This window comes from Spea bombifrons, chromosome 13 (assembly GCF_027358695.1).
Source record: "Spea bombifrons isolate aSpeBom1 chromosome 13, aSpeBom1.2.pri, whole genome shotgun sequence".
Lineage (NCBI taxonomy): Eukaryota > Metazoa > Chordata > Amphibia > Anura > Pelobatidae > Spea > Spea bombifrons.
The window spans coordinates 1,738,266-1,799,543 of NC_071099.1; the positions used below are offsets into that span (position 1 = coordinate 1,738,266).

Below are 61,278 nucleotides of genomic sequence, written 5' to 3' on the forward strand. Positions count from 1 at the left end.
GGGCTGACATGATACTAAAGGGGGGCAATATGCAAGGGTATGGGGGCATTAACTTTTACATATTGCTGACCAGCCCAGATAAAATGCTGCCCTGCAGTATGGAGGATGTATAGACTTATGGAAGGGAACCAACTAGTCAGTAGCAGGGCAGTATTTTATCTGGGTACATGTACAGTCTTTGTCACAAATGCATTGCATTGTGTGGTTAAATCATTATTTCATGTATGGGAGAAAATACAAGCTATCCAACCCAACCTAGTTATTAAATTAACCAATTTACAAATTGATAACTGGGTTCAATTTCACACCCAGGCATGAATACTGCCAGCCCTGTTGAATCTAAACACCAATTAAATAGAACCGGTCTTGCAAAGTAAAGTAGGCCTAAAGAAGTACAGATGTCAGGATGTTATTATAGATTTAACATCATAGGGTATGAGGATGAATTGTCATATTTCCCAATAAAAAGCTATTAGTTATCTTACATTTGTCTTTTACAGTTAGGTGCAGAAATATTTGGACACTGAAAATGTCCTGTTTTTTCCTGTTATTCTGGTACAGGTTGATCTTCGTTTCATATGTCTAAAGAATGCTGTTTCAGAATTGGGCTGGCTTTTTTTAGATGTTTTTTTTTTAGTAAAGTCTCATCTGGTTTTTTCTATTCTTGAGGCTTATTAATGGGTTGAACCTTGTGGTGACCCCTCTGTACTTGCTCTTGTGAGGTCTTGACAGCTGGAGAGACTGAACAAGTGTGCATTATTGAGGTATCTGTGAATGAGGGGATGAATGAGTATCTGTAAATGAGTATATGAATGAATGAATGAGTATATGTTATTGAGTATATGAATAAGTGAATGAATGTTTGTGAATGAGTAAATGAATGAATATGTGTATAATAGCATGGATGTGTAAGGAGGGGAATGTTACAGGGAGGCTGTTTGAGGCTAGGATGGCAAGTCCTATGCTTCCAATCTGGGTGTTGGGCAGGTCCTGCTTCTAATCTGGGTGCCAGGGCTGACATGATACTAAAGGGGGGCAATATGCAAGGGTATGGGGGCATTAACTTTTACATATTGCTGACCAGCCCAGATAAAATGCTGCCCTGCAGTATGGAGGATGTATAGACTTATGGAAGGGAACCAACTAGTCAGTAGCAAGGCAGTATTTTATCTGGGTACATGTACAGTCTTTGTCACAAATGCATTGCATTGTGTGGTTAAATCATTATTTCATGTATGGGAGAAAATACAAGCTATCCAACCCAACCTAGTTATTAAATTAACCAATTTACAAATTGATAACTGGGTTCAATTTCACACCCAGGCATGAATACTGCCAGCCCTGTTGAATCTAAACACCAATTAAATAGAACCGGTCTTGCAAAGTAAAGTAGGCCTAAAGAAGTAGGATCTAAAGAAATTCAAGAACAGATGAGAAACAAAGTCATTGACATCTATCAGTTTAGAAAGGACTACAAAGACATTTCTAAGGCTCTGGGGATCCAGCAGAAAACCTGGAACAGTGGTGAATAAACGAAATAATCATTTTAAATCTGCATTTTGTGTTTACCCATGTTGTCTTTGTCTTATATAAAATTATTTACATGGATTTAAACATTTATGTATGACAAATACGCAAAAATACAAAAAATCAGGAAGGGGCAAACACTTTATCACACCACTGTATGTCTGGTGGAGTTTTAGTTAAATAGTATGCAACAAATGCCGCTTATTGCAGGAATAAGTCATTAAATGAGTCAAAATGCAAATGCAGTAAGCAAAACATATTTACCAATATCTAAAACCAGAGAACAACAGTAAACAAAACAACACCAAGAAATTACTATTATTTCTTTAATAATCAATATCGTTCAGCTCTGGATATTTAGGATCCTTTGACATTAATGACCTTGTACCCTTTCATTGTTAAGAATCTGCCGCACTGAATCATAATCTGTAGTTGCTTTGATCCTTTTGTGTAGGGGATTAACTCCAGCGCGATGCTTGTTTCCTCTTTTGGCTTCAAGGATGTTCTAAAACAAGAAAATAGTTAACATTTCCTATTACTATATATCCATATACAAACATCTTACGTAAACTACAGACAAGTTTAGTGTTATTATAATTTACTTAGTTTACAAAATTCCAGCAAATATTTTAATGATGTTTCAAGGGGACAGTGTGTAAGCTTTATGTGGTAGTCATGTTTCCCCCCCCCCCCAGGCATTAGTGTTTCCTTCACTGGTTCCTTTTTATCAGAATATTTACTTGTGTTTCACTTATAAATATCACCTGGTTTTTCTGTGTCTGCTGGTTCTTCATGCACGGTTACGTGTTCCCGATGCATTCACCCCAGTGGCAGGGTTCAACATTAAACACTAGACACCGACGGCTAAAAACTAATAACTAAATAAAAGCTACACATAAAACACTAGAGGGCACGGTCTGGCAGGCAGAAAGTTTTAAATGTACATAGGAGGAGTCATGGCAGAAGTATACATGTTAAATTTGTATTCTTATATTTATATAGTGGTAACATGTTATTTGTACTATATATTTTGCAGTCATAAAATATATTGGTCATGGAGACATTATGTTCTGGGTTTGATCAACGGATGTCTCTGCCAAGGATGTAGATTTGATCTTTTTGGAACTAAATATATATATAATGGGTCGGGTTTTGTAAAAAAGACTTTTGTGTTGTAATTTAAAGGTGATGTTTCTACTTACAACTTCATGAGCTGCTCTTTAATCAAACCACTGCCCTCAGCATGCAGTTTGCAGTCCACAAGGTCCTCAGACAGAGGGTTAGTAAATGTCACTTCCACATGTAATTGTTTGTTTATTATAGCCTCATTCAGAACCTGCAACCACAAAAAAGTTGCCGTTATTTGTGTTCTGTTAAGAATTAAAATGAAAGGTTATAAACGGTGTTAAGTGTGACATTTTTATTGCAGAACAGCCACAGCAAGTGGGCTACTAAGTTGTCAAGCCGCATGGGGCATGCTATAACTGGAGTTATGGAGTGGGAGTGGGACTAGATGGAGAGATCACCGTAGGTCCAAATGAGGAGACCTGTGATCAACCTACAAACTGCCCTTGCAGCATGGAAAAGAAAACTCCTTGAGGCTTGTCTTAAGTGTTCCTTTCTTACCTTGATATTGACCCTTGGACGTTTCAATGTGATGCTTTTAGAAATAAGTAGTTTTTCTTCCATATCAACTTCACACAAGGCTGTCACTTCAACCACATTGTCATCAGTAAGGGCTCTCGCATACTGGCTGTAAGGGATGTCAAATGGTATTTCTTTTTCTGCAAATTCAAATATAATTCATTATTTCAACCTTATCTGCTGCTTATGTAATATGACATCATGATATTAGTGGTAGAGCTCCATATATATCTATATATTTATATCTATCTACCGTTATAAAAGCCAGAATCACAAACGCATGCTGAGTCCCATAAAGGACAAAACAGATGTCTATTAGTGGTGATCTGACTATTGTACCTCCTTCCTGGGCTTTGTTCAAAGGCCGTGGTACAGCGGACATTAGCTCTTAAAAGAAATAAAGTGGATATTGAGGAAAAAGGGGATCGTTGTTAGCCTTGTGGTGCAAATCCCACCCAAAATCCCTTCCAATGGCCGTAGCACTACAAGCATTCTGGCGTTCATGTTGCTTAAAAATGATGCCTTATTCATAGTTTCATTTGGGAACACTTGCATTGTGCATTGTGCACACCGAGGCTGGTGACCTGAATGCCTGAATTCATATTCTAACAAAATTCTTTTCTGCTAATTAATGAGCAGCTTAGACATTTGTTAACATGTCCTGAAACCCTAGACCTACAGTGACGGCAGTAGATTCAAGAACTGGCTTTAGGGATAACCTAGTTGTATTCCAAAAAAGTATATAGCATATGTGTTAACAACATTCATGATTGTTGGGGCAGGGATTGTGAACAATGGAAACTAAAGGCTAATTTTAAGATTTGCAAAGATAAATATTACACATTTTTTTTAAAAAGATTTTACTTTAATGTCTATCTCTCATAGTTAAAGGAAGACAATTTAAACTAAGAAAACAGCTATGTAATTATTTCCATTAAGAGAAAAAGTATAAAATGTTCACACCTTCTATAGGACGCAGAGTAAGGGATCTGAATTCATTCATGAATTTTCTCATTATTTTTCTGGTATAACTGGTAGCGGTCACATTTAACTTAATCTTCACGGCTTTGTCAGATGAGGTTGAGTTAGAAATCGACAAAATTATTTTGATATCCTCGCCAACAAAAGGAGAATCAATGCTCTTGAGTTTTCCAGATACTTTGGGTCTAATAGCTGGCTTTCGGGCTGGTCTTCTAGCAATGCCTGACGTGACAGGAGTAATCATTCTGCTTGTTTCATCATTAAATGTGGTCCATCCAAACAGCTGGAGAAATGCTTTATAATAAACCTCTCTCTCTTTATCGCTTCCTGAAGGGAATAAACTACAACAGAATCAACGTCCAGGATCAAGCTAGGAATAAAAATAAAAATTTAGTTCTGATTCAATTGGAGTAACAAATTAGTAATTAGATACTCCTAGTTCTGGTCCCGACTAGGGATGACGGGGCTGCCTTGGCAGCTTAAGGCCAGCGACCGCCTGACGAGGTGAATGCGGCTGATAGCTGGATTTGTCCAGCTGCACTTAATGCATTTATGCTTGCACGGTGCAACACCTAATTATCTCTGAAAACTTACCTTCTTCATATTTGTAATGATTTGTGATGTCTATACGGTCATCGGTACCAACAGCTTTGGTGCTTGTAAACTTCCCTATGGAATAACTGTCTGTGTGAATTTGTTCAAACTTTTTTTCGTCCTCGTTGTAAACCCATGCAGCAACGTCAGCATTAACCTCAGAAAATACAAAGGCACCATCATACTTCAGCAAAATCTCTCCTTCCTTAACAGCTTTAACAGATGTAGGCCCAAGCCTAAAAACTCCTACAATGTAAGATATAGTTAGAGCAAGTATGCCCCTTTACCTCTTTTCCAATCCCAATTTACAGTACTTAAGCTTACCGTCACTTCTCTCTTGTGGTGTAGCATCTAAAGCTTGCCATCCGTCATAAGAGTGGCCAAGATCTTTTCTAGTAAGCCAAACCTCGTTCCAGACGTGAAAATTCCTACAAGTAATCACACAGTATCATTATATTCTTATTTTTGCCATTCCAGAATATATATCCAATGAAAACCATATTTTAATAGTCAACACTGCACCCAACAAATTATCTATGATGTATAGAGAAATATTGAATATTATTGTATGTTCACAAGTGTGATATTTTTAAATCACTTATTGTGTCTGTGGTAGTACTCAGTGCCAAGTATAACACCAAGCGTCTGATCGAGTGGTGTAAATCGCCCCACCACTGGACTCTGGAGCAGTAGAAATGTGTTCTGTGGAGTGAGTCTGGGTTTGGCAAGTGTCAGGAGAACGTTACCTGCCTGACTGCATTGTGCCAACTGTAAAGTTTGGTGGAGGAGGGATAACGGTATGTGGCTGTTTTTCAGGGGTTGCGCCCCTTACTTCCAGTGAAGGGAAATCTAAATGCTTCAGTATACAAAGGCATTTTGAGCAATGCTATGCTTCCAACATTGTGGGAACAGTTTGGGGAAGGCCCTTTTCTATTCCCGCATGACTGTGCCCTGGTGCACATAGCAAGGTCCATAAAGACATGGTTGGATGAGTTTGGTGTGGAAGAACCTGACTAGCCCCCCATAGAGCCCTGACCTAAACCCCATCCAACACCTTTGGGATGAACTGGAATGGAGATGCCTGACCTCACAAGTGCTCTACTGAATGAATGGACAAAAACTCCCACACAAACACTCTGAAATCGTGTGAAATGCCTTTCCAGAAGAGTGGAAGCTGTTGTAGCTGCAAAGGGGGCTGCATATTAATATCTATGTATTTGGAATGCAATGTCATAAAAGTCTCCATATAGCGTAAGTTATCTTCCCCATTGTGGTCCAGCTGGAGACCCACAGGCCTACAGCCATTAAAACATTTTGTACAAATCTCATCTTGTTTAAAAGGTATTATACAGTGTATAATAAGTGTATTATATCAGTATGTTAATTGCATTCAGCCCTACCACCACCACCACATAAAAACACTATTATTATTACTTTTCTTACCAAATGCTGTCATTTCCCTTCAGACTGTTCCCTTCTTCATCGAAGTACGAGTCAATGCTAAGGTTGGCATTGGTGTCATGAGCAGAGGAAAAATTTGTAACAATACGAGTTGGAATTCCCAAACATCTCAGTACTAAAAGAAAACAAAGGAATGATTGGGAGAGGAAAATATGTTATCTATATCTACAAAGAGAATAACTTTTTTTTATTACTAGTATCTGATAGATTTTATTATCAAAAACATGTTCCTTTTTTTTAAATGTTTAGTGTTTGCGTAATATGTTTGAAGCTTTGTATTAGCCCCTTGTATATGTTTTAGCTCTGGTATCTGGTAGCCCAATCTACTAGACATATACCCTGACTACTTATCATAGTGCCTATAGTAAACAAAGGTTTATTTTCAATCACCCAGACATTCTTGCCAACAAAAGTCTTTGGGGAACAGACTACTCAGCAAGCCATAAAGAAAAAGCTCAGTGTGATGTCTGAACATGGAAAGTCACTCAAAATATATAAATGATGACAATGGCTGCCTCAAGTCTGGAAATAAAGTAGGTTCTTCGGAACAAAATTAGACAGAACTAGGTTACTGTGTGCAGAACTAGATTTTATGATCAGAGAGAAAAATATTGTTTTCCATCAAACTTGCTTTTTAAGAGGCATCATCCATAAGTACCTGTACAAAGCACCCCTGCAAAGACCCAACACTGCCCGTAACGCACTGGTCCAGATGTTATCCATTTCTTCATAATCTGAACACTTCCTGTCCAGCTTACTGGACTTACGCCTCCATCATATTGCCCACTCCAGTTGCCAACAACAACACCATTGTCATCATTACTATTAATCTAAAATGAGAAAAGGGTTTTCATTATTACATTTTCTTGACCATGTAGACCTTTTACTGCACACCATACATGTATAATTTTGAAGGTCACCTGTGTGGCATGAAGAATGCCTGATATTTAGAATCAGCAAGTTAATATTTAGAATCACCACTTAAGTGGGTTTTTGAAGAAGACTTGCAGTTTCAGATAACCAATTTCTGAATGAATTAAACCTCAGTAAGGTTCTTCTGCAGGGAGCAGGCGCTTGGGTGGTGAGTTTTCTTTTACTGCACACATTGAGCAGAGACATTTCTGCAGGTGAAGCTGGGACTGGGCTGCTGGCCCTTAATAATACATACAGTTTAGACTGAAACCCTTCTGCAAAACCTTGTTATACACAGTCCAAAGTCGAGTTTTCTTTACCATTGCACTACATATTCTCCCCACATGCTTTGGATCATGGAGGAGTGAATTGTCCACTAAGGAGTTCTTTTCCAGTAGCGTTAAGCAAATATCCAAGATTCCTTCTTCAAACTAGAAAAGAGAATATGTAAATTGAAAATGCTATTTTAAAGAATGCAATATGTAAAAAATGTCAGACACATCCATATTTTAAAGGATTATACAGAACTAAATTTCCACTAATATTAGAAAAAAAAATGATACCCCAGAGTAAGGAGGGAGATTAAGTTGCAGATGCAGGGCAGGGCACATGGTAGACATGGGCAGACAAACACATCTGACAGAGACAAGATTCCCCCCCTAATATTAGAAATAAACCATGCCAAGTAATTTTTTGCACTACACTTCAGACACTTACAGAATGGTAGATGAGTCTCAATTTCAGCTTCAACATCAACCCTGTCACTGCCTCACTCTCCTAACTCCAATCAGTCTGCGGCTGCTACTGGCAAGTTAAGATGGCGTCAGCACTCTTCTATGCCTATGATTATCTCTTCCCCTGTAGATACTGGCTGGCCAGAGTGAGAAAAAGTTAAGAAAAAACTCCACTGGTTGTTGGACCCATCAATCACAGCCATAACCATAATTTTGCTCTTACGGACTTCAAAATCCTGTTGCCAAAGCCATTGGTCTCCTCAGGCCAAGCTGCTCTGTTCTGTACCTTGGCCATCCCTTTGCCAGGGGGACTAAAATCCCCAATTTCTCAAAAGCCAAAGTGCTCAGTGCGGTTGCAACTGAACTTGGTCTCTGAGGAACAGGGATTTTCATCTCTTTGGATGTGGTGGATACATTTCTAATTTTTCTATTGGTACAAAAACCCAACAAATATTTTTACATGAGATATGCCACTTTTTATGCAACCATCACATTCTGAAAAACCATTCGAACACCCACAGTTTTGCATGTCACCCTCTGTTTTTTTTTTATAACTTATAACTACCGGTATCTACTGCGATTCAGAATATTTCTGTGATTCCTACCATTTTTACTCATAACTAAATAAGTTAAAGAAACTGTAAACTAGTAATGATTATGTATTTATTCCAACATAATGTACTCACTTGTCCCAGGTTCCATCCTTGCTCTCCAATGTAAGTATCGTCTCCATAATACAAGATGGTATTGTCACTTAATATGTATTCTATTCTTTCTTCTTCATTATCCAGGTAAACATCATCCTCTTAAACAACAAGTTGTTACGTATTTTATTAATTTACTTATAATCTTATGATCTAATATCTAGGAAAATAATATTTTGAAAACCGTTCAAACGTGCATTTGACTGATAGCATAAAGGGACAGGGGTTAGAAATTTAATTACCAGATTCCCATGGATTGAAGAGTAGTATGAATTCTCCAATTAGATGAGAAGAAATGTTTTCTGAGAAAAGCTGCACCCTGAGCTTGTACCGACCGATGGGGACATTCACTGGGCTTATGAAAGTTACCAGCAAGGAACTTGAACCAGTTGAATCAGCGGTGGCACTCCACAGGTCAACAGTATCCACAGACGAAGACAGGAAAAACTTAGCCTTTGTTCGGTTTTCCACCTGGGGTGAATTTCCTTAAAGGAATCACATAATAATTAGATTTACCAGCTTGCATTTGTGGGGGTGCAAATTTTACATTTGAAGCACACTGGACATGAACATTTATGCTGCCCATGGTTTAGAAAAGTTAAGAAAATTTGATGGAAATGCCCAAACAATGTGTCATGTAGGGTGATGGATGGGATGGATGAAAATTAAACTGTATTTGGTAAAGGTTTGGTTTTTGGTAGTGCATTGTAAGTCACTGTCTTTTGTGCTTTATGGTTTATTCAACCCAACTTTTATTATTATTATTACATTTTATTGGCAGCAGATTCTGTAGCGTTATTACATTGTGGAAGAATGCAAAACGATAACATTAACAATATACAAAATGAACATGACTACACAGAAGGCATAATGATACAGGCAAAGAGGGCCCTTTACTTATATATATTTACAATATATATGAAGGTACAGGGAAGGAGAGCGACTGCCTGGGCAAGGATGGCTGGATTGTAGAAAATGTTAGAAGTCAGTTATCTGTAATCTGAAAGGATGAGGAAACAGCATGCAGGTTTTACTGGAGATGCAAGTGGGAAGAAGTAATAACGGTTGTGGAGAGATGAGTAATGGCAGAGAAAAAAGGCTGGTTAGGGGAGTATTTGGGGACAAGAGCAGAGATAATAGGGGGTGCAGTGTCGTTATGGTCAATGTGTCTTCGACCACAATTTGCCCGCCATCTTTAAAATGACAAAAGAAGCATTATTTCGTTTGTATGATAGCTGACAAGGGAACTGCTGTGTTCTGCTGCACACAGAAAGCAATTGTTATAGCGATAAAAGAGAAGGAGCTGTTAGTGGCCGTTGCAGTTTTTCATGACTACTTTAAAAAACTTTTGATGCGGTTTCAGAGACTTTGCATATAAATTAGGTCACCTCGTTCTACTATGAAGGCGATGCCATCCTCAGATTCCAGAGCCCTGTTAAAGTTCAGGTTGATCTGAAACGCCTGCTTCCTTCTCAGGATGAGCTCGTCGCTCATGTAATCACTAGTGTGATGCGCAGCCTTGTTTTCTACCAAGTTAAGATTCACGCTTTTCAGTTGCAGCCAATCTAGAAAAAGGATAAATCGGTTTCAGAACCCAAATTTCAAAAATTAAAATCAGTCAATTATCTCTGTCTGTCTAGGTATCTACCTGATAATGCTGAACATGAGCAACTAGCAATACTTAAATAGACAGGAGTAGTCAGACAGCGATACATACATATGAGGCTGGAACACTAGAAATATGTACAATTTCAGAATGGTTGCAACAATTAATGTATAAGGAGAAAAATATAAAATTTTAGATACATACCTATGCATCAAAGCAAAAAGCATCTCTGGATCCCTGGTGCACCAACATCCCCAGATATTGTTAGATATACATAATCACCAAGCAGCGTTACATGGATTTGCAAAACGGATCTATAAATTGTACTAGCCAATTCACCGTGTTCATCATTATTTATGAAAATATTCATTGTACATGCGTATTTTATCAAAAGAGCTGTGCATATGGGCCACATTAAAAACTAGTTTGTTTTTTTAAGTAAAACGATGTCACTGCAAAATGTACAGTTTCCATTACATAATAATGGCATGCATTTTAAATATGATGAAAAAGCTGGATTCATACCAGATTCCTCTTATTAACTTTGAATAACTAGGATTTAATAATGCCCATCATCTGTGAACTACAGAAACCCTGTCACCCAGTGTCAACTAATTTAAATAATTGACACAATATTAAAATATGCAGTAACCTCAACTATGTTGCAATCTATGGCCCTGTTAAATGTTGCAATGCCTTTGTAACAATGTTTTATTATTATTATAGTTAATTTATACAGATACCTCCCTTCCTTGTGTTGATACAGTTTCCTTGATTCTTAGAAAGCCAGATACATCGGCTAACAAGCATGTATGGTCTAAAAAGTCCACTCAATGCATAAATAAACTGGTACAAATTATTTTTGGATTGTAGTAGGACTGACATTTAGCAGAACATTAAGTTGAGTATATTTGAAAGTTAATATCTCCATGCTTTTAGTGATCAGGATGTTAACATTTGTCAGCTGGAAGGTTAAAACAATGCTCGAAAAAATAGCTAAACTGTTATTGTTATTTGCACAAATCACACTGTTTTGTGGCTCAGTGAGATAAGTGCAAAAGTCACAGGTTGTGACTATTGCCCCATCTCAAAGTATCTAGAAGATGATACTTTCCCAACGCGCCTAGTGGGTTGGAAATGAGACATTTTCCTTGTTGGACACTCGTAAGAGGCTACAAGGGACCAGGGAGGAGAATGAATGCAGGAAAAGATCTTTTCTGAAATAGACATCACAAAAAGAAGCTCAAATAAGCATAGGATGATTAAAAATGCTATGCCACACAGCAGATGGTTGGCAACTTTTCACCCTGATGGGGGCAAACTTACTGCCATCTATGTAAGTGTACACATGCTCTCACGCCTCTCATAACTGGTTTGGCCAGTTTAAAGAATTTTGCCCAAGTGTAATTGTCCCTTTGCCCCCCTGTCCTTGATTCTACCATGTGCGAGACTTTCCTTTTTTCAAAAAATTCACTAAATGATCATTGCAAGTAAGCAATTAAACATTAAAGTATCCTTAATGCAAGCTACATAACAGAAAAAATGTATTAAAATTGAAATTGAATTTATGTTTACAATACGTTATATCAAGTACATTTCATATAAATAATGACTCCTAAATTCTGGAAAACAGAGTGTTTTTGCTGTGCTCTTGGAAATCCTTTGTTCATTTTTCCACCCAAAGTTGCACATGGTTATGTCAGAGAAGCTCAATGTGCACATTTGCATTAGTCATATGTATATTTAATGTCAAAGTAATTGCTGAAGGCCGTGTAGTCGCACATGTAAAGTCTTTAAATGCCTAGATACTGGACCGACTTGTTTCAGATGCTTTGTAATGCAGACGGCATCCCAACATCATAGGTTAAGTATCTACTCTTACGCAATACTCACTTGCCATGATGACCGCTTGATTGTATTCCTCCGAGTTATTGTGTTTTAAGACTTAAATACTATTACGCAAATATGTGTGCATCATGAATAATTGGCTGCGAATGAAGGAGGTGTGGATCTAAATCATGTTGTGGTTTTAAAATATTTTATGTACGATTTCCTGATGGCAACTGAAGGTAAAAAGAAGAAGTTGTGAAGCATGAAGGGTAATCAAGGGCACATTTCCTTGAACCTATTGTGTGTGTTATATCTAATAAACGCAACGCATATGTTACATTGCCAAAACAAATTCCATAGAAACCTCTGATTTCTCAACTTTTAACGACAACTATTAAAGAACGTTACCATTACCTAATTCTAAACACAAATTGATGCTGAAAATTGCCTAGCACATGAAATTAACCCTGGAATGCCTGTCTGTAGTGCTGCATATATTCATGTAGATTTAGGACAATGATAGAAATTCCCATAACAATTTTGTGTTCAGCCTTTATCACAGTAACATAAATTACAGAGGCCTAAAGAGAGGTTTATTCCTAGTTTAAAAAGTGGTGTTATCATAATAATTGGATACAAATCGCTTATCGACCTTTTGGGTAAGATCAAGTGAGAGAGGGAAAGCTTGGTCCTCTGGCCTTAGGCCAAGGAAAGCAGGCCTTTGGTCTTTGGTCCAAGATTGCGCGCTCTGGACAGGGTGAATGTAAGCACTTTTTGCACCTCGGACATGCACTTTTTATTCTTGTATACACTACCCCAGCCTTTTGGCTCGGTGTGCGGTGTATACAGGGTACATTTTTTATCACACAAGCCCAAGGGCTGGGACTTCAGTAAACATATCGCACATCGTTTTTGACACTTGAAAGCCAAGGTGGAGCCGGGTCCCCTAAAAAGGTCCGGCTTTTCTAGTGAGGAGGGGAGTTAGGTAGCTCTTTTGAGGAAATGGGCCGCATAGCCTTCGGAAGTGGGACCCCCAAAGAAAATGAAGACCTGGTGTCCACCGCACCCTTATGGCACGTTGACACAAGCGTCTTTTTCATTTTTTCTTCACTGCAGAGCCAATCACCTCGGGGCTTCACAAATATAAAAAAATTGCATTGGATAAAAGGGTGATAAGAACACTTGCACAAAACTGGACTTTAGAAATAACCCAAATGGAATCTTGTATGTTTTTTGTTGGATTAAGCCGGGGATCTAGCCCAGGGTTCTTATTGTAAACTGATTTCTATGCAAGAGCAAAACCGTTTCATGGACCTTATTGCTTTTAACACATCAATGTTTTTAAAGTGTAATGATTTTACAAATTTAATTATATACAAAGAAAACATGTACATTGTGTATTATTCATTTTATCTGGGTAGTGACGAGTAGTGGAGGCAAAGGAAGTTTCTGATAAGATACACATAAACACAAGTATTGTTTGCTGATTGCAATACTCACAGGCTACACCCTGTTAGTGTATAGTATGACGAACTATGGGTGAGCACAGCTAATCTAGTCATTGTTCTAAGTGTCAGCTCACTGGTTGAGTGTTCTGTCCGCACCATACCTCGGAACTCAACCAGGAAGTTGAGGTGATCACCACGGTTCACGAGAATCAATTGATGTTCAGATGAGGGAATGGTGTTTGGTCCTGCTCACCCCAGTTATGGCCACTCGCTGATTACTTTCAAGTTTATCGAGGCTACCCCTACCTTGAACCCACCCTCTCCCACGTCTCATAAGGAGCAGCAGAGGGAGATCCCTGGTCGTTCCCAGGTATGGTCGTGATGTGGCAATTCACGGTCTGCTGCTTTGCTATTCATGTCAGTCTTGATGACCGATGATAGCTAATAAATCTTAACCATTTAGTTTAATACAAATACATTTTGTCAAATAATTGAGACTAATCTTTCCACTCTATATACCAAAGTATAGTGTTTCTGTTTGAAACAATATCCTTCATTTTGCATGCAGAGACAACTTAGCCAACTTAGCCATCAGCCTTCTTTATTGAGGGTATAGTCGTTATAGAACCCGGACACGAGAGGGAAGTGCATTCTTGCCTAATGAAAGAAGTGTGAATAACTTTGAACCTTATAGGTACCATTATGCTTGGTGTAATCCCTCCCACTACAACTAAAAAGTAGAATTATACCAATATCTGCCATTCATTTTCTAGCATTTTCATAATGCATACTTTTCTGTTAGATGTAATAAGATATATTGCTTTTGCTACCCTGCAATTGTTACAATGCTTTTTTAATAACTATAAGTAAACTTTTTTAGATGGCAGTTGCTAGGTAATTGTGCTTAGGTAACATCCTCTGTGCTAAGGTTGTGCTAGAAATCTCTTGTATGCGAAGAGGAACTACTCCACTTTCACCATTGAGGTCAAGGGTGTAGTAACATGCACTGTGACATAAGAGACCATTGCATGGAAGGAAGGATAACGGAAGAAAGTTCAAATATCTGTAATCAGTAAGAGGGTAGACATTATATATTTCAGGCAATTAACCCTCAGAAAGCTCAAACCAAAGGGAGGAGACCATTTTATCCTGAATTATCCTAACATTGGAGGCTGCTAAGTAGATTTAGTTGCAAAGTGAAGAACTAGAATAAAATGTAGGTCTACTGACTAAAAAGTCAAGTGGTTAGTTGAATTAAGGGTTTTTCAATTGGGACTTCAATCACATGGCCTTGCATGCTAATACTTGCAAAACAATTTCATGAGTGCCTGTGACTTTACATTTTGAGAGTTTCAGATGAGGACATGCAAGTCCAAGAACAAAACACATATCTTTGTCTGAAACTTGCAAAATTTGTTCAACCCCAATACATATGATTTTTTTTTTAAATATAGAAAGAAAGGAGGGGATTCGACAATATTCCTTTCTTTTTCCCCCCTTTATACCACACACCTTCTATTCACGACTCTGTAGGATGAGAAGTTAGACATCTATTTAAACATCCTATAGAAGGCAAAGAGCTCATCCTGTGCCTTTACCTCACCCCAAATCCCATGGCATTGTTTGGTATGCTCTCTCCACATTACATTTATGCCAACCTCTAACTTTATTAAGACCTTTCCCATCCCCACCTTGGACCAACTCCCCTTTCCTCCCATAAGGAGAAGGATATAGAGAGCCACAGAGGACGAGGGCTCAAGAGCATCACTGATCAAAGCTGGATGCTTAAATGTAATTTTGCGATTTTGCTTCCCACACTGATTTTCCCTGTCCTCCTTCCTGGTACCCAAAGGGTCCTGCTTACACTGATGGAATCCTTTTCCCTATATTAAGGCTGAGGTGCTCTGTTTATTACAAGGCAAAATGTCTAGTGGATTGGGTGAAGTAACATAATAATTTACATGTGACACTTCCTGCCTTCCTGCTTTTATTATTTTGTAACAGACCTTAACACATGCAAAAATATGTTACAAGCATTGTATTTTGTGTTTACTCATTGCTGAAACAGTAAGCGACGCTGTATTTTTTACAGTTTTAGTGATACTAGTGAAATACATATAACTAGGCATATACGGTATATTAAAACAAGTTGAACATTTCTGCCTACAGCACTTTAGTCTAAAACAGCCATCTCCATGGCATCTGGAACATTTTCCACATATACGCTTTGGAATCCTTTAATGACAGGAAAATATTTGGAAGCAAAATCCACGACCAACTGCTTGTCGCCACTTCGATAAGGTGTAATTTCCAGTCTGATGCTACCAATCCCTTTAGGCTCCAACTTTGGTACCCTATAACGACAAGAAGGATTTCCCCATAATTATTTGGATATAACAAACAAATACTATAATATTTCAATAATAATTTTTGAGAAATGAGGGTTCTATCCAAAAGTTTTGTTGCCACAGTTTGAGCTCCTTTAAATATGGGGGCTCCAGTTTTCTTGCTATCGCTAGGAAAAGATAATTTAATATTCTCATTGACAAGAGGCCAGTTTGGTTCTCTTCTTTCCCCAGATCAAACCTACATAACTTAAGAAGTTTGCAAAACATCTCATGATCTTACTTTTTCTTGATCTGTTTCTCGACCAAGCCGCTTCCTTCTAATACAAGGACCCCATCTTTTAGCCACTCAGAGAGAGGATTTTTATAGTTGATCATCAATTCCAAAGGCTCATCCACCACAGGATAACCGAGGATCTCCAGAAGAGAGAACATATCACATTATTCAAATAACTTGCCTTAGTCTAGGAGCAACGTGCCTCAATCTAGAAGTAATTAATCTGTTCATGTCTGTTCCTAGGCATGGATGGTACCTATAACTGTGACAATATACAGTATACATGACATTTATCATACATTTATCATACATTTATCATACATTTGCATACATTTCATTTATCACTTGAAAGTGTAATGACCTGTGAATCCACATAAGAACAAGCAATTTCTACCTTTTACATTGTTGCATTTGGTAGATCGTCCACATGTGTCTGTGTGAACGCATGCAAAGTCTTCCAGTAGTCGGGTAGAGAGGGTCTGGTTTGGTTTGTGCCAGAGCTGCCTTAATCACATCTGACTTAATAACTGATGCTCATTTGTGAGCGTTTGCCTGAATACGAATTACATTTTGCTATCAAAGTTAAGTTGATTTTAATTGATGATATTGGTTTTAAAGTGTAGCCTGCAAGTGCGTTATAAACTTAACCAGGCAGATACATCAGAGATTTTGTATAGTACAGTTTAAATGCAAAATGGACAGATCAGCAGGGACATTCATTCCATTGTCTGCTGCGGTGATTGAATGACTGTTGATCCATAATCTTATTGAACCTTTTCTGAGAGTTTGCTTGTGCAATAGTGTTTTATTAATCATGTCAGTAAGTGACGCATGCTTGCAGTGAAAAGAAGTAGTATAAATGATCCGCTTCCCTAACATCTTGAGCGGTAAAGGTTGTAATATGGATGAGGCCAAACGTTATTTATTATACACTTTAATACTGTGTAATCAATCATGTCACTGACAATTTCAGTATTGAGACAAACTCAACATAACCATGATCAAGATCAGTTTCCTTGTCCTTCCTGGTAAAATTACTTACCTACCAAAGATTCATTTTAACCCCTTAATGACAAAGCCCGTACATGTACGGGCTCAAAATGCATTGTTTTCAATGGGTTTAGGGACCGCCCATTGTCCTTAAGGGGTTAATAACTGGCCTTATGGTTTGCAGGAATGTAAATAGCTGCCTGTGACATGTAAGCATTCAAATAATATACAATATCATGTTTACAATTACAACACCAAATACCAGACAGCTTAACAGGGCTGGCCCAAGACATAGTGCCGCCTGGGGCGAAGTTTGAACTGCCGCTCCCCCCCCCGCTGACGCCACTGCTCATTATCTATCCTTTCTCTCCCTACCTCCCTATGATCTACCCTCTCCCTCCCTCCCTACTATCTACCCTATCTACCCCCTCTTTGTACTTCACCTTCCAGCAGTCCTGATGATAACTAACAACTATTTTACTATTTAGTTTACAAATACAAATACATTTTTTTTCAAATAATTGAGACTATTCCTTCTACTCTATATACCAAAGTATAGTGTGCATTCTTGCCTAATGAAAGAAGTGTGAATTACTTTAAACTTTATGGGTACCATTATGCTTGGTGTAATCCCTCCCACAATACAACTAAAAAGTAGAATGATACCTATATCTGCCATTCATTTTCTAGTATTTATCATAAAACATACACTCTTCTTCATGACACTTAACAAGGTACCAGTGGAGATAAGTTTACAGTCAAATAAGTACACATTTATTTTGGAGTTATTTATGGGTATGAATAAACAACACTAATTACAATCATTATATAAGATCACAATGTCAAATAAGGAAAGAAATGCCATTATTAACCCCTTCAGTCCCTATGGACGTACCGGTACGTCCAAAAACGCATCCCAAAAATCCCCTATGGACACATCCCTGCCGCTACACGGGAGATCAGGCTGTTTGACAGCCTGGACTCTCCCCCTGACAGCAGAAGCCAGCTTTCTGCTGTCCGATCTGATGTAACATCTCCCCCCACGAAAGCCGGAAAACTGTTAAATTTTTAAACGCCGATCGCGCAATTGGGGATTCCCTTCCGCATCACCCGGAAGGTCATCGGAGGACAGGATATCCCCTACAGGGATATCCGGTTGCTCCGTTGAGGCACAGACACTGTAATCTCTATGCAAGTATGTGGGGACCTGCATAGAGATCACAGTGTGATCAGTGCAGGGGGGATCGCAGGGAGGAGAGCGAGAAACCATGTTTCCTTCACTGTAGTTAGCAATGGAAAGAACGGTCTTAAAATGTTGGTGCATATAAATGAGTCTAATGGGGGAGGTCAGTGGTCTAGCCGGTAAGACGTTCCTTCTCTTTGTTCTACAATGATTCAATCTACTATTACAATGAGTTAGGGAAAGGCTGTACTGCTTCATGCTTAGTAACGCAACTTTGGCAAACTGTAAACTTGAAATTATACTCTAAACTTACCACTACCATAGATATCCGCAAAGTTTATAAGACCCAAGAGTGTTCAGATATACGTTTATGTATATTTGTCTACATTAGCATGTAAGATAACCAAAGGCTTACATTTCGGCCAACTCTTGCGATGCGGCCAAAGCTCAACTATATATAATAGCAATATATATGAGTGTGAGAAAATGAATAAGTTGTGTATTGTACCTTAATTTCTACGGGAGGCTTTTCTATAGATACCACCCTGCGTACCAGCAGCTTCTTTTTCGATTTTAATACACACAAAGCAGCAACTTCAATAAGATTATCTTGTGTCAATTCCTCCTCATAATCACCGGCAGGTATGTTTACCGGAATCTGTGTTTCTGTAATATAATTGTGAAAAATGTAGTCATTTTGTTATTTGCTTGGAGATGCTTTTCTTAAATGCAGATAGTAGTTCTTATAGTAGATGTTAGACTTGATTAAACTGTAGACTACTTTTTTCATAAAATTAACATTCTACATTAAAATCAACAACAAGTAAGCAATTCACCTTCCAGGGCATAAATCCAACTGCTTAAAATACATTTAGCATGCATATCTTATAACCATGTCCATGTCCTCTAATAGGATCAAAAAATAATGCCTAATTGAGGTTAACACACATTGTTGCCACAGCAGAAGCTCATCACAGCCATTGTGATACAGACAGTAGTAATGTGTTTTTATTTTGCAGTTAATATTATGCATCAACTGATATAGTTAAAATAACTACATTTGTGCGTCAAATGCTAAAATGAGACTGAAATACATGTTTGGATAAGAAACCAGCTCTATGAAAATGAGCACCAACATAGCATTTAATGTATACTGCAAAATTTGTACATGTGCCTTATTGGATACTTTTCAAGGAAAGTGAAATCATTTATAAAAACAATGAAAATCGACCATCACGACATGACTATAGCTAATACAGACACATGCACATAGTTGTTATCATTAGTATTTGGTAATTTATAAATTGTATATGTTATTGCAGTATGTGCTTCTCACCAAGTAAAATAAGCATCTTTACTTGGAATATTTTCCAATCTGAGGGATAAATACGAATGGTCGCATCACTAGGCGGACATTAATATAATTGTGCATATTATGATACATCTTCAGACGCTGGCAGAACTTCCTGAAAACATGGTGTATCTCTCAACAGATACAGATGTTTTGTCTGTTCATCCTCTCACCTCATCAGCAACTAGATCATCTAAATTTAGACAGTTCTAGTTTTGTGTATTTGTCACATTTAAATGTTTCAGAACTAATTTTAGGACAACATGAGTATAACAGAAGCTGGACCACCATTTTCTTAAGATTATTGGGACTACAGTTGACTTACAAATGTTGAATTTTGTGCCACACTTGACAACAACTGCAATCACACATTTTTGATAACTGGCAATGAGTTTTTTCATATCGCTGTGGAGGGATTTAGGCAAAATTGTTTTAATTAGCCACATTGGAGGGTTTTGCCAGCATGTACTGGAACTATAGAATCTGAACACAGAAATGCATTAAAGTGTACATTACCTTCCGTGGGTGCAATAGTAACAGATGTTGTATTCTTGAAGATTTCTGCTCTTGGTTTTCCAGTATACTCTATGGAAGATGAACTTAACTTTACACGCACAGATTCACTCTTTGTACTAGAATTCTTTAATACCAGAATGAGGTTAACATCCTGTCCAAATTCTGGGGATGAGACTAACTTGAATTTCCCAGTGATCTCCCCAGTGAGATCTTCATCCTCAGCTCTACCCCTGCTGGATTTTCCCAAGATGCCTCTTTCTTTTAAGTTGTCTTCTGTTAAAATTCCAAGTTCAAGCAGCTTCATGCATGCTTTTGTGTAAACTGATCTTTCTTCATCAGATCCTAAAACCACAAGTGAGAATACTTAGAATTTGTATTTTAATGGCTAAACAGATGATTATATATATATATATTGTCAACAGGGTTAGTCACAACTTCATAGCCCTGAATGGAGACTCTGGAGCTAAAGCATACTTCAGCCTCAGAGTCTGCATTTGGGGCTATGAGCCGCCTGTGGAGATCATAGACATAACCTGAGAATGGATGAGATGATCTGAGGACAACTGGTGAGAGACATGGTTATTGCCTCCTGAGTCGCTCTAATTTTAAAATTTAAGAACACAGTATTTGCATCCTGACTATATGCCTTTTACAGTTAGACAGGACTAGATTTGTGCAATGGTCGAGATAAATCTATCACAAGTAATTGAATATCAATCCTCCCATAAACTGCGATTTAAAAAAATGACTTCAAAAGCAAAGATTTTTTTTCCATTGAGAGGATTACTCTTCAGTTGTGATTTAGGTTTATCTGTACCACTAAATCCAGCCCATTGCCTGACAAATGTGGCCATTATACAATTGGACATTTTTGCTGGTTGTTGGCGCTTCCCTGGATGAATATAAAATTTAAAATATTGATACCTGATTAGGAATGGGAGGTTAACTGTGGAGAAGCTTGATATATAAGGAGACAGGAAGGCTGAATATCTACTAAGTATAAGGCCATATTTTCAAACAGCCTGGAAAACTCCTACCACTTCTTATGTTATTTCTCCTTCTGATCTGCCATGACCAGTGATAGGAGGTTCTAGGGGTATGATCATTGATAGTGTAACAAAAAGATTTATGTCTTTGATCAGAGATTTCACTTCCACTAGCACCAATCCTTACCAACACCCTCCAAACCAAAATGGATGCAATAGGTACACAGGATGTTCCACCTAACAACCATGCAGGGCTTCCACTGATGTCCATTATGACCATATGTGAAAGCTTCACTGTTTTTATCGGTGTAGCCCAGGGGAAAAACCCATCCAGATGTAAAAAGACAAATGATACTATTATTAAATGGATAAACCGTTTGTTGATGCTATAGAGAGGTGAATAATAGTTGGGGTATGTGCAATGTATTTATAGGGTAACAAAATGAATACCCGACTTTTACCTTCTGGGTATTTATAGTTTTCTGTAATGTCCACACGTTCATCGCTACCCACGGCTTTCGTGCTGATGCTTTTCCCTACATGTGCGCTATTGGAGTACACCTTCTCTTTCAAGCCTTTATCGTAGTAAATCCAGGTGTATTGGTCTGCATTCACTTCAGAAAATACAAACTGGGTATCGTAGCCAAGATGCAGTTCTCCTCCTTTGATTGCGTGGACCGAGGCAGGACCACAACAATAGATTTCTAGGAGTGAAAAAAAACAAACATTAACATATCCCCTTCAGCATGTCAAGACATTTAGTACAATTCTATGCTTCCAACTTTGTGGGAACAGTTTAGAGAAGGCCTTTTTTCTATTCCAGGATGACTGTGCCCCAGCGCACAAACCAAGGTCCATAAACACATGGTTGGATGCGTTTTTAGTGAAGAACTTGACCGGCCACACAGAGCCCTGACTTCAACCCCATCGAACACCTTTGGGAAATATTGGAATGGAGATTGCAAGCCCGGTCTTCTCGTCCAACATCAGTGGCTGACCTTACAAATGCTCTACTGGATGAATGGGCTGAAATTCCCACAGACACTCTCCAAAATCTTGTAGAAAGCCTTCCCAGAAGAGTGGAAGCCGTTATAGCTGCAAATGGCGGGCAACTACATATTAATGTCTATGTATTTAGAATGCAATGTCATAAAAGTCACTGTTGGTGTAATGGTCTGGTGTCCCAATACTTTTCCACAAAAAAAGCAGGGAAAGTCACCCAAAATATTACATGACTGACAATGGCCTCCAGGGCTGCCAATAGAGAAAGTTTATAGTGTGTAATATATATATATATATATATATATATATATATATATATATATATATATATATAGCACAATTACAACCAATCCCAAGATGCTTTGGTACCTTTTTTACACAATGCAATAACTTCCCTGGATATTATTTCCTGTCTTCTGCATCGGTAACAAAAAATACAGTACCCCTGCATATCGCTAGGTCTAAACATTGTAATATATTTGTCAACTTATCTGGGAAAAGTATAATATCATTTTTCAGACAAATAAAAATATATTCATGTTGGTTTCCAAACTGCCCATATCTAACAGAATTACACGCATTGTGCATCTGCAGAACAGGCTGACATATACCAAAGGTATATAAATGTATGAGGAGGGCCGGCAGACCTGTTTTATACCTTCGCTTAATTCTTGGGGTGTTGCGTCCAGCACTTGCCACCCTCCGTAGGCCGGGCCTAAGTCAGGTCTGGTGAACCAGCTCTCGTTCCAAACATGGTAATTCCTGTTGGTAGAGAGCCAAGAACAGCATGAATCCTTACATAGACACTAAGGCTGAGAAACAACCTAGGTCTTTCTTGAAAACATTGTGGTAAAATCATTAATATTACAATAATGATGTTGTTACAGTAGAAAAATCATAGATGAATAGGTAAATGTTGAATTATACATCTTAAATGTTAAAGGGGAACGCCCACATTTTTTTATTCCCAGTATTAGATCAGAATTAAGTTTTTCAAAATTTTTTAGCTGTTTTCTAAAGCAGTTCCAGCAGTTTTTGCAGACGATATATTTTTTTTCTGGAAGCTACATACTGACTCCTGATCTTACTGCTTGTGGAAAACAATTGAATGGCTCATCCAGCCAGGCACTAATGAAAGCCTGTGGAGGAACTAATGCTTTATTAACATTGCCAGAAAGAATCAGCTCCAGGAAAGGTACCCCAAAATATCATAAAAAATATTTTTGTTAATGCTAACCTATATTAACTGTATTTTTATGCTGAAGGAAAACAATATGCTTTCTTTCTAAAAATTTCAACCATGTTTCAAGTGTTTTTTTCCACATAAAAGTGTTTTCCATACCACATGGAGTCTTTGCTCATTTTTTTCCCGCTTACGGTATAAATATTGTCAACACTCAAATTTCCCTCCTTATCATGAGCTGAGGCAAAGTTTGTGACCACTCTGGTTGGAATTCCCAAACCCCGGAGCACTACAAAAGAAACAAAGGAGGTCCAATAAAAGTTCCAGAAATTATTATTTTATATAGCAGTAACATTTCACACAAGCAGTATACTAGGTTAAAAAGCACAGTTAAACCTGACATTAAAATTACTTTTATAATATCTTTTCATTTAAAAATAAATTTCAAAAAAATACAGCCATATGCCTTCCATTTGATCTTATCTTTATGAAATTTTACTCAATCAGATCAGATGAAACTAAGCTTGAATTTTATAAATAACCGGATTTCTGTGACTACTTTCTCCATTATCTCCCCGTTTAATAAGATTTTCTAAAATTTGAAAAGAAACCTAAATTTAATTTTCCACTAATATTAGTGCACTGTGTTGTTACAACATATTTGGAAATATTTCTCTGTCATTGTTATGTTACAGAGAAAATTGCAAAATATGGCATGAGGAGAATTTTTACAGGGATTTCGTTACTGAAACTTCTGATCTTAGTAGCCCTATGTCTAAAAACAAACATTCTACTAAAAAAGCTTAATACACTTAACAGTAAGCTGTATAAAAAAGGGAGGTGAGAAGTCTATTTCCCTTTTAAAGTCAAATGACTTCAGAATATGGGTAGGATGAGGAGTACAGTCAGTAAGGTTTTCTTGGCCTAGGCTTACTAGGTCTGGGGCATTGTCTCCAGGGAGGCATCAGCCTCAGGTCTATAGTACTATCGAGGGTTGTGCCAAGTTTCTTGTTGTGCCGTTTAAAGTGGCGTGCTGGGATATGATGTCATGTCCCGACGCCTATTAGCAGGAACAGTGGTGCGGATGGAACGGCAGCGCTGCCCTGAATTAGGAATAGGGTAGCACCAAAGGTAAATACACCAGCGAGTACAGATAAGTGAACATAACAGGAAAATTCATGTTCAGGTGGTGGAGCAGTGTTTGGCTTTACCCTCTCCCCATCCAGTTATGTTTGATCTTTGCCTTCTTTCTTATAAGTTGTAGGAAAGGTCTGCCACTGAGCGGCTCATCAGATTCATTGGTCAAGCTCTACCCCATCTTGATTCCCATGTGCAATTAGAAGGGGGAAAGCCCTGGGTCAGCATACCAAGGATGTCTCCAGGTATATCGGAGACCTTCCTTTGGAATCTGCAAAATCAGTAAAAATTTCAGACTGGTAAAAGAAAATACCCTTAATTTTGTGAAAGGAATCAGAACTGTTCACCTATACTGTCAGGAATTAGAACTATTTGTCAGGAATTCTACAATGCAGAGGGAAGTTATAGCAGAAACATTTTTAGTTTAAAGATCTGAAATTCTTCTTCTGCTGCTAAAACATATTTATTGATTACAAAAGAATCACCTGTGCACATGACACCGGCAAACACCCAGCATTGTCCATATTTAACCGGCTTAAAACCTTTTTTTTGCCACCTTGTAAGTATTTCCACACTTCCAATCCACATTTGGGGGTCGGTTCCAAACCAGAATTTTCCAGACCATCTTCCTTCCAACACACCATCGTCATCATTGCTGTTTATCTGCAGAAAGCCAAATTGCAGCAAATAATTTTTCCATAAATCCTGACATGGTTATTCATTTTATTAACATTTTAAGTCATCATATGATTTTTGGGTTAGAAAAACATATTTGGCATACTTTCTGTGAGAGACTACTCTGGCCCCTTATCTTAACTCCTGCCTACCATTTTCTGTACAACAGTTTAGTAATATATATAAAAAAGCTGTCAACGAGCAGCTAATTGGGAAGAGAAAAAAACTACGGTGTTCATGTTTTACATTGTATTCATAATAGTTGTAGTAATAGTCATTTTAGAAGATATACTTTAATAGATACCAAATCAAACTTCTGTTAATAACACATCAGTCCACAAAAAAGCAACTGTTTTTTTTCTTCCTATTACTACATTTACATAGATATGTTTTCTTTAGTCATATTATTAGGAGCTGGTCAGAGAGACAGGATCTCAACAATTGTCATACTTTAAGCATTTAAAACTCAAAGCAGAATAAACTAGTGTCATATAAAGTTTGGGGTACAATTATGCAAGTCCCGCAATTAACACAAATTCCTTTTTTTGTAATTTTCTCCTGACAAGGGAATGTGGCATTTGGCCATGCCTACTCACTCCCCCCTATCCACTCGCCCCAAACCTTCACAAAGCTACTTCCCCAGAAGAGGAAGGACTCCAGGTAGCCTATCCTGGGACATTTTTAGATATGATTCTAATGTGACATACAGTATGACTCCAGAACTATAGGAGCATTGGAAAATGTATTAAGCAATGATATACCATACTTACCATAGAACTTACAACCCTACCCACGTAACCAGGGTCATTTCTCTGGGAGCAGTCCAAGGCTGGATCACTTTGGTGTTGTAAGCTTTTATCTAGTACTAATAGACAGATGTCCAGAATGCCTTCCTCAAACTGGAAAGAAAATATTAAGAGTGCATTAGTTGGTGCACAGAATCATACTCGTATGCAGAGGACGAAGGAGATGGAGGTTATAGAGTGCAAAATAAAAAGGCAGCTGTTGGCCTTCTCGGTTATTAGGGGTACCCTCATTTAGTTTTTATTCATTTATTTTTTATTGTTACTCAGGGGGTGAATATTTTGTGAGTTTCAGGCAAGGACTTGCTTGTAACAAGCAAAGTTTACTGTCACATGCCTTACAAGTTTCTTTCAAATACCTACACCGTACATTGATTGATTTAATCATCTTTGAAGAAGAGCACAGCTTCTCATGTTGATACTCAAGCACCATCAACAGCTAATGGGCACTGATTTTACATGGCTACAATATCCATTGTACAATGCTGTGGAATATGATGGCGCCATATAAAACAATAAATAATAATAATAATAATATAATACATATTTGCCTATTACCCCCTCCCCATAATTAATACATTTAACACAGAGTAACACACAGCAGGCAAACTCACTCTAATACCCACTCACTCTAATCACCCTACAATAAACACAAACTCTAGCATGTGCCAACACACACGCTAACACTATATGCTAACACACACACAAAATATAGCTCAAACACAGATACATTGATACCATAAACAAAAACCCTCATCCACTTTCTAACACACTATGTTAACACACACTCTAACATCGTATACTAATGTGCGCATGCATTCTAGCACCATATGTTAGCAGGCACTCACATTAACACCATGATCTAAGATATGTACTCACTCTAACACCATCCATCACTCCTACTTTGCACCAAGAAGCTCATTGCCCTGTATAAAGGATATTTTTAAGTCAGTGAGACTTCTTGAAAGTCACCTCACTAATTGAACTATTTATTTGGAAAGTATGCTGTGGGGAGCACTTATAAATACAATACAGTTTGAACAGATTCTACCTCAATGCTTTTGGGTCTCTCTGAAGGGACGTAGTTGTCCTTCATCCAAGGATCATTAGCCTAGTATTCTTTCACCTTTTAGACTTGCCTGTCCTTTATAATGCATTGTGAATTCAAGAAATTGAATTGTGCAAACCCCAGCTTTAGTGAAACCCCTTTTACCAATCATCTACTGAAGAGAAACTGAAAACCTCAGTGTTTAGAAACACAACCATATTACATTGTTACTACTTCATTTTTCTTACTTGTCCAAAGTTCCATCCTTCATTTTCAATAAACTCTTCATGTCCAAAGTACATGATGCCACTGTCATTCAAAACATATTCTTGTCTTTCGCTTTCATCCTCCATAAATACTGCATCGTCTGGAAATAGAGAGTATATTTTTCTTTTTAAATAAAACATATATATTTACAGCATAAGTAGCTTTATACCACCGATGCTCACTGAGAACACCTTTTAAATATATGTTTATGGTGGAAACCTTTGGCAGGAAGATTTATGTCTGAAAATGCTGCAGACTTACACTTTTCATGTCTATGTCAAAAAGCTACAAAGGCATTGCTATAAATGCCATAACATGGTGCTGTCCAAAGAGTATGACATTGTAAAAAAACAAAACACACCAATGTCTCTGATCGAAACATAAGGAAATATCTTTGCGCATCACATTCAGCACAATGGGTCCCCAGTTGCATTCTAAAATATTTACCTTAATTAACATTATCAAGTTAAATTAAGACAGGCGTTTTAAATGCTTTATATAACAGATAATATTTTCAGGGTCAAAATATTTCAGTCATTATATACATTTTATGAAAGCCAGAGCTGCATACTCTGCATAAAATAAAGTGAAGAACGTGTGACAAACATAAGTGAGCCACACTGGTAAGTGTTGTGCTTTCCTGCATGGCCGTATGTATGTGCCTCCATTATCTTAAGGGTTTTATAGAGCCTCCCTTCCCCAGCCAGAAGGCAAGATAGGTGAGATATTCATGTCTCCCTTAACCCCCTTAAGGACAATGGGCGGTCCTTAAACCCATTGAAAACAATGCATTTTGAGCCCGTACATGTACGGGCTTTGTCATTAAGGGGTTAAAGTGGGGAAACGTGTTCAAATGGATGGTGGTGGAAACCCCCACTTTTTCCATAAAACCAGTATTTTTTTTTTTTTTTATAAACTTTGCATGTTGAAAGGTAAGGGAAGTGATAAACACGAGAGAAACTTGGTGTGACACAAGCGATCTAAATACTGGCAGAACTTTGTGATATATTGAACAAATTCGTAGAAATTTATACTTTTTCAAATCCTCTGGTCTCTTTTGGTACATCTTAAAACATTGACTATTAAGAGGACCGCCTAATGTTCCTCACTTAAACTCAGACTTAGAAATCCTTGTTTTGTTTTGTTTGGCATTAAAATTCTTCACACATTTCTACATGACATTATCTGTAGGATTACCTGGAGCCCATGGATTAAATAGGAGTATTATATCATGCAATTTAAAATATCCCCTCTTTCTTTTGGAATAGATGCAAATGCTGAGTTTGTAACGACCAATGACAGCATCAGCAGGACTGTTGATGGTGACGTTCACGTCTTCAGATGACTTAGAATCTAGAAATGCTGACCAGGAACCCTCAGTCTTAGAGTCTAAGAGTTGAAAGTAAGCCATGGTCTGATCAGATTCCTGGGGTTCTGGTCCTACAAGCAGATAATAAAAGAGATAAATAAATAACCATAGGAACAATACATAACTGAAAGTGCTGAGGAAGCTAATTTAAATGTATTACACTTATGAATTGTTACCTGTAGCTGCAGTGAAAAACACCTTCTCTCTTTTCTGCATAGGTCTGTTAAAGTGCAGTGTTACTCTAAATGACTGTCCTCTTCTCAGTACCAGGCTGCTGGTGTTGTAGTAGTGAGTCCGGTGTTCCTCCATGTTTGCGGACTCTTCCATTGTGAATTTCTTTAATTTTAAGACTACAATATGAAACATATTAATGTTAAAAAAGAGAAATGTTAAGAACATATCAAATGTAGCATAGCACTGATTCAAGATTATTGGTTTCTAATGGAACCTGGGTGGAGAGTGAGCTGGGAGGTCCAGTATTCATCTCTGATTACTGAGAATTCCCAAGTATAGTGACATGATAAAAACACTTTGGACATGCCTAATGAGAATTACAGGAGTCACAAGCAGCAGATGTCATTAATGACATTAGATGTCATTGAAAAAAATTGGACCCCAGGAAAGCACTCCCAAACCCCCCCAAAATATTTTTGACTGCAGATTAGGGGAAGACTACGAGTCAGTACAGTCTTCCCTCTTTCTGACCTTACCATGACATTGAGAGGTCCTTTCCCCCATTATCATCCCCACAGTGCCTTTGTCCCCTCATCCCCTCATTCTTTGTCCCATAAACATACTCCCTGTGCCATCTTTGTCCCATAAAATCCTTGCCTGTGCCATCTTGGTCCCCAAGGCTTAAACATCCTGCTTATGCCAACTTTGCCTTTCCACAAATCAATTATGCATCTATGATACACACAAACACTTTTGCAGTCACTCGCTAATTCACACTTTCATTCACAAAATTCATTCAACCAATCATTTATTCTCTCTTTCACACAAATCATTTACACATAATCATTAATGCATTCTCATAAATTCATTAATTCTCTCTCATTCACACAATTCATCCACATATTAAGTCATTCTAACTCATTCACACAATTCATCCACACATTTATTCATTCACTCACACATTCTGACTCTTTATTTCAATATTCTTACTATCCCCCTTTCTCACTATCTACTGTGTCCCCCTCTCCCCCCTATCACTATCTGCCCTCTCCCCCCTTTCCAGTTCACTTACCTTGCAGTCCTGCGGTGGAAGTGCAAGGCCTCTGTCTTGCTGGTCTGCCGCGGTGCACGCTGTTTCACTGCTGAGCGCCAGTATATGATATCATATTCCGGCGCTCAGCATGAAATGCTGGCACCGCCACCAAGACAGAGGCCTCGCGGAGGATAGCGAGGGGCACTGTCTCAATTGGGGCGGGCACAGAATAATTTAGGGGGGCCCTCTGGCTCTCCCCCGTCAACACCATTGTGCGTATATATAGCCGTAAGCACCTGCCTAATATTGGGTAGGTCCCCCATTTCCCGCCAAAACATTTTTCCTGCTTCTACCACATCAACTTTGAGGACGAAATGTTCACTTTCTGCCTAATATATCCCACCCACTGACAGATGCCATGATAACAAGATTATCAGTGTTATTCACTTCACCTGTCAGTGGCCATAAATTTAGGCCGATCGGTATATATTTTAGATTGCTATCTGTATGTATGTATATATATGTTAAACCTGTAAGCAGCATTGCATAGGCTAATTCAGTTCAATGACCTGTGAACAGGTAATATTTAGCTAAACAATGGAAATGCCACAAATAATGTTGTATTTTGTCTTTTTTCTAACAATTTATTTATAACTGGATATTTTAATCTACCCCAGTCTTATTCTTTATCTGATGTAAAACTGAAAGCTTGATCATCATTTAATGTGTCTTTGAAATGTGGGGTTTTAAATGAATAATGACAAAAATACTACAAATTACTTAAATAACACAATGTAATAGTACAGCCATATGGACTTCTCCTGTACATGTATTTACAAAGAGAAGCTAAAACAAAGTGCATTAACATCTTACATGATTAGGATTTTTTTTTACAAATGTCTGGGAAAAATCTGAACAGGTTATCATAAAACTCAATTTACTAGATTCCAATTCTGAAGCAGTACTTCATTCATCCACTTGGTGGCATGTCTGAGCACGTACTGCTGCCTTACTCATATCCAGCTGCATTGCATGCTTGGCCTTACCACACATCACCTTTATATGTAAGATTTAAACAGCCTCATCCAGTGTCAAAAAAAATCAGAAGGATGAATGATAAACAGGACACGTTATAGATGGCTTCAGGAATAGATTGAGTACACCTTATTCTAGTTCACCTAGTTTTATGCTTGTTGTACAACACGCTGTGTTTAGTATTACTGTACTTTGTATTGCACAAGTTGTGCCAATATTAAGATTAGCCTTATATTAACAAGATGGTACTTGCCTGTTTTTACTCTCATTGTTTATAGAAGCTTAGATTTCAAAGCAGCGAAGCAATTGATACTAATTTATTATTTTCTGTGTGTTTACCGCTTAACAATACCAAAGGTTAAAGAGGTACACCTCTTTAACCCTTGAGTAGCAGGGTGCTGGACAATGGCCAATCTTCGTAGTTTTGCCATAGTCGTATTTAAGTGACAACCTTTTATACATGAAGTGACTTTCAAGAAATCTCACTGATTGAACATTGCATTAAACTTTAGGTTTGAGTCTTCCTGAAACATCTATTATCAAACCCACTCGCAGACTGCTGCTTTACTTAGCAAATGAACAGTAAATGTAATTGAAATCAATACCCCTAAAGTTTGACTAGTGATCATGGCAACTAAAACTCAAATGTTAATGTTCACACCATTACTTATTTCTGCATCATAAAGCTGTGGTCTCGCATGCAGACTCTCTATGGATTACCTTCCTTAGATGAAATACCTGTCAAACACGAATCAAACATTATTCTTACTGTACACAGTAATTTCTTCTTGCATAAGAACCTCTGTGCTGTCTGAAATGACCTCTTATGCAAGAAAACATTTATGAATTTACCAGGGACCGGTGGTAACTGTATCTGGCACCTCTAGACTTTGGCTGCGGGATGTTAATCTTTGAGAATCAATATACAATTGAACATTATATTCAGATACAATATATATAACACATGCAATAATTTTACTTATGCCCACTGCTTTTATACAGGTATATATATATATTGCATAATATTATACTGTTGTATTTCATAGAATATATTACCCAGCCCTGAGAGGCACACATCACTATTGTTTGGATGGGACTATGCAACACAAGCGTTACCAGAATATTTGTTCAGTCGGGCTAGCTAGGGTCAAATAATCATAAGAGCAAATAACACACGTCAGGCTATGTTACCACATCATGTTAGACTAATCCCTTATGCCAACAAGCACAGAAATACAGAATGATTCCGTGTAACTGAAACACATATTGGATAAAAACCTGAAGACCAGAAAAATAACAATCCAGAGTTTTTGGTAAGTTGAAAAATTGTTTCGTTTAGATCAATAAAACACCTACTCCTTTCTGGGAAAACCAGCGTCTGCACAACAACCTTTAATCAAAACAGAATTAGAGCTGTTGAATTTATGCTAAGGCTGATCTGGTAGTGAAACTTATAATCAGAATAACTATTTTGTGATAAATCAGTTGAATAAAATGTGGTTTTCTTTAATGGATAAATATAAGTGCACAAAAGATTCTGGGTTCTTACATACCTGCCATGTCCCCTGTTGTGTCCTCAGCCAGTAGATTGTCGTAAAAATGAAACCATGCACTTCCCGCTGCTTAATTGTTAGTGATGTATTTATTTGTGTGTAACGATTTTGCTTTGTACACCCAAATAGAGCCGTAGGAGTGACAGAAGGAGGAGATTTTGCCCCTTGTTTAATTTACAATCTACCTCGCGTCATTATGTAAATTCTAAATTTTGGCTTTGTACCTCATGTTATGATTGCAGATGGATTATTGCTTCTTGCTTGGCAGGAATTTCGGGTTATGTCTTACAGTAGGTCCAACTATTATTTTAACTGAATCATCAACACTTGAAACCCAATCTTCCTTTAGTAACACAAATTTAAAAAAAGCCACATTCAGCAGTTGATGGCAAAATAGATACAAAACTCAGCACTTTATTCTCCAGGGGATGTGATAGGGGATGACAATGCCCCATATGCGGGTGACCTGGTTCACATCATCCAGGATTCATATGGTGTAGGATGAGGAGAACTTTATGTCAGCCAACCTAAGAGATTTTCAAGTTTTCTGAAGCTTGTGAGGCCACCACTGGTTCCTTACTTTATTGCAGTGCAGGGTCGTCTTCAGGCCAGTATCCTTGGGTGTTCTAAGGCATAAAACCTTCTTTGTTAAGGGATTTGAAGCCATGAAGCCTTTTTTTGTTTTCATTCTTCTTCCACCTTACGCAGTCTAGACCTAGCAAGCTCCTGGATGAATTCATGGCCATGTTCCAAGATGGTATCACTTAAACATGACCAAAACAAAAAAAAAGTCCAAGAGAAAACCGACCAAACAATGGACCCCATTTTATTCGCAAAAAAACGAAAATAAGGAAAACAAAATCATAAATATTAAATAAATCTCTTCCTGGAGTGACCAGAAAACAACTGGTCAAGGTTTGTTACAGGCATTACAGCCTACAGACCACCACCAGAGCTTTTTCTACTTTTCCGTTTTCATATTCATGCCAGTTTACCATGAGCAAGGGTTAACGCGGTGGTCCATTGTTTATTGCTTTTTGTACTTTCTTCAGCAAGAAGTTTTAGATGGAACCCTTAAACATATACATGTTAGGTATATTAACGAAAGGATTTGGGTAATTAGGGTTCAATTAAGTGGCCCTATTAAGCATGCATTTGGAAAACTGTAGCCCATTAACTGTTTACAAAAAGAAGACTCATGCGTTCTGACTCAAAGGATTAATGCGAGGAAAGGCATGTGTATCTTTATATCAATTGCTGTCAAAAACCCTTTAACACGGTCTATAATGTTTACATGAGTAAGAGCACACAAGACACTAATGTATCATGTTCTTCTTTTATGGAGCTCATTAAATTTGCCAACTCTTTGAAGAAAAGGTATGGGTGTAAAATACATGACTATGTAAAATTAAGAGTCTTCATCATCTTTATATACAGGTATTTCATCCAAAATTTGACAGCTTGGGGTATGTCTGTACATTGTAGTTGGACATTTATGCACCAGTATTTATCCAAGCATTGGTTAACCCTCTGGGGAAATATATACACACACATACATATATTATATATACACACACATACATATACACATTGGACCATAAAAGTTAATAGTATGATGAACGCCGTGATTAGATTTAAAACATCAGACACACCCGTCTCGCAGCCTTACTTCGAAACAGGTTTTTGTGTAAACAAAATAATTAGTCTCAGAAATAACAATGGAGTCGTTTTCATTTTTATTTAAAGAACCACTACCCATTAAATGTATTATTCCACTAAATGGAAGTAAAGGGCATTTTTTAAGAAGATGCATATCTCTGAAAATACCATGTCATTTTTACATTACATAGAAACAGAGTTTGATGTAAAGATCTGCTGCGAGGCTGTTCCAAACTGTTAAACTTAATTATGTAATATTTCAGCCTCTAACCCACTAGTTACACAGGTTTGTTCTTGGAACAGACGCTGCCTATTTAATGACCCCGGGAAGTTCGCCAATGATAATTATTGGCTGCTTCCTTTGTTGAGAAAATAGGAGCTACAAGATCATTTCTGCAACCAAACCTCCAATGAGATCCGACACACAGAGTACTGGGGCTACTGGAAAATATTATATATTTATATAATATTTTATATTTACAGACAACATATTATTCAGTGTTTACTTTGCAGCCCTGTTTATCATACCTTCACCAAAATGAGATATAATGCCCATAAATCGGGCACAAAAAAAAGTCAGTGTAAATGCTCACTTGTTGGTGGTTACATGGAAAAGGAGAAAAAACATGCAACCAAAAAATCTTGTGGCCACAAATCTTTGGATCAGGGTAGCCGATGTACCACCATCGCCAGTCCTCCACTAGTATGACCTGCAGAGTATTAGCCCACACTCAACCAGTCCTCGCTTCTTTAATTAGTGAACATCATTAAAGGTTGCAGCAGTTAAGTTACAAGTAACTTATTTGCCATTTTTCTTGATCAGTGAAAGATATTTCCTTCAAATATTAGAGAATATTCTCTGAAACATACAGGGCCAAAGCGTTTGGTCAGCGATATGATTAGATTTCTGCAGAGCCTCCGAGGACAAAACGCACTCGGCCAGGAGCTTGCCGAGTGCCTGGACGCTGCCAACAATATGTTCGGTGGCAAAATGATGCGCAATTTTATTGGGTACTTTGGAGGGTGACAACTAAGTAAATGCAGAAAAAATTTTTAGTTGTTAAAACCCAGAACAGGCCTTGTTTTCATGTTTTCCCTCTCATGGTTATAGTGGTAACGATAGACTGACAGACAAACATATTGATATCATCATTAAAGTAGAAAAATAATACTACTTACTATAATAAAATGTTATTAGATGTTCTTTATTGATTCAAAGATTAATAGTTTAAATAAATAAATAAATAATAATGACATATATGCTTATTCAATTTCTTTTTAATATTTAGAATTATTAAGTTAGGGCACACTCTAGAAGAAGTTATTGCAATAGATATGAAAAGGCATGGTGCGGTGTTCCCTCGAGATGTCAATGTGTACAATAGTGATTAACCCCAAAGAGTGGGACAGGAATTGTAGGAAAAAGGGTTATTAGACCCTGAATGCCTTAAATCATACATCTTAAAGACATCTCGCCACACAGACAATATACGGAATGGCATCATTCACATAGAACCTGTTATGGACATAGCAAATTTACCTATAATGAATGTAATTAGCCATTTATACAAAGTATGTTTTAAAACTGTGGTTTATACAATTTTTGCCTGCACAATCAACAATTTTAAACCCTACAAAAATGTTCCTCTGTTTTGGCTCCTATGTATGTACGTTTTTATTCTTTTATCTTTAACAGATGTACTTTACAGTTTACAGCATAAAAAATGGAAGGTACAATAATGATACCCGGGAGCTCTCTGCGTTTGACCTGGAGTCTCTGGGTGGAACACTGCTTCCTCAGGTCTCTGGGTCACTTCTCTCTTTCTCCAGGCCGTGGGGGGAGGGGGTTCATTTCCCACTCACCTTCTCTCTTACTCAAGACCGTTTGGGGATAACCCTGCCCGATGCATGGAGAAAGAGCTGTGGGTAGCCTGCCCTGGGAAGTTCCCAGGTATAATAATGAGTGCAGTTCTGTAATCTGCATTATGATTACGGTATAGCATATATGAATACATTAGGATATAAGAAATCTCTGCCCCGTAGGGCTTTCACCTTCATATCTTCAGTAGCTTCTTTCTTAAAAGGACACTGTTGTACAAGCAAGAGTCCAAAGCAGACTATTCTATGAACCTCCAAACTGAATCTATATACTACAACGGGCAAAGGACTGTATAATTTATCATTAAACAGTGCTAGAAAAATACATTAATGTCCTACCTACCTTGCAGCATGCAGGCACTACATGGAGATTGTAACCTGCTCATGAGCAGAGAGGACCTCAACGTGGAGCCTGATGCAGCGCAACATAAAGGTGGGGTCAAAAAATGTTACATGGATCCATTACTTTGTAATTAGGGATATCATAGAGGAGGCTTTTGTTGACTCTTTTGAACCCCTTTAACGCCACATAGTGCTTCAGTGCTCAACATAAATTTCAAAGACATGATATCTACCTATAAGCAGGACTTTCAGGCATAGTATATTCTAAAAAAAAACTAAAAATATCGATTCACACTTACAACAGACATGAGATTCAATCAGAGAACATCAATGAAATAAATACATTTTTAGACAGCAATACTCTGACTCATTACCAGGTGTTTATCGTACAAGAACAGATAATACCCGATGTCTGTCACACCTTAGTCACATCATAAATCTTCACATGCTTTATAAATAATTACCGTCATAGACTTTACCTCACTGTTACTTTATATATTGTTAAAAGGACACTACTTCCAGCTGCTTGTATCCTTTAATTGAAAAGTATTTACATTTGAAATTCACTATAAGTTGTCTTATGCCGGTCCTGTAAGGTGTTAGCTCCACCTTGAACCTTATTTTCTCTTTAGGTTTGAGGAAAGGCACCCTGCGTGAAAAAAATGTCAAAACATCAGTCAACGAACAGTGACGGTTCAATATTCTGAAACAGCACTTGACAATGTCTGGCACTCCTACTGCTGTGAACTACTAGTTTCCCGATCAGTTTCTAGTTATGAAAAACAGAAATGAACAGGAAAAGAGTTCACTATCCATAAGTAAAATATATCCTTTATTTAACCCCTTAAGGACAATGGGCTGTCCTTAAACACATTCATTACAATGCACTGTGAGCCCATACATGTACATTGTCGTGAAGGGGTTAATTCATGAAAATATAGCCTTTGGCATTCAATCCTGCCAGACTGGGTCCTGAAGCTCCTATCATACATTGTAATGTATTGCAGCTGAGTAGCTGCTACAAAGTTACTGTTAAAAATGAATAGCACAGCAGCTGATTCTAAAAAATATGGAGCTATGCTTCCATTCAGCAGTTTCTGCCATTGTATGTGCATAGTGATAAAGGGGTGTGTGTGCCCCGAAACTTTAGTTATTCCGCCGCTTATGAAATGTTTTCTTTTCTTGGATTGATGTCTTATTGTGCACTCATTGAAGCAGGAGTGCTCTTGGACATAGCTGCATGGGACTTTCCATCTTTAAAATATACGATATGGAACTTTTGGACCCAGTCTGGCAGGACTGAGTATCTAAGGCTCTATTTTAATGAATTAAATAAAGGTTATATCATACTTATGGACAAAAGACCCTTTCCTTAGGAAGGATAGGGAGCTGCCTTGTACCTAAGGTTGTCCACATGAACCAGTAGCTCTGTGAGACAGAGAATGCTGCTAGTCAGTGACCACTTGGCAACTTCTCCATATGTGTAATGTCACCAGTGGAGTACCAGTGTCATAGCAGCCCTAGGCTTGCTTGCCTCACCTACCTTTACAACTGCAGCTACTAAGCAATGTGATATGTAATCAATATGTAATACATTAATCAGCCATAACATTATTGCCACCTTGCCCATATCGTGTAGGTCCTCCTTTTGCTGCCAAAACAAGTCTGACTTGTCAAGGCATGGACTCCACTAGACCTCTGAAGGTGTGCTGTGGTATCTGGCACCAAGACCTTTACGTTATGTAATTTGCAAGGTGGGGCCTCATGGAGGCATCCTGGTGCCATGTGTTCTCCATCTAAGCGTTGCACACACACCTGGCCATCCACGTGATGTAAAAGAAAAAAAACTTGATTCATCAGACCATGCCACCTTTTTCCATTGCTCTGTGGTTTAGTGCATATGCTCACATGCCCGTTATAGGTGCTTTCGGCAGTGGACAGGGGGTCAGCATGGGTACCCTGACTGGTCTGCGGCTACATAGCCCCATACGCAACCTTTCTATCAGATCCAGCACTAACTTTTTTCAGCAATTTCAGTAGCACGTCTGGTTTTGCGGATGCTCTGACCCAGTCATCAGCCATCACAATTCGGCACTTGTCAAAGTCCCTCAGATCCTTACACTTGTCCAATGTTCACTTGCTGCCTAATATATCCCACCCACTGACAGGTGCCATGATAACAAGATTATCAGAGTTATTAACTTCACCTGTCAGTAGTCATAATGCTATGGCTGATCGGTGTATATACACACATTTAAAAGAAAGTGGAATTTGTCCTTGAAATAAATATTGGCCGTTGTTCATAAAGTCTTGCTTCTCTAACAAACACCATTGCTTTTCATAGTAGGGGCAGTGGCATGTTACTTCTTCACTGTACACTTGAAATTAAATGCTTCTACAAGTCGAGCACTGAAAACCCACTTTCCCAGGCGGTTCACAGATGTCACATGATTAGGTTTTGAAAATTAACGGAATCCCGAAACTTCAAATTAGTTACACACTTGTCAGAACCAAACTTCTGCTCATACTCACACTGCTGAAAGTTGTCCATCTACCAGGCCGCTGCCTTCAACCACAAGGTAACAATCTTTAACTGCCACAGTTAGAGGATTTGTGAAACGGATCTCAAGTGTCATTGTCTGCTGGTGCACTGCTGCCCCAAGGACCTGTTAGAATTGAAGGAAAAAAGAAAAATTAATTAAGGTTAATGCAGAGGTTCTGTCTGCAAGGGTCAGATGCTGTCCTTGAATGAATGTGAACATTGTGACAAGGTCACACCTTAGGTGTCTCTTGTAGAGTAAGCAAACGCTCATCATAACTAGAATACTCCTTCTGCTTATTCATTTCCAATTTAAATCACATCTTTTTGACTAATGTGTGCCCATAATTGGTTCATATTTTAAGGCTAACTTACGCTTTGTGTACAAAACAAAAAAAGGTGGATTAAACGGTATTTGTGCACAAAGGTGTAAATGGTCAAAGTAGGACACAGTGGGTGTTGGAAACCTATAGTTTCCTCCATACTTTGCAAAAACAAATACATTGAGTTTGAGTATATTAACAAAAAAAGTATGTTTAGTTTGCATGGAATATAAGTTATTAGAGACACAATGACCTTTTTACCAACTCCATCAAGGTGACTATCAGGCCGGGGTTTGAATCCAACTGAGCTAACATACCGGCTATATGTACTTATTTTAAATACCATATATTGCCGACTAGATAATAAATCCACCAACTTGAGGTTCTGCAGTGTTTAACAGCAGGATACTGATCAGCCCCAATGGACACCCAAATATCTAATGATCTAGTAATTTATTCTACATAAGATTTAAATAAAAAACCCTCATACAACCAAATAAGCGAGAGGGTCTTGAGTTTATAAAAGCTGTAATGTTGAAATACTTTTCTCTTTATAGCCTATTTCGTTGGAGAGGCGTTTATACTTTTATAGCTCTAAATTCTACAAAATGACTCTGGGGACAAAACACAATCTCGTGAACTGGAATATAATAAGCTAAATATATTAATTGGCAGATAATTGCTAGACAGTGTGTGAAAAGGACAGCAATATGATTGAAAGTGAGTATCACATGGATGGGACTGCTGTAAAGCCATTCCCCCCTCTGATCACTGTAGTCCCTCTAGAGTCCTCTGTAGGCACATCTCTGGCTTCTTCCAGATCCATCCCTACCTACATCAAGAATGGCCAACAGTGACCACTCCAGCCATTGTTGCATTAGCTCTTCCAGGATTCTCATTAAACCAATGACTACCTAAAAACACTTAGTGAACTAAATAACCCACACCATAAACAGAAAATCCTCTTGCTGATGCTGACAACAACTCATGTATTTCACATACAACATGTGCTAAAGTTCTAATGAATGATCATAGGAATACCACCTAAAATGTAGTGCACTCTATAGGCGGCTGCAGGGATATACTCCTCTATATCTTTTTGGGAGTGTGTTAATAGACCGATAGGTGAGGGAAGAGCAGTGAGTGGCCTTCCTGGGTATGGGGCTCAGAGACCACCTTCTCTCATCTTGTACACCCTTGACCCTAACGCAAACTTTCATTATACTAGTGACCTACAAGATAAAAAGTAGTAACTTGTTACATTTTGCCCCATATTAAGAAATGCACAATAAATGCAACCAGGACTTGCTATTTTTGTGAATGAGTTCCAGAGCGAATACTGTATAGTTTAACTCAGTCTGAGATCTTACTGTAGCCTTACCTTAATGTAAATGGGTGGGTTTTCCAGAACTAGATCCTTTGTTATAAGAACTTTCTCACCAAAGGGTAATTCACACAGTGCCACCACCTGGATCATATTTCCATTATTTAAACACCCTTGGTAGTGGGAATATGGAATCTGCAGGGAGATATGTGCATCTGGGAAAACAAAGCATCTGACGTTAGTCCATAATATAAGTAAAATCCTAATAATCTATTACTGTAATATAATGTTTGGATTAGTGCTTCCAGTTAACATATATTCAAATACACTTCATTTAGTGCATCCTAGCGCATGGAGTTTATGAATGATGATGATGACGAAGAAGAAAGAAATACCACCATCTAGTGGATATTGTTTTGTATTTCAGTTTTGTTGTAGCTTTAAGATTATTTTAAAGAAACAACCACAAAATTAACCTGTGTTCCTGTTTCTTTAATCTAACCTAATACATAACAAGATTACCGCAAAAGTAACTTCGCTAATTCCTTTATTTATAGTATTTAACATGACTGGGCTTGGAAATGTACCGTATGAAGCCTGGGGCCCTAGGCTGCCACGTTGTTTTGTTTTCAATGGTTAATTAATTTACCAATTCTTCATTTTATGTAGCGTGTAAAGAAAGATACTATTGCACACACACTGTTCATATTGTATACAAATCAATCAAAGGAAGGCGGAATTCTATAACCTGAAACTCCAGCCATGTAACTTAGTCATAAACAACATTTGGCAGACCACATGGATAGTGAGCATTACCATACCTGGGTACTCTCCAGGTTTGACCCGGACATTGCCAGGTGAGCACTGCTTCTCCGGTTCAAGACCAGAATCCTCTGGGTCGCAGGGTCTTGACACGCCCCGCCCATTTTCTCTTTAAAAGATCACAGGACTGCCCCCCGACATCACAGGACCGGCCCCCGACATCAGCGGGAACTCCCATTAACGTCAACGGGACCACCTGCCGACATCAGTGGGCAGTCCTGGCCGCATCCCGCAAGGGAAGGCCCCGGGTAGCCGGAGCCCAGAAGCTCCCAGGTATGAGCATTACCCAGCAAGTTGTAAATGCGTCCTAGCTTTCCTTAAACTAGAGCCACCTGGTGGCTGTATGTGAAACTGCAGTTAATACACAAAAAGTCATTAACCTACACAAAATGTCAGTGGCCCAAAATCATCAAATCAGAGGATTGTCCCCATCTACAGTGACAATATTACCCATAATTATAATTATTCCATAATTATACATGTAGCAGGAGTAACAGTGATTTTATAATAAAAATGTAGCTATGTGAAAGGATAAAAACTGCTATTTTTTTTACTGACAGAAATATTTTTTACATATTACTGACAAGTACATATAAAGTGCTGCCCTGTATCATGTGGGATGTATAAACTCTCAGACGGGAATATGTTCCTCAATTATACATCTTAGGGCAAAACAGAACTTTAGTGCTGGGCAGAAATGACCGATGTGATCGCCCCCCCCCCATCTTTCTCCCAATGACAATCTGATAATAAGATCTTGAAATATTGCAGTTTTTATCCTTTCACATAGCTACATTTTTATCATAAAATCACCGTTACTCCCGCTACATGTATAATTATGGAAGCTATCAGCCATTTGAACGGTTATGTGCTAAAGACATCAATACTAACTGAAGAGTCAGAAAATTCTTTAGTCCTCACCTTGACTTGGACTTATAATCAATGACTTTTGATCAGTAAATATGTCGTTAACCCGTCTTCCTGTGTACAGAATGCAAGAGGCGCTCAGATTTACTTTCACGGGTCTGTGGTAGGGAGTAAGGTTCTTTAAAAAGAGAAGAAGGTTAATATCATCCCCAACAACTAGAGGGCTGAGAAGCTTAAACTTCCCAGAAATATCTGGACCCTCAAGGGGAGGTATGGTGGGTGTTACACGAAATCCATCTGTTGGTCTTGGAGGTAATGCACTTCCCTCACGTGATGGAGATACAGCATTTCTGCGAGGGGATGGAGATAGTACGCTTGGAGATGATGTGTTTCTTTCAGGCGTTGGAGGAAATACATTTCGTGTAGGTGAAGAAGGTAATGAATTTCTTGTAGGTGTCGGGGGGAACGCGTTTCTTGCAGGGGTTGAAGGCGATGCGTTTCTTGCAGGGGTTGAAGGCGACGCGTTTCTTGCAGGGGTTGAAGGCGACGCATTTCTTGCAGGGGTTGAAGGCGACGCGTTTCTTGCAGGGGTTGAAGGTTGTGTATATCCTAAAGGTGTTTCCGGTAAGTTAGGCCCTGCAGGTGATACAGGTCTCATGGGTGGCTCATTCCTAATTCTGTTATTCGTTGTATTGTGTCTGTTACCGATTTGCTCTGGCGGAGGCCTGTAATATCCCATATTTCTGCTGGCTTTCTCAAACACCTCCCTTTCTTCTGGAGAGCCTGTGTAGAAACGAAAAAGTACAGCATGTGATCTAGCAAATGTGCATTTTGCCGAGGTTATGACATTCAAAACAATGCTTTATGCTAGAGGCCATATTGAATGTATGAGCCTTAAAAATAAACAAACAGATGCGTAACAAGGGCCGAGTTTATTGCATCACTTGTCACTACTTTTTGCTCCCCTCTCCTACTCCAAAGACCAAAACAAATTAAGGCTTTGTGAATTGGATCTGGATGCAGCATTATGTAGAAAAACTGGTAGGACACAAAAATGGTCAGATTGTAGACCGTTGTTAGTCTGCTTCCACTTTGGATTCCTATAATAGTTTTTTAGGAACTTGTCTATTTTGTCTTTTAGGAATACTGCTTATCCCTGCATAAAAAAGTATTTAAGTCAACGTGAATGAAAGGGTTATGGGACATCACTGTTTTATGATAGACATTACCTTCTGGATATTTGTAATTATGTGTAACATCTATACGAGTATCGCTGCCCACAGCCTTGGTGCTGATGCATTGACCAACGTATTTGGTGTCACTATGTGCTTTCTCTTTGCTGCCATCCTTATGCAGAATCCAGGTAACCCGATCTGCATTCACTTCCGCAAACACAAACGGAGTATCGTACCCCAGATGAACGTCACCCTCCTTCACGGCGATGACAGAGGACGGACCACAGCGATAGATTCCTGGAGACAGAAAAAATAAATCCTCTTCTAACACACGTAGGCCTATTCACAAATAGCAATACGATTCCCATGCACTAACATGCTTTTGAAAGCATGGAAGGCCAAGGGCCAGTTAGTTCTTCAGTTAATTTTACGCATGTTTAACTATAATTTAGTTATAGCGATATCAGAGAATGTAGTAGAAACACAAATTTGTGTCTGGTGGAACCATATCACCCTACCCTACGAGTTCGCTGCATTTATTATATAGCTGTGGAAACCACTTAGTTTGTGTGGGGGGGGGGGGGTTCCAAGCAATCCAATTCACATTTATTTGAGGGGCTTTTCACTTAAAACACTTTGAACAATAAATGCAGATGCATAAAAGAACTCGGTGGAAATGTGAGATTTTTTCCCCTATATGCACAATTTTGCCCTCACTTGAATTAGTATGGTTTCCACCTTAATAGACATAAGACCATGGTTTACTATAATTACATATTATTTTGTTGTCTTTTGTAATAATATTTGTGTTATGTTTATTGTAATTCTTGTTTTCTTATCCCTCGGGCTTCCTATAATCCTGACCAACATATATAATAATAATTTAACTTTGGAATAAGATCTATTCGGGGATATTTTTCTATCATATGATTTTCAAACTACATCCCATTATCCCAGTATATCACCTTGGCTTTGCTCTTGAGGAGTTGAATCCAGAACCTGCCAGCCACTGTAGAAATAACCAAGGTCTCTACGCATAAACCAGGACTCGTTCCAGACATGGAAGTTCCTGTATGAAACAGTAACATTTAAGGAATTATGTAATATGGAACTGAATGTTGTTATAATGTATACACACATACAGGCATACTCATTCATGCTCACACACTTTTACATTAATGCTCACATACTTACACATTCACACACAAGGATTTACACAAACATTCATGCTCACCCACACACTTACACATAGACATTCTTGCTAACACATACTACCTCTCACACACACTTACACATGCACACTTACACATACACTCCCTCTCTAACACACATATGTACATACTCACCCTTACCTTACCTGCCGCCACCGCTGTCTTTCTGACTGCTCGCACAGCCTTGTTTTACCGCAAGGTCATGTGACATCACTGCTTTCCAGCTTCTCATTGCCCATCCAAAGTTCTTCACAAGACTTTTGGACTGGCCAAGGGGACTGGCATTTACTTATAAAACTAATTAGCCGAATAGGCGCAACATCACTTTAAAACAGTTGTCTAGATAGGTGGGATTTTACCGTTATGCTTAAATAACATAGAAACCATTTCTAAAACTTCAATAAAAAAACATTTCATATGAATGCATGCCCATTTATGTAGGGATTTTTTAAACTTTTTATATTTTATTCAAACTGATACTTAGTTGGCTAGCTTTTATCATGTTTACCAAATGAGCACAAACTTAAGGTAGAAGCATACCATATGCTGTCATCTGACGTCTCCAGAAATTTTCCTTCTGCATCATAGTGCAGATCCACATTCATGTTTGCGTCCGTGTTGTGGGCGGAGTTGAAATTTGTGATGACCCTGGTTGGAATGCCCAGACATCTGAGCGCTAATAAAACAATCACATGGAGACAGATAATTAGAATGTGATCATCTCAGAAAGGGATGGAAGGAATTAACATATCATATCCTTAATAGAAATGAATACATTACATATCCTGGCAAAAGAACACAGTAATTTGTCATGTGTGCTCGCTGATGTTAATGATATATTTTCCTCTGATTTATGGCTTATTAAATGGTTTTCCCTGTTCCTTTGAAATGGTCGCAAAAAAAGCAGTTATATTTCTAGTTTAGATGTCCGAATACTTATTGTACTCGAATAAGCATAGTAGTGACGGTAGTAATTCTTCAGGAATTTAGATCATTAAAGTTCTGATCTGACATATCGGTACTGTGATCAAAAAGATATGCGGTGACTTCTGAGCCAAACAATGCGGACCTTGCTGCTTACAGCATGTGCCCTGAGTGATGGGGCACACTACGCTGGAACATGGGGCATTGTGTCATTGTATGACAACATGCAAAAAACAAATCTGGTTTATGTTACGAAAATCTCTGGTGGCTTTCTTATATCAAACAAACAATTCCTATGTGCTGGACTCGCGTGACTTTCCTTAATTCTTGAAGAGGTGTGAAGTAAGCAGACAGAACAGCTCCTGGGTAAATATGCACCACTGTTGCAGTGAAGCAAAATGTATTTGTTTAAAAAAATGTGTTTTAGAAGCCGTTAAAAACAAAAATATCCATAAACATAATATGCTGACATGAATATTTTTAAGAAAAGCTTGCGAAATATATAAGTGACCTAATTAGCTGTTAATTGATGAGCACGCTCTCTATTTACTTGGTTAACAGACGAGGTATGCTTAAAATAACCGATTCCATTGCTAGACTATTGAGTAAAGTATCAAGCTTACGGCTAACACTTGGTTGCGCATAGTGGGATATCATTTACGAGGGCAAGTGGGGGCTCAGTATATAACCCAGCAATGACGACGGCCAATGGAGAAAAATAAATTTAACAGACTTTCACGGAATTTTGTTTCAGGTCCATAGGATGAGTTGTTGATTTCACGACCTGTGTTGGCCAGGCCCAAAGAAGGTAATAATATCGATAGGTTGACATCAGAGCCAGGCTTGGATCCTCCTACATTCTTGAAACTACCTTCTATACTTAAATTTCGTTTATTTGAATCTGATGTTGTAGTAGCTTTCACAATTATTGTACAATGTTCATGGATGAAACACTACTTGTATGCAAGTTATTCCACCAAAGACATATTTGTTTATAGTTATTGTCTTTTGAAGGTTCCTTGAGACTCATCATGTGAGGTGTACCTGGTCTTGGGTCAAACCATTTACAGAAGGGCGTTTTAGCTTATTTCATTTGATGGCATTCTATTTTATTGATGTGAAACATACCTGTGCACATAACAGCAGCAAAGACCCAGCACTGGCCATATTTTACCGGCTTATATTCATCACGCTGCCAGGTCCAAAGAATCTCAACACTTCCATTCCAATGATTTGGGTCTACGCCATCCGAGAAGTCTTTTTCCCACTTTCCCTCCAGTACTCCATAATCTTCATTGCTATTGATCTATTTATTAGAGAGGTTAATACATGAACTGCCTTTAACAAAAAAAAAACATTCATTACTCCACTGTGCAGAACATGTTTTCTTACCATAGCACTGATAACTCTCCCCACATATATAGGACTGTTTCTTTGGGAGCAATCGGTTGCTGGATCTGCCTGGTAGTTTAAGCTTCTGTCCAGAATGTCCATACAGATACTCAGAATGTTTCTTTCAAACTGGTTAATACAAGAGACATGAGTGTATTTTTTTTTACTAACTGTCTTATGGTTTTAACATTTTCCAGATCGGTTACAGTATTTAATTAACCAGGAAGGACATCTATAATTTTTGAAAGTATTTCTTTCTTCATCAGACTTGATAAAAATAGGTTATATTTAGCTAATTTTAAATATAAGTAGCTCTTCATTTGCTTTTTTAAATGAATTCCTTACTAAGAGGCATGAACTCAGGTATACCATTTTAAGTCACCTAGGAAGAATGCATCAAATAATAGAGGAGCAAACCTGAAAAGGTCAGGGAAACTTGGATGGAATGAGCTGTGCTTGAAAGATATGCCAATGGTCAGGTACCTTATTTCATGAGATTTTCCCACTTTCACAGTAGTCTCATCCCTTCTTCGGGCTAGTCTTATCATTCTCCCTAAATCTAACGTCAGCAATAGCTTAGTGTACACCTTACCTTGTATTTGAATTAAATGTCAGCTCAACAAATGGCTTCACTTACTTGGCCATAATTCCATCCTAGAGGAACTACATGTTTCTCATTTCCCATGAAAATGATACCATGATCATTTAGCACATACTCCTGCCGCTCATCTTCATTGGCCATATATACATCATCATCTATGGGGGGAAAAAAATATAGTGTTTTCAAGGTATGCCATCATGTGTGTGATGTAATTGTTTTCTTAATTCTACCTGTATTTCTAGCATCAGGCACCTGTAATCTAGTAATTAAGTACAATGCTTTCCCTGTCCTATAAAACCAATAACAGTAATGCAAAGAACAATAGCCCGGGCCATGTTAAAAAAACAAACAAAAAACTTTGGGCAGGGTGGAACTGTAAGATAAGTTATTACAACATGCGCATATCAATGTAAATAAATACCTCTAGGGAAGTGGCTAGACTAGTGTAATGGGTCTATTTAGAGCATTTGATATATTATATGGTTTATATCCTTAGTTATGTTTATGCTGTCACTTTATTGATCACTGATTCGTGGCCTTAACTTCAGAATAGGAACCCTGAATTTATATTATATTTTTTTTTATTTAGAATTTAAGATTTTCAAAAACTTTATATTTTTTATATTATATTATTATTTATATATACAATTTTATATTATATTATTTATATTTTTATATAATATTGTGACCTCATTTCACCTATAATATATTCACAACATGCCAAATAATACCTGGTTTGTAAATCAACCCCTAAACGGGGTATCTCAGTTTTTGTCCATTCAAAAGTAAGGAAAGTAGAGTTACCTAGGCACCAGGGATTAAAAAGCAGGATAAATTGCCCAAGCGAGTATGTGGATATTTCTCCCATGATAGCGATGCTAACAGAGAGGCGGTATCTCCCTATGATTGCATTCGCTGGGCTGCACATAATAACTTGTAGAGAATTTCCAGGGCTAGATTCTAGCACAGCACTCCACAACCCACTGGTCCATGAATTAGACAAGGCAAACTGCGCTGTAGTGTTATGGGCTTGTGCATCCGGTGGACCTTTAGAGAAAAAAAACAGATCACAGAAGAATTATAAACCCCCTTTGTATAGACACTGTGCAAGTTCAGTTTATTTAGATTTTACAGAATTAACATACAATTAAACATTTTTGGTTGATAAAATCTTTTAAAATAAATTATAAAGTATTTGCCCTGCGAAATTGCCCTGTAGAAATTTTGCAAAGACTCATATTTAGGCTGTAATAAAAAAAATAAAGGGTCAATCTCTAACATTTAATTAGCGGAAATAAGCAGTATTAACTTATATGGTAGTATGACACTTCAGTATAAAAAGGTTAGGGTTGTATAGAGCACAGTTGCAGCCCGCTGGTTGAACCTCTCACTTTAGCTACCATGTAGTAGTGCCAAAATGACTACATACGGCTTTATTATTCTTGCTATAGTGAGTCTTCTAGACTAACCACCATGTAGGTATGATAAGCAGCAATCAACTAGGGGGTCAGAGGTTTAGTTGTAATTTAAACAGGCGTGGGATATGCATAAAGCTATTCTGAAGACGAGGACCGAGTAAGGTCTGAGTCTCTACATCAGGACAGATGGGCAGACTAGATGGGCCGAATAGCTCTTATCTACCATCAAATGTTTCTATTAAGAAGAAGACCCTGTAGATCAAGTGATATATCTTTGTTTACAATTAACTTTTTGTAATTGGCATTGTGCTCCTCACTTTACATAAGATACCTTTTGCTTAGTGCCACTGAAAACCGAACAATAACCTGCTTGATACAATAACCAATGTCGTCTTAATGTTAATGCCCAGTGCAAACGGGAATCAGAGCATTCTGTATAAATATTAGAGGTGAAATTCCAGGAAGAAGGTTGTAGGTGTCCCACTTGACGCTGCGTATGGGTGGCCCTGTAAAACACTTACTGTATTTTTACATGATTTAGTTATGATTACCGGTTTGTGCAGTAAACACAATGCTCTGCCAATCATTCAGAGGTTTGCTAAATTCCAGCGTTATCCGGAAGGACTGTCCTCTTCTCAGTATTAGCTCAGAGCTGTTATACATGTCCGTGTGGTGTGCCTTCTGGTTGGATTCTAAGTAAACAGAACACAATCAAAAGGGTCAAGTTAATTATTTAGAAAATACTGTGTATCCATAACATCCCCGGTGGGCCGCTGCCCGACATCACTCCATATGCGCTAAATCTGCTACTCCAGCTGCATATCAGGTGCTGAAGTGTGCAGCCACACTCACATGAGCATTGAAACATAATGTATGGCCTCTATCGGTCACACTGTTGACACTTAAAGTGCCTCCCAACTTTATTATCTTTCCTAGTCTCACTCCTGCTGTTGGTAGTTCCCATAATAACTTCTTAATCCTCTTTCATTCTATAAGTTTGTCTATATAATTTCTTCAATCAATGCTTACACAGTTGTGTGTCTAGACCACTTGACATATTTGTAACCTTTTGCGTAATATACGCCTACCTCATTCTATATTGTAACTTCCTTTGAGGAGGGACTTGGAGGGTCCACCTTTGCTTCTGTAAGTCTCACATGATAATTGTTATGTTTTGTTTGACCTTAGTGCATTATTGCTGAACATGAGGGCCCCATATAAATTAATAATAAGAAAAAAGATGGATACATTTTATAAAATTATATTTGTGGGAAACGCTCCATAATAATACAGTTATGTGCGCTTTCCAATACAGGGATGGTCTTACTTAATTCAAAGGATTTATGTCAAGGTGGTATCACTAATGACTAAGCCTAATGTCACAGCGTCTTAAGCGCCAACATCCAAGACATTTCTTCCTTTTATCTTTATGAAAAATGACAGCTCCTTAATTCCCTTTGAACTCTCGGTGTGATGGACATAATTCGCTAAGAGTATTTGTGTCTGAGTCTTCTAACAATCTTTAATGCACATAATGACATTGTTACAGCGGACAGTCCTTAGCAATAATTCATAGCGTCATTGTTTAGGCTTTACGCTCATAGATTCCTCGCTCAGTGCATGTTTCCTCATGGCCAGTTGTCATGAATGTTGCTGCTCATCACTTCAAAATGTCATAGCGATGAGAGTGAAGTCATCCAGACACGTTGAGCACATGGCATAGTAACACGCCCAAAATTATTGATTTAAACAGAAAGTATGACCAAAGAAATCACGTATAAATTCAATGAATCAGCGTGATTTGAAAAAAAATACACAATTACAGCTCAGAGTGCACAAGCTAAAACAATTAGAGAGATTAGATTATGTACTGTAAACCGAGCAGGGTGATCCTGACAGTTTTATCCATGTGCCTTGAAGATCCTGAGAGTGTTTTAAAAAAATTGAAAGCCCAGTTTTGGAGAGGGATGAGAAAATATCTTGTAGGTTTTGGTGACACCAAGGGGATGCTAATTTAACATGAACAGGTGCCCATTGGGCAGATTGAGTTGGTGGTAATATTTCAAAATATTAACCAATCAAATAGCAGGTAACCGCTTGGGTGCCTCTCTCGAATGCAAATTGTTAACCACGATTTGTTAAAAAGTACCGCCAGCATTAGTGTATTGTGTGCTATATAGTCAATTGTATATCTATATAGTCCCACAATGTGGAATATACTATGAGCAAGTGCAAGATATATAACCAGCAATTTATGAAGCTACACATTAACTTATGAATTATGAAGACGTCTTTCTTTCATTAGCAAACATCTTATAATTATCATGACTTTTGGACAGTGATTTAGCCGTGCAGTGTGACAACGAGTCAGCTACGATTTTGACTTTTGGCTTCTTTATTTGCATTCTGATAAACCATTTAATTAAAAATTCTAATTGTTAAATTTCCAAAGTTCTCACTAAAATGTATTATTTAGAACTCAAGTATTACGGAGAAATTAACATGAAATCAGGTATTTTTTGTTTGCTTGAAATGATCAAATTTACAGATTATAAAAAGGGATTTGTCCTTAACACAGGCCAAGTAAAATAAGCAAAAAAATAATGTAACCAGTGATAGACAGCATATAATATGACACAAATATACACAAAACATTGTTTCAATAGAATATATTATGTACGTCCCAAAAGAAAAAAAAGACAAAAATGTTCTATAGATCTACTTAAGGCAATATGAACCTAACAAACATTAAACAAATGTTATTTTTTAATATTAGCTATCCAATGTATAAAATAAATGAAAAGGTAGTAGCTGTTGCGTGTGACATTACACACATGGGTAAATGTACTATTTAGACATGTGTGTTTCATAAAATACGAATTACTGATTATACCGTCTAGAGCCAATACAGCTCTTGGGTTAGACAATTTACCATTATAAAGTTTATTAGAAGTTGGGCTTACCTTCCATGGTGGCTCAATGTTCCTTCTGCTAGATGTGCCTAGTTAGTACAGCTCTGACAAACTACTGCCTAGATGTGAATCAATCATTATTTGTATCAGCTTTGCTGCCCTTGCTATTAAAATTCCTGTGACGGAGTGTTTTATTAGATCGTTAATGGGAGATGCCTTAACGCTTACACTGAAAGTGTTCACTTCCTGGTTCATTCCTGAGAAGAAGCCCGGAAGGGCCAAAGGGAAGATTCCATATCTCAGGGTCAGATATCCCATCCGTCTGGCATGAATTCCAACGTCTTGTAAGGAAGGAGATGCATAACCAATGACTGGAACCAGTTTAAATATGAAGCATTGATTAATATAAATAGCTAGCCTTTTAACAAGCTCTTGAGAGACTTTCAACTCAATCCTACAAACGTGTCTGTCCTAGTTTTTTGTGTCCTAAGTCATTTTTACAACTTGTGACATGTTCTATAAGTTATGAGGTTTATATGAAGCTTAAGGGAGTTGTCATGCACAGGGTGCAGAAGGATAATAGTAAAGTCTCTTTGGTAAAGTTTATTCAAAGCTATAGGATGACTGCACTAGGATTTTAAAAACCATTAGTTACTCAACCATCCTCTTAGGAATGCTTAGTTTCATTTTTCAGGCGGTTCTTTGGGTAAATATAGAGAAGGTTCATGCTTGTGATTATTGGGGTTATTCATGGTATGTTGAGTTTAACAAATCCCACTAATTTAGATATCCATTAAAATGTTGAATCATTAATGAAGTTAGAGGCGAGTTGAATTTGAATGGAACGGTATTCTAAAATTAGCCATTTCATACACGGTGGGAGGAAGGGATGAGCACCACCACCATTCGGTGGATTATCCTTTCCACTCCTGAAATAGAAAATGGAATAAGCAACAGAGAACCCCCTGCATGCTCAGTGAGTTAACACCAAGCACAAAAGGGTGGATAGAAAGTGAGACACCCATAGGACTTAACCGGATAGCCGCCCTTTTTGTATAAAATGTTTATTTTTTTTTTGTTTTATAAGCAGGTTCATATCCAACTGAGCTGAAAATATTTCTAGTTGGACACACTTTTGGTGAACAAACAAGTTGCTGTTTGAGATGTACCTAAATATGTCTAATTATTTAGTGTGACTGCCATCAAGTATACATCGCCAACCATGGGTTCAGTATAAATCCAACAATTGCAACAAAGCATAGGTGTGACACCAAAATCGCTGGATTGTTTGTAAAAATAAAACCACAAAGTGAATTGTGAACTGATCCAGATTAATTTCATCTGGTTGACACTTTGTGCAAAAGAAGTGGATTTTCATAACACAATTAAAATGCTCAACATCGGTGGTAGTTATGTCATTATGACTGACAATGTTGGACTTGTCTAAGCCATATCATTTAAGAAGTTCCTATTACTTATGTTCCCATTACCTATGGCAGAAACATCACAACATATGCATGAAACACATGCTTTTTCACAGCTTCTCATTCTGCCAATGTATACAGACCAGCTTTACATACAGATACAATTACTGTTTATGTTTGAAAGCTGCCCATCATTCACATGTGGGAATGTAACGAGCTGTTTCATGGAAAACAAGGACATTTCTAGCTGTAACATAATTGCAAAAATGCTTTTAAACTTGAACTTGGATTAGCAGCAAACGAAATGTGCCATTGGAACACAGGAGTGATGGGAGTGATAAAGGGCCATTGGAACACAGGAGTGATGGGAGTGATAAATGGCCAATGGAACACAGAAGTGATGGGAGTGATAAAGGGCCCCTGTATGCCTATGAAGATATTCCATTGAAATCAGCTACAATGTTAATGTTGCACTGTAGTTCTGATCCATTTGATGTTCTTTTAATTGTTTAATTGATGATTTTGATGGATAACCTATTTATTGGTGTTGTATCATATGTATTTATCTATCTAATATTGTTTTTATTGTTGTATTTATTGTTTTTGTGTACTCACTCAGTAGTTCAGGTTGAGACGATGACCCAATCTGGGTTGTGTCTGGGTGATATAGTTTCTGAAACACTTCTTGATGATGGGTTGAACTAGAGGGATAATTATAATATATGAAAATATCTCCAGCTTAGTTACCCTCTGTAATTTTGCCAGACTTGAAAGCATATTGCATCGCATAGTTTGTTTGGCAGACAATTTGGCTTAAAAAAAAAGATGGAAACAGTCCATTTTATGAACAACAACAAACACAATTAAGAGAAGAACATCAAGGGCGAAAACGGATAAAATGCCCCTTAACAAGTAGAACGTTATATATAACCTTCTCACAGGATGGGAGATCCAGAGGCTGGGGCAGCCCTGGGAAATTTCCCTGTTAAAATATGAGCCTAGAAGAAAATTTTGGAACTTTGATAAGGTGCATTGTGCAGTGACACAGAGAACCTTCCTTTCCCCTCAATATTGGCTTTAAAAAGGAAAGTGCGTCATATAAGTTAAAACTTGTAAAAATAGGTTTCATGTGGAAATATTTATATATTTTACAATCCAGTAAAAAAAAATCACTTCTTCTAGTTACATTATGCATTTTGTTACGTTTCGGTGAAAAATAAGCTTACAATTTAAAAATATCAAACAGTTTAACCAGACTTAACCAATAATGTCATTTTTTGGTTGTATAGCTGAGTAATCTAAATATTGTTTCAGTGATGTCTGGTAAAAAAAAAAAAAAAAAAATCTGGACACTACTGCCCTTCAATTCTTTATCATTATCCCAAGAAAAGTCCTGTATATTTGGACGTCAGAAGACGACCAAACATTTTTAATCAGAACTTGTATAGCCATAGAGTTTTCAAAATAGTATATTTTCCATTAACTCCATGGCCAGTATTTTTCCAGGAACATGTTTATAGCACATTATGAGTTATGCATTAGATCATTTTACATAAAATAGGTTTAGGCAACAGTACCATCTAAATGTGAAATATTAGTAAGTTAAACACTTATTTTGGGTGAGCTTTTACTAGCTGTAGAAATGTTTTATTATAGTAGTTATTTGATCACCCCGAAGGAACACCGATATAGAAAAATGTTTAGCTTAATGTTATCGCATGGGCAGATAATGGTGAGGGTCTGGGCATGATGCAGAAGAATTAGACCCCTGAATTTCATACCTTGCATATTATGCACATTTTATGACCCGTTATACAAAGTTCTGGATTGTATTACTTGTCAAATTTTATAGTAATAACAATTTTCAGATTAAATTACACATATCACAAATTAATGATGTTCCCAATATTCTCATTATGACAGTGCCACTATTTTACACCTGTTTCAATAAAGGAATTTTATGTATAATCCGTGACTGTTGATAAGCTTATTTGTCATTAATATTATAGCACCATCCCGGGAATGTGAATATATATGCCATTTATGCTCTTTGGGCTGTGCTCCCCTTTCAGTATATATTTTGTGCATATTTGAAGGTTATTACCACACAGGTCATTAATAGTGTCCAGAAAAGGCTTTAAATTGCATTAGAGTCCCACTGATTCAGCTCCTTGGTAAGCAGTATGCTTAATTAGATAGCACTTGCTGAAATTAGGGTACTTTGATGTAGTGGGGGGGGAGGGGGCTAAGCAATATATGACCATATAGTGTGACCAAATCTCCAATATTTATTCTTGCTCGGTTTTGTGTACTTTAGTATTTTATACTACTTTACTTTATTATTTTAGCAGCAGCCCGGGAATCTCAATGTGGATGCTTTTTATGCTCTTTAGGCTGTGCTCCCCTTTCTGTATGTTTTTTGTTGAACATACCTACACTCACAGTATCATACACCCACAGTATCATACACACATACAGTAACATACTTACACCCACAGTATCATACACCCACAGTATCATACACACATACAGTAACATACTTACACCCACAGTATCATAAACACACCACCATACACAGATACAGTAATATACTTACACCGACTTACAGCCTCACTTACACACACAGATACTAGCACATACCTCACATTTCACATTTTTTTTTTATATCTCACACACACAATCACACACTTTGTTTTGTCAGCAGTCATGCAACACATTGAATTAAATTCCCATGAGACTCAGCCAGACATACTACTTCCATGATGCCTGCTGAGCGTCATGGGAAGTGCAGCAACAGTGAAGCTGCAGATGCTAGCAATGAACAAAAATTCTCATCATTCTCACCCAGCCAGGTGTCCACCATAATGCTGGCTAAGTATCATTGGAAGAGTAGTCTACAGCAGCAGAGATTTTTTTAAATGAAAAAAGGCTAATGTTAGCCTCCCTCCCAGGACCCTTACACACACACACACACACACACACACACTGCCCTTAAACACACACACATATACACTGCCCTTACACACACACACACACACACACACATACACAGCCCTTACACACACACACACACACACACACACACACATACACTGCCCTTACACCAGGGCTCGACAAATCCCATGCGCCAGGTTGCCATGGCGACAGATAATTTTGTCCTGGCGCCTAGGTTTTGTCAGCCTCTTACATCCAGAAAAAATTGTGGATGTAAAAGCATACAGAAAAAATTGTGGATGTAAGAGGCTGAGTCACCACACGGGGGAGCTGCTGCTGTCTGCCCAGGAGTCTGGGCAGACAGTACAGCCACTCCGAGCCCGCCCCCGAGCCTGAGATCACTCCCACGGAGTGAGCCTGTAGGCTGAAAACGCGGTTGCTGCAAAACCAACAATCGTGTTTTCAGCTGCCACAGGCAGCTTCAGGGAAGGAGGTTGTGTGTTGATTGGGTCCCCACACAAGTGTGGGGACCTGACCCAACACCCCCCAGCTGCCTGATCGCTCCATGAGAGCGACAGTGCACCGTTAACCCCTTCAATGCCGCGATCGCGGCATTTAGGGGTTAATTCCCGTTTTGTACGGGGCTCTGCTGCTGCAACAGCAAAAACGAGCCCCCACAAGCCCTTTGATGATTCCTGTAGGCATGGAAGCCTACAGCAGTCATCAAAGACTCCCCCCTGCAATGGCTGGTCTATAGACCAGCAATTGAGTCCCAGCTGCCAGAGGCAGCTTCAGGGACAGGGGAGAGGGTTCTTTGGTCTCCACATGAGTGTGGAGACCAGCCCCAACACCCCCCTGCTGCCTGACCGCTCCCTGAGAGCGACAGTGCAGCGTTAACCCCTTCAATGCCACAATTGTGTATGACACATTCGTGGCATTGCAGGGGTTAACATTTGTCCCCACAAGCTTGTGGGGACTGAATATCAGTCAATGCTGGGCTCCAATGGAACATCAGCATCGAAAGAGTTAAAAAAAAAAATAATTAAAGGAAAAAAAACAGCACTGACCTGAAAGTCCAGGGTGCTTCCAGGTCAAATGCTGTGAGTTTAGTGAGTGGGCTGATGATGATCAGATCACTTCTGACCAACTGTTAGTTTTAAAACTTTTTTACCTGGCGCCTAGATTCACAACAAATTTGTCAAACCCTGCCTTACACACACACACATATACACAGCCCTTACACACACACACACACACAAAGCCCTTACACACACATACACAGCCCTTACACACACACACATACACAGCCCTTACACACACACACACACACATATACACAGCCCTTACACAAACACACACACACAGCCCTTACACAAACACACACACAACCCTTACACAAACACACATACAGTGCCCTTACACACACATATACATGTACACTGCCCTTACACACACACACACATATACATGTACACTGCCCACACACACACACACACACAGCCCACACACACACAGCCCTTACACACACACACACACACACACGTACACTGCCCTTACACACACACAGCCCTTACACACAGACACACACAGCCCTTACACACACACACACATATACACTGCCCTTACACACACACATATACACAGCTCTTACACACACATGTACACAGTCCTTACACACACACATACACAGCCCTTACACACACACACACAGCCCTTACACACACACACACCCCTTACACACACACACACAAATACACAGCCCTTACACACACACATATACACAGCCCTCACACACACACACAGCCCTTACACACACACAAATACACAGCCCTTACACGCACATATACACAGCCCTTACACACACACACACACACACAGCCCTTACACACACACACACACACAGCCCTTACACACACCCACACATGTACACTGCCCTTACACACACAACGCACACACATGTACACTGTCCTTACACACACACACACACACACATGTACACTGCCCTTACACACACATACATGTACAATGCCCTTACACACACATACGTACACTGCCCTTACACACACACACATACACTGCCCTTACACACACATACACTGCCCTTACACACACACACATGCACTGCCCTTACACACACACACACTGCCCTTACACACAGACACACATGTACACTGCCCTTACAGACACACACGTACACTGTCCTTACACACACACACACACACTGCCCTTACACACACACACACACACACACACACTGCCCTTACACACATACACACTGCCCTTACACACACACATATATACACTGCCCCTACACACACACACATATATACACAGCCCTTACACACACACACATATACACTGCCCTTACACACACACACACGTACACTGTCCTTACACACACACACAGCCCTTACACACACACACACACAGCCCTTACACACACATACACAGCCCTTACACACACACACCTTACACACACGCTGCCCTTACACACACACACACACGTACACTGCCCTTACACACATATACATGTACACTGCCCTTACACACACACACACATACATACATATACACTGCCCTTACACACACACACATACATATACACTGCCCTTACACACACATACATACTGCCCTTACACACACACACACATATACATGTACACTGCCCTTACACACACATATACACTGCTCTTACACACACACACACACACATACACTGCCCTTACACACACACACTGCCCTTACACACACACACAAGTACACTGCCCTTACACACACACACACGTACACTGCCCTTACACACACATCTACATGTACACAGCCCTTGCACACACACATATACACAGCCCTTACACACACACACACACATATACAATGCTCTTACACACACACACATACATATACACTGCCCTTACACACACACAAACACACATATACACTGTCCTTACACACACACACTGCCCTTACACACACACACATACATATACACTGCCCTTACCCACACACACATACACTGCCCTTACACACACACACACACACACATATACACTGCCCTTAAACACACCCATATACATACATATACACTGCCCTTACACACACATGCATATACACTGCCCTTACACACACACACATATATATACACTGCCCTTACACACACACATGTACACTGCCCACACACACATGTACACTGCCCTTACACACACACACACACACATATACACTGCCCTTACACACATATACACTGCCCTTACACATACACAGCCGTTACACACACACATATACATGTACACAGCCCTTACACAGATATATACACTGCCCCTACACACACACACACATACATGTACACAGCCCTTACACACACACATACACTGCCCCTACACACATATACATGTACACAGCCCTTACACACACACACATACACTGCCCTTACACACACATATACACTGCCCTTACACGTATACACAGCCCTTACACACACACACATACATGTACACTGCCCTTAAACACACATATACATGCACACTGCCCTTACACACACACATATACATGTACACTGCCCTTACACACACACATATACATGTACACTGCCCTGACACACACACATATACATGTACACTGCCCTTACACACACACACACTGCCCTTACACACACGCACATGTACACTGCCCCTACACACACACATATACATGTACACTGCCCCTACACACACATACATGTACATTGCCCCTACACACACACACATATACACTGCCCTCACACACACACACTGCCCTCACACACACACACACACACACTGCCCTCACACACACACATATATACACTGCCCTTACACACACACACACACATACACTGCCCTTACACACACATACACTGCCCTTACACACACACACGTACACTGCCCTTACACACACACACACACTGCCCTTATACACACACACACACACGTACACTGCCCTTATACACACACACACACACACACATGTACACTGCCCTTACACACACACACACACATGTACACTGCCCTTACACACACACACATACACGTACACTGCCCTTACACACACAGACATACACGTACACTGCCCTTACACACACAGACATACATGTACACTGCCCTTACACACACACACATGTACACTGTCCTTACACACACACACACACATGTACACTGTCCTTACACACACACACACATATACTGCCTTTACACACCAGCTAACAAATACCTATACTGCTCTTACACACACATACACTGCCCTTACACCCCTTTCTCCCATCCCTAACATCTTCCACCATCCACCATCCTTCTGCCTCCATCCTGTATCCTACGGTGAGCTGAGGTCTGTCACTTAGACTATATGCAATTGATCTATCAGGTGCTGATTATCTGTTTAGCAAATACCAACTCCACAGGAAATAATCAAGGACAGAGTGCAAGTGGTTACATACAGCAAAAAAAACAAGTCTATGGTTAAACATTGCAACGGCAGAGATCTATATTGAAATAATCCTACCTCAGATCACTCTAAAACTAATGGAGAAGTGCAAAGCTGAGGAAAATAAAAATCTCAGTGGTTCTGTGAACCTTAAGTTGATTCTGCTGGGTGGCTATTCCACATATCCACCACCCTCTTGTTAAAGAAAGTCTCCCTTACATTAAATACAACTTTAGTACATTAGCTACTTGTAAAAAATTCTGGGGAAGCATAATTAATGTTCAAATGACAATTAACCATTTCAGTGCCTGTAAGGAAAGCTGTGCTTTAATTTACCTCTACAGGCAAGAAATAATGATATTATAATTTAGGGCAGCTTCTGTTGCAGGCACTGTGTGTGTACACTACACACCTATCCCATACTGCCCCTTGCCTTTTTGACTCCTTGTCAACATGGTCTCTGCATATGTGAAGAGAGATCAAGGGAGGCCAGAAAATGACACAAATACAGGACTGGGGCACCGAGAGAGACTATTTTGGGAGCAAAGAGTTTACCGTATTTGCTCGATTATAAGACGAGGTTTTTTTCAGAGCAAATGCTCTGAAAAATACCCCTCGTCTTCTAATCGGGGTCGTCTTCTAATCAGACCTCAAATAGAGGTCTGATTAGGAGACTAAGATCCAGATCCCCCGCACCGCTGCAGGGGACCTGGATCCTCCTGTCTCACCCG

At 38.6% G+C, this 61,278-nt stretch overlaps 2 protein-coding genes across 2 annotated transcripts; both read right to left on the minus strand.

Moving 5' to 3' along the window:
* Positions 1–1,884: 1,884 nt before the first annotated feature.
* LOC128471755 (uncharacterized) lies at positions 1,885–32,505 on the minus strand. The gene is made up of 26 exons (XM_053453734.1): positions 32,369–32,505; positions 28,750–28,923; positions 28,402–28,644; positions 27,186–27,304; positions 25,857–25,985; positions 24,897–25,074; positions 23,434–23,563; positions 22,750–22,853; positions 21,551–21,793; positions 20,104–20,445; positions 18,745–18,902; positions 16,070–16,203; positions 15,627–15,795; positions 15,144–15,324; positions 9,946–10,122; positions 8,800–9,042; positions 8,540–8,658; positions 7,440–7,550; positions 6,866–7,037; positions 6,190–6,322; positions 5,071–5,174; positions 4,747–4,992; positions 4,135–4,479; positions 3,154–3,311; positions 2,730–2,863; positions 1,885–2,032 (listed from the first exon to the last, which is right to left on the minus strand). The coding sequence occupies exons 1-26, from the start codon at positions 32,373–32,375 to the stop codon at positions 1,885–1,887; spliced, it is 4,401 nt and encodes a 1,466-aa protein (XP_053309709.1). The 5' UTR covers positions 32,376–32,505.
* Positions 32,506–36,748: 4,243 nt separating this feature from the next.
* On the minus strand, positions 36,749–51,813 carry LOC128471757 (protein-glutamine gamma-glutamyltransferase E-like). Its single transcript, XM_053453735.1, has 13 exons — positions 51,807–51,813; positions 49,395–49,535; positions 48,230–48,472; positions 47,462–47,580; positions 46,825–46,953; positions 46,561–46,738; positions 45,049–45,184; positions 44,263–44,366; positions 43,352–43,594; positions 42,177–42,905; positions 40,491–40,648; positions 38,780–38,913; positions 36,749–36,896 (listed from the first exon to the last, which is right to left on the minus strand). Exons 1-13 carry the CDS (start codon positions 51,811–51,813, stop codon positions 36,749–36,751), a joined length of 2,469 nt encoding a protein of 822 aa, XP_053309710.1.
* Positions 51,814–61,278: the final 9,465 nt, after the last annotated feature.

Bases quoted from the DNA above. Each gene is read 5' to 3' on its own strand.
- LOC128471755 (XM_053453734.1), bottom strand. The intron at 20,446-21,550 runs GTAAAAGTCGGG...TTGTGGTTTTAG, and splicing joins AAACTATAAATACCCAGAAG to GATCTGATGAAGAAAGATCA. The intron at 16,204-18,744 runs GTACAATACACA...TCTCTTCTGGAG, and splicing joins AGCCTCCCGTAGAAATTAAG to ATCCTCGGTTATCCTGTGGT.
- LOC128471757 (XM_053453735.1), bottom strand. The intron at 42,906-43,351 runs GTAATGTCTATC...GTTTCTACACAG, and splicing joins TAATTACAAATATCCAGAAG to GCTCTCCAGAAGAAAGGGAG. The intron at 38,914-40,490 runs GTAAGGCTACAG...CAATTCTAACAG, and splicing joins ACCCACCCATTTACATTAAG to GTCCTTGGGGCAGCAGTGCA.